Source organism: Diplotaxodon limnothrissa, linkage group LG20, assembly GCF_057381915.1.
Source record: "Diplotaxodon limnothrissa isolate DT_005_m linkage group LG20, D_limnothrissa_male_GT1.1, whole genome shotgun sequence".
Classification (NCBI taxonomy): Eukaryota; Metazoa; Chordata; class Actinopteri; order Cichliformes; family Cichlidae; genus Diplotaxodon; species Diplotaxodon limnothrissa.
Window position 1 is genome coordinate 35,692,281 of NC_140615.1, and position 72,089 is coordinate 35,764,369.

Here is a 72,089-nt window from a genome sequence, read left to right on the forward strand (position 1 = left end):
TTAACCTTTTAAACCTTTAGAGAGACTTTGTCTCCGAAAAGGCCACCAAAAAATTCCCGGAGTCACCGGAAGCTGCTGTGTTGTCTGCCTAGGCCCTCCTGCCCCTCAGCTAGTCAGTGACTTGAGTGTTGGCAGGAGTCGCCTCTCAAGTCAACATTTTCTTTTTTTAAAAAAACCCTCATGTCCCTCTTTGTTTCTCATCTCATCCTTCTTTTTCTATTTTCCCACTTGCTTTCATTGTTTTCCTAACTTGTGACATTTTTAACCCTTTCTTAACATTTGTTCTTCCTTCCCTTCTTCCATTTGTCCTTTGTATCCAGATTTCCATCCTTTTTTATTTTCTTCCTTCTCCCTTGATTTCGTTCCTTCTCCCGATCCCTCCATACTCTTCATCCATCCTTCAACAGTGACCTCGATCTCTCCTCATTCACCAAAACTTTAAATTAACTACTCCCCGACTCCTTCCTCTAACTGGTTTGGTGTCCTGGAAGTCACATTCTAAACATGGCTCCTGCTGATTGCAAATGTCCCATCTCCATCTTTATCCTGATTGGTCCAGAGCCTCAGAATGATGTCACACAGGTCATCTCATCAGCCAGCTCATCCTCGTCATGGCCTGTCCTGATTGGCTCCTCATCGCTATAGAGCGCAGCTTGGTCGCTGGCAGCGTTGCTGAGAAAGCTGTGGCTCCCTGAGCCAAGAAGGTCGCTGGCAGCCGACTCCATCTCATCCACTGTCATGTGGCACGCGTCAGCGATCTCCCTCTTCGCAAATGCCACAAACTTTGGATCTCGAGCGTAAAGACCGAGGCCCTCTGAGATCAGAACCTGCGCGGAGATTAACACAACCGGGATAAATCGCTGATTCTGGACACAGAAACTGATCAGAGATCAATCAGCAGTCAGTTCTTACCGCCTCCACCAGACTGTCAGCTGACCCTCTTTTCTCAGTGAACGGTGCTCCAAGGTGAGAGGGGACTCTGAGGGTTGTGTACGCCCTGTATGGGGGTGGAGCTGCAACACAATCACGTGACACATTCAGACACGGAGCGTGACCACAGGCCGTGGACACAAACTGGCCTGGAGGCCTGCTCCCTACCCAAGAGTATGCACACAGTTTGATGGCACAAACGCACAAAGAATCTAACTACAGCACTGACTTTGGATGTTACATCTCTGCAGTTACAGCACAGCAGATACACCTGTGCAACCTGCTGTACATGTGAGCGTTCTTTAGAGAAACGTTATTGATCAAGTCGGTAAATTTCTAATATCCTTAAAAATGACAAAAAGAGGCCGTTCTTTTTGTCAGGGGTCTACGTGTAGTGTCAAATAATCTTAAAATTTTGATGCACCTTTTCCCTCCACAAATGATATCAAAGGGCACAGACGGTTTCCCTCTGTGCCCACTCTGGTCCTCCGCTGCTCCACCACTATGTGTCCTCTGAACTTGGGCCAGCAGCATTAGCATTCAGGCCCTGCACAGGAGGCAGGCCTGTAACTGTGCCAGAGCTGCTGTCAGTTTATGCTTTGCTGACCTGCTAACTGCATCTTTCTCCCAGAGGCTGTCTGCGGTTACTGCCAGAATAACAGTTTTCACTGCCTAATTAAAAAAGAGGAGGAGGATACATTTTCAAGTTCAACTGATTTCTGAAATTCAACCTGATGCCGCAACACTGTCTAGAGTTTGTGTGTAAAAACTATCTTAGTGTGCATTTGTTCGTCCCTCTTACCTGATGTCCCCGCAGGGCCGCCGTACCAGGCTGGTCTGGGTGCCGCACCTGTCACGCTGACACCTGATGGATGAGAAAGGTGCGACTTTAAACCACAGGAACACGTTTACAGTGCGGCTAAAATCAACAAAAATGTGGTGTCCTCACCTCTTCCTGCTCCTGCCTTCTTTATTTCACCCGCAGGTCCTCCTCCTCCTCCCCAGGGTGGGCTTCCTTCCTCCTCCACCAGGATTAGAGGAGCATAGAGGAGGCGACCGCGGCGAGGGCAAGGGTTCGCCCAGGATGCCGAGGAGGCCGCCATGGAGCGACCGGAGGAGTGACGAGACTCGAAGCTGTTGAACGTTTGCTGAGGAGAGGAGAGTGTTTGATTTCACTGAAGAAGAGAGATTTGTGTGTGTGTGCTTGCTGTGTGTTTTACCTGTGTGCACGTGCGACGCGGCGGCGATGTCGGGTGGTAGGTCCCGGGGATCGGTAGGTCGTCGCTGCTGCCCTGCCTCCTCAGGCACTGGATGTTAAACGACGGCTTCCGACCTGATAAACAAAAAACTCATATGAGGTGTGATGATGCAGTTACGCTGCAGAGAGGATTCTGGGACATCGTGTCACCTGTGGGTGTGGCAGGAAGTAGGCGTCTTCTGGTCGTCCTCCTCCCCTCGCTGTAGCCATTACCATAGCTACTGTTGGTATAGGAGGCGTGGCCATCGTAATGGTCTCTGTACAGAGGAGGCTCATCAGGATAATGTCTGCAAACACACAAAGGAAAATGAATCGGTCTTCCACTATGTCGATGTGTGCCCTCCAGAAATGTCAGTCGCCTCTGAGGGTGACATCAAAGCTAACGTGTACCTTTCTCTGGAGGTGATGCTGTCATTGTCTTCTTCTCTGCTGTAGTAACCCTGCTCGCCACAAGCCTCCATGTCTCCGTTCCTCCACAATCTGTCCCGTGAGTCCCTTCTACAGGTCACAGAAAGTGTCAAATTAAGTCAGGTTATTTAGAAGCATAATTAAAAACATTTAACTGTACAGCTCATAGAATAAAATGAGATAACATTAGAGCAACACAACATATTAAAATACACAAAAAGAGTAAAACCATAGAAGTAGAAAGCAGCCAGAATAAATAAAGATACTGATGGCTGCCAGTACTACCCCTCACCTCCTTCTTGAGTTATTGCCTTCACAAGATCTTCAGAAAACTTGACCTCTGACCTTGAGCTCAACGTCACACTTAAAGTGCACTTATGGTATCAGTTTGAAAATCCTACGTCGCCTCATTCTCGTGTTCACGCAGCTGGGTGTCCACGCTGTCCCGCGCAGTGATGACAACATCCCATCAGCCTTTTACAGCTGAGGCATAAAAATGGGTTAAAACTTTTGGTTTTGTTGAGGTCCTGAAGGGAAGGTGCAGTTTATTCCACTATGTAGGGGCTTTTGCCATAAAGACTCCATCAGCTCTGTGAGCTATAATGTGGACCTTAGGTCAGGTTAGGAGCATCTGCTCAGCAGACCTCAGTGGGAGTGTGCAAAGTTAAAGGATGAGAGAGGTGAGGAGGTCACAACCCACAGGAGAAAGCCAATATGGTAAATTTGTAGTCTTGCTTGCATGAGCCAGTTGAGAGTGCAGCAGTGACCAAGCAGTGACAGACGACACTTGAAGGAAAACTGATCTCAATTTCTCTCTAAAGGGTTTCTTATTGATCTGTAAGGGGCTGGGGCTGCCACCACCTGGAGGGGGGGGGGGACTGTAATTGGCTGTCACACCTGTAAATGCCACGTTTCCTTAGTGGTTTCCGTTGTGTGACCACCTACCTTCGTTTGGAGTATGACGGTCTTTTGTGGCCGTGGTCCAGCAGGCCGTTCTTCACGGATGAGCGGCGGTAGGGATGTCGATTAATGGATGACCTCACGCTGTCTCCCCAGCGAAGATGTTCGTCGTGATCGCTGCCGTTTGCCATCTTGGTGAGAGACCCGACCCGGTGTATCAGACCTCCGTTAGAGACGCTGCCGTCACCCACAACACCGCCCTGACCTGCAAAAGAAGGTGAGGTTGACACACTAAGTGTCATGTAATCACAACTGTTTTCCTCATTTACATTTTAAATCCTTTTGTGTTGTTACATGATGCAGCCTGATGATAACGAATTAACTGGTCATTTACCAGTAGGTGTCAGTAAAGAGCCACGTCGATCTTTCTCTGCATAACCATTTTCAGCCTGCAGGCAAAATACAAACTTAATCTCTTTTAAAGGCCCATTCAAGTATTTTCTAAAAAGAAAAAGTTGAGAAGTTTGTCAGACGCTTAAGTGTGTAAATCTGAATAAAGACCTTATATGCAGAATTCTCCTCCATCTCCTCGTCCTCCATCATGGCCTCCTCCTCCTCCTCCAGGTCTTCGTTCAGAGCCAGGCGCATCTCTGGACCCAGATCCTGCAGAGTCTTCAGACCAGCTTTACAGAGCTACACGGAAACACAAAAAAAAATGCATGAAGACATACTTGTTGTAACAGCATCATACACAAATACACATCCCAGTTTCTTTCCTAAAGGCATCTTCAAGCTTTGGTTGGACTCTAATTCAGTTTAAGAGCTCTCAAAAGCATCACAACTGACGACCGAATTAATGAGTGACTCTGAGCACTCCTCAGGTGATGGGAGAACAGAGATGAAGGATAAAATATAAACAAACAAAAACAAGACTGGTACAGACCTCAGCTTCATCCATGGACCCTCTAAATTTTCTCTAGGAGCTTTCCCATCCATCCATCATCGTGTAATTATTCCAAATTGTGTTAGCAAGCGAAACAGGTATTCCAGATGTGCTTTCCCCAGCAACATTTTCAAGATCTTCCTGAGGTGCTCCCAGGCTTAGAGGAGCTATATAATCTCTCGGGCGACCTCTGGGTCTTCTCAAGTGTCTCCACCAAGTTGGGCATGTCTGGAAAACCTCCAAAGATGTCCAAGAGGAATTTTTATCAGTTACTCGCACCACCTGAATTTACTGAATTTCCCGGAGGAACCCACCCGAGGGATTAATAAAGTTTCATTTAATCTAATCACCTCAACTGGGTTCTTTCTATTTCAAGGAGCAGCAATTATATTCCAAGCTACCTATGGATGTCTTAGCTCCTCACCTCATCTCTAAAGTTGACCGACCCACCCTACACATGAAACTCATTTCAGCCACTTTTATCCTCAGCGTTATTTTTTTAACTACCCACATCTCATGATGGTAGGTCAGTGCTGGGATGCAGATTGACTGGTAAACTGGAAACTTTGCCCTCCAGTTCAGCGCTCTCTTCAGCAGGAAATGAACATCACAAACTCTTGGGTTAATCTCATGCGTTACCTTCACATTACTCACAAACAAGACCCCAGGACATTTAAACTCTGTTGTTTGGAGCTTTGGTTTCTTCAGTCATTAAAAAAGAACAAAAACATGTTGGGTTACTGCTGCCTGTCTTATATGGCCTGATACTGTTGGTCTGCATCTTGCCGCTTTGCAGCCTTCTGTCAGTAAATAGACAGACAGACCTGGACAGCAGACTGGTTGGGTGAGTCGTTCTCTCCGGTCAGATCTCCCTTTTCTTTCCTCCTCCTGAACTTCCTGAAGTAGTCTTGGATGAGGAAAGTGGCATAAAACTTCCCAACAGTTACTTCCTCCTCTGTGGATGGAGAAGAGAGAGTTCAGTCTGCAGTACTCCTGCTGAGACTTGCAGTAACAGTACTACCTCGTCGTGTGAGCAGCAAGAGTACCTTCATGTGGCGGTATGACTTCGTCCAAAAGTTTTGGCTTCATTCTCTTCCAGATCTTCTTGATGATCACCCTCAGCTCTTCGTTCTCCTGCTCAGGGATACCTGGCAAGAGGTAAATCCGATAAAAGTTATGGCTAGGCTACTGTGTTTACAGGCTTGTGGCTTATTAACAGGGACCCATTTCTATTTTTGTATTGATTCAATGATTTTAAGAACTCAATAATACAGAGAAGCTAAAAGATGACCAATCAATCAATTTCACTATTTAAAATTACTGCATAACAGCATCCTTTATGAAGATACACTTTCATTTATTTAATTTAGTCTGCAAAGCAAACAGCTTCTGCAACTTTGAATTAGTCCATAGAGAGATGAAGTTTTGCTGTCACAATGCCTAAACTGCGACACAATGGTTCAGATCTGTGTCTGTTTGGTTTATTGTCACATTCCAGAAAGATTTAGGTAAGTTTATATGCAGATGAGTCTCTGATTTATGTTATAAATTTGATTATCAGTTACAGAGAAGTTTCTGACTCCCTCTTAGCTGCTGCTAGTTTATAAATGCATTAGTAGCTGTCAGATAGTAAAGCTATAAAACCTAAAGGTTTTCCTGAATAATGTCAACCTTTTAATGCTGTGGCAGAAAAGGAAAGAGGAGCCATGATTTCCTGAAGTCTTTAATTTGTCCAGGATCACTCCTGTGTGTTTATAGCAGCTCCTGCAAAGACCTATCACATACCTTCGGTCTTGATTTTAAGGGCAGTGCGAACCAGAGCAAATAACGTGGCGTTGAAGGTCACCATCCCATCAGCATTCAGAGGCATGTTCATCGCTACCAGACGCTGAGATGGTTAAAAATAGCTCCCAGTTAAATTAAGTCTCTTGAATCCAAGCTTATAACCTTTTGAACAGCAGCTACAGCACACAGTGTGTGACTATTTTACCTTGCAGGCAACTCTGTGAGGACAAAGCTTCCCAAAACCCAGAGGAGGCTGAATCCTTCTCAGCATAGCAACAACGTCCAGGTGTTTTATCCGACCTCTGAGAACAAAGAACAATCAGGAATTTTATGATCATCTCTCCACCTGGAACTTTATTCACTTTTCCTCCTGATTTAGGTCAATGAACACTGGAAAAAAATAATCCACTTTTCTCCCCAACATCAAAAAGTTAGATGAAACTGCAGGGTAGTGAGCCCAGAGCATGGCTGCAGATTAAATCCCAGCTCAATTTATTATCTTTCCAGTTTCAATTTGCTTGACTGCTATGAAATTTAAATCACATGAAAACTTTTATATGTTTTGTGCGTCTGATACAGAAAAATATATGAAAGAGTATATACTGCATTTGAGAAAAAGACATTTTATGGAGTGTAATCGAGGGATCTGTGTGTGTGTGTCTGGACAACTAGTTATTTAACCAGGTGTTTTAGCAGGAGCAGGAGTTTCTATTCTCACCAAAGGAATTATTATTAACTAAAGCCAAAATAAAAAATAAATTAAAAACATGAAGATAAAAACACTAAATTATCCTGGGTATATGTGGACCACGGATCATCTTACTTGGCCTCTGGATCATATTCTGACCAGATCCTCTTGAACTCATCCAAATGATGTGGCCCCAGAATTGACCAATCACGTGTCAGGTAGTCAAAGTTGTCCATAATGACAGCAACAAACAGGTTGATAATCTGAAGCAGAAGAAACAAGTATATCCAAAGGTGTTTAGTTACATTTTAAATGCACATATATATACTCAATTGCCACTTTATTAAGCACACCTTGAACATCTGTCTTCATGCAGCTAATAATGTTCGGTGTTTAGAAATGTCAGCCGTGAATAAAATAACTTATTATCTAAATCAAAGTTAAAGGTGTCTCTAATATTTGTGCTCCTATGTGCATCAGCAGTCTGCTCATATTTTCCTTCTGATTAACTATTATGTCAGAATTTCATTAAAGATATGTGTGATTAAAAAATGTGTGTAAGTGTGTGTCCTGACCAGGAAAGCACACAGCATAAAGAAGCTGATGAAATAAACAATGGCGAAGTTGCTGCCGCAGCTGAACTCCTCCCCTGGTTCGTAGTCTGACTCGGGGTCGCAGCGTTTACCTGGAAGACTGGCTAACATGATCTCCTGCCACGCCTCACCGGTAGCACACCTGCACAAACACACACAAAAAAACTTGAAAATAATAAATTCTCAGTCCTGCCGTGGGAGAACTGCTGGTGCTTAGAAAATCTGAAAGAAGCAAAGGACCCAGAGTAGATCCCTGTGGGACACCAGGAGTGATTTAGCGAGTTTTTGAAAGAATGAAAACAGACTTGAGCACTCTTGAGCACTTGAAATGAAGGTACTGGACTTCTTTTTGGTTCGTGATGTTTCACCTCTTATGCACGAGGCTGTCCTGTGCATTCAGTGAAGAACCTCAGACACCAACCACGGAGAAGCAGAATAACATCGATCCATTCTCTTCTGCTTATCCTTGTCAGGGTTGTGGGGGGACCGGACCCTATCCCAGCTCTCTTAGGGCGAGAGGCAGGGTACACCCTGGTGTACCAGGTCACCAGTCTGTTGTAGGGCTAACACAGTGACAGACAACCATTCACACTCACGTTCACACCTGTGGTAATTTAGAGTTAACCTAACCCCACTAACTGCATGTCGTTGGAATGTGGGAAGAAGTCAGACTACCCGGGGAGAACCCACGCAAACACAGGAAGAACATGCAAACTCCACACAGAAAGACCCGGCCTGATGGTGGAATTGAACTTAGGACCTTCTTGCTGTGAGGCAACAGTGGTGGGACCAGAGGTGGTGTCTTATGGCACCATCTATCAGCCATCTATAATACAGTCTTGCAGTCCCTTCCCAGGCGATGCAGTCACCTGACCTCAACATCCCACATAATAGTGGGACGAGACAATGACTCAGAGAATTCAAACCCTGGCCAGTGTGACAGTATTGGCCCACAGTTTGCTTCACACCTTGGCTCATGGGACCCTTCACAGCTCACATGAATAATAGTGGGATTAATAGTGGGTGAAAGACTCAGTACAAGCTCCAAAATGGCAACCGCACTAGGGGCTAAATAGCTCGGGCTCAACATTAGCAGCTTAAGAAGAAGCCTCTTAGATGAGAGGTGAAATTTCTTCACAAGCCAAAAATACAAGCACTCAAGAATCTACACAGACATAAAAGCAGCAGGAGGAGCATCTGACCTGAAGAGGAGGAGAACAGCCTGAGGAAATGTCTGGAAGTTGTTGTTTCTGTTGATCTGAGTGTAATCCTGCATCGCTATCTTCCCAAATGTCTGACAAATGGAGACGAGCAGAAGAAAAAAGTCAGCAGCTTTAGCATGTCCTTATTGTGACAGGCTTCCAGTGTTGTTAACGGTGACTGTTTGGATTGAAATGAGCGGCCAATTTACAAAATATTTGACTTCAATTTCTTTCCTAACTTAAAGGGGTTGACACCCACAGAGATTTTGCAAGAAGACACTAACAACTGAAGTAAAGGCACAAAGAATTAAAGTTGACCAAATCAGATTCAAGTGGGCAAAACAAACTGTTCAAAGATCTTTTTTAGTGTTGTAAAATGTTTGATATAAATAAATTAAGTCAGAATGACCCTGCAGGTTTACTGTGTGTAAACTTACCTGCATGCCGATGACAGCGTAGATGAAGAAGATCATGGCAATAAGTAGAGCAACGTATGGCAAAGCCTGCAGAGAGACAGGAACAAAACACTGCATTATAAAATATAAGATGGGAGCTGTGGCTACTGAACAATGGGCAACATTAAAGAAACAAGAGCTTTAAACCACGATTAAGCCAGACTTCAGCCAGAACTCGATGCAGATTGACCTTGTGGCCATTAAGAAACGCCACATCTTCTTTCCAGACAACGTCCTCGCTTACCTGCAGCGATTTGATGAAAGTCCACAGGAGTGTTCGAATGCCCTCCCCTTTACTCAGCAGCTTGACCAATCGCATTACTCGAAACAGCCGGAAGAAGGTGATAGACACCCTGGAGCTGTCCTCTCCACTCTGAAAACACAGAAAAGTTTGCAGATGTGATAAAAACATGTGTTAATACACTCACACAAAAAACGACTGGCTGTTGTTTTAGAGCTGCAGGATCCTCCAGGCTGAGCTGAAAGCTGCACAAAAGGGTGAAGTTAATTTGACCTGCATTTAAAGTAGTTTCAAAGGAAGAGGAGTCTTGAACATCTGAAAGGAAAAACAGCACTTGTGTCAAGTCCCCCAAACAATGAAACTTGTCTAAAGTGGGACGATTTATATTACTTCAGCAAGTCACGCTACAGTTACCCATGTTTTTGGTGATACCTGTTGTTAACAATTGGAGAAAAATCACAGCCACAGCAACGATACAGTAAAATTTGATAAATTTGATAAATGATACAATAAAAAGATAAATATCACTGAGTAAATGGGTCAGACTTTTACTAACAGTAAAATAAAAATGCTTCAGCAGCTGCAACAGTGCTCCGGAGTTAACCTGAGGACAGCGGCTGAAAATGATTTAATTAAAAACAGCTCACATGTCCTATGTGGAGAAAATTACAGACTGTGATCTGCTTTCTCAGAATTAATTGTTCTATATAATAAATGATGTTGTTATTGCAAAATTGTACATAGTTTTTTCACTGTGTGGATGCTCATATGGACCCTGCTGCTGTAGTCACCCCTCTGATGCTGCAAATATTTAATAAATTCAGAGTTAAAGGCTTGCCCAGCTTAAAGTTCTGGTTATCATTTTATCAAACCAGGATTGCATTCATGATCTCACCTCTAACCTCAGGTCAGGTGAGTGTTTGCACACCAGGATTACAGGCTGCAGGGTAAATGAAACAGCATCACAGAGCAAGAGGGAGTGGGCACCATAATTATTTGTGTTATTGTGTCAGTTATAATGAGATACAATAAAGAGAACTGTTCTAAATCCAATTCAAGACAGAAACGTCACAAGTACTCACGCTGAACTCAGTGACAACGATGTCGACCACACTGCCGACCACAATCAGAGCATCAAACGAGTTCCAGGCATCAACAAAGTAATGCTGGAAAAAAGCAAAACAACATTTAGTGAAACTAATTATCCCTGATCTCGGTTCATTTCTGTTTATATAAACCCTTAATCTTAATGGTCACATATGAGTTTAATAACACGGTAAACAGAAAAAGGAAAACTATCTACACTAAAGAGCTTTGAAAACATGTCCAAGAATATGTAGTTATTAACAGGAAGACTTTCCGTGCGTAGCGGATGTATGGAGATCTTTGAAGAGATACGCTTGGTTTCCTCACCCTTATTCTGAGAGCTGCCAGCTTGAGCAGCATCTCCAAAGTGAAGAGTCCAGTGAACACCATGTTGAGGATGTCCATGATGTAGCTGAAGGTTTTGGACTGTTCATAGTGCTGCAGGAGACACGGAAAGTTAGACAGATTAGGTTTTAGTCAAGAGGAAAAAATCAGAGAAGAAACTGAAATATTACGAACCTGAATGGCCAGAGTGACGGTGTTGAGAAGGATCAGGACAAACATGACGTATTCAAATCCTGTCGAGTTGATGATGGACCAGAACTTATACTGAACCGGATTCTTCGGGATGTAAAGCTTCAGCGGCTGAGCCTTCAGAGCGTACTCCACACACTGACGCTGGAGAGGGCACGAGAGCATTAACAGTACTGCAACAACGCAGCTAAACAAAAAACAAAACAAAATTATGATAAAAAATATGCTGGGACTGTAAAAAAAATTGTTTTAACTAAAATTACTTTGGTAAAAGAAAATTAAGGGAACACTTCAATGACTTCAACGACTTGTGATTTTAACTCACTGTTGTTCCATAATTTATGTGAAATATGTGAATATTTTATTCATCAAGATGTGAACAAAATCCGTTGATTAAAAATATATTTTTAAAACAACTGCATAAGAAACCCCGCTCCTATGTTTACAGTGAAAGTAACATAAAAATAAATAAATAGAAAATAAACAGAAGATGGAACAACAAAAACACCCTATAACTGATAATCTTATGATAAATCAAATACAATGTTTTTTTTGCAAGATTAAGAGTTTCTAAAATTAATATTTAAAAACATTAAATAACCAAAATTAATAAAGGAATAAATAAATAAATTATTAATGACATAAAAATTTAGATTTATCAACTATAGCAACCTGTTACCTTTGGATTTGAACACCTTTGAACGTACTTACTTTGATCATTATTGTTTTTAACTAGGGATGGGTACCGGTGTCCGGTGCCATCTGACATAAATGGTAGTAACCAGACCGAAAAGCAGCGCACATTTCGGTGCTTTATTTCGGTGCTTTTTTTTTCCTGAGCTGTGATACACTTCTAGCCAATAATTTTACGTTTCCGAGGATAGTAGGCGGGTCCAGGTACGTACGTTCTTTAAGAGCAGAGCTACAGATTAAAATGTCCAAGGCGAAGCGGTCAAAAGTCCGGCTGTACTTCACAGCAAAATATGCAAACTCAGCAGCAACAAGTGCTTTAAGGTGATACTGTGATACTGTCAAAGGAGGCAACACCTCAAATCCGATGAAACACCTGGCGACGCATAGCGTTTTTTTTAAAAGCCCAGAAATGCGCCGTATGATAGCCTGCGAGACCTCACACCGAGCGCATCTACTGTGCGTGGGTTGCCTGTTATCTGACCCGGAGTTAGCAATATCCCCCAAAAACCCCGAAGAGTAGAGTCCTGGCCCCTAGCCCTGCCAGTGTAGCAGAAATGATGACGGATGATGATGCAGCAGCAGCCGTTCTTCTCTGCGTGAGTAGCTTAATGTTCGTGTGTAATTTACATTGAGTAGGCTAACCACGTTATTACATTAATGCATGTAAGGTGAACTAGCAAACATCATCATAGTTACATGCGTCTGTCTTCTTGTTTGATGGCAGATACTCCCTTCACCCTGGCCAAAAAGGCTAAAATGACCAAAGAAAAAGTGGAAAACAGCTAAACATGAGAGGTTTTTGGACAAAGTTTGTGTTTTTTCCATTGTTTAAGCACTGCTTCCAGCCAAGAGTGATGCCATATATGCCCCATAGCTGCAGAAAAGGCTAACATTGTTATCTTTTTACAAAAAACAGCTGAACATGAGAGGTTTTTGGACCAATTTTGTGTTCTCCATTCTTTAAGCACCGGTTTGAGCACCGTTTGAGCACCGGCACCGTTTCAAAAGTACCGATTTGGCACCGGTATCGGATAAAACCTAAACGATACCCATCCCTATTTTTAACGTATACGATGACTGTGACACTGATTCGTTTGGGTCCAGACTGGCAGCTGGGTTTACCTGGTTCTTGTCCAGCTCACAGTTCTTATATTCTTGCTCTCCCTGTTCTCTGAAGGTGATGATGACAAAACCCACAAAGATGTTCATCATGAAGAAGGCGATGATGATGATATAGACGATGAAGAAGATGGAAATCTCCACCCGGTAGTTGTAGATGGGACCAGAGTTCTCGCCGTTGGCGTCGATGGCTTTGTAGAGCAGACTGAAGACAGACGGGTTAAAATGTCAGAGTTGGTTCCCCACAAACAGTTAAAAAAAACCAAAAACAAAAACTGAGCACTCACGCAGGCCAGCCCTCAAAGGTGGATACGGTGAAGAGCGCCATCATCCCCATCAAGACGTTATCAAAGTTAAAGTCACTGTTCATCCAGATCCTCTCTCTGACCATCGGATGGCTCACGTCTCCATCTTTGTACACCACGAAGGTCCCTCTGAACACACACATCACATTTCATCAGAAGACGCTGACTTAAAGTCATGTGCTGGATATTTAATTATGAAGTGAACATGGCGCCCTAAACATTCCATAAACCCTCAAACCGAGTATTCACCTGACATTCAACCATTGAGGGGACTCACCTTTGGCCACACAGTGTGACGGTCTTATGTTCAACCCAACATGAGTAAACAAGTCCAGTCGAGTCACGGAAACAAGAAACTGAACAATACACTGTATATAAAAGATGGACACAACCACTATGACATCACCACGTTCCTGTTATGAATGTTTGACCTGCTGCCATTTTGGCGTTTTGAAATGGCGTTGGTGTACGAGGGGAGGATCTGACTGTGAAACAAAGGACACTGTAGGCTCATTTCTTACCGACTTGTGATTGATAAATCGTTTTCTAAAGAACACATCTTGAATAATTTTTATTTTTACTATCATGTACAAAATTAAGTCATGTTTTATTTATAAGACCTCACAAAAAGTGACTGAACCCACAAACTCATCAGGAAAGTGCTCACTGAAGAGAAAGGAGACAAGGCCGTTTCTTCCACACAATCGGAATTCTTTCTGCAACTAGATAAGTCCCTCCAGCCCAAACTTCTGTCCATTAGGGGGAAAAAGCATGTTTTAAGGCACAGGTGTCAAACTCCAGGCCTCGAGGGCCGGTGTCCTGCAGGTTTTAGATGTGTCCTTGATCCAACACAGCTGATTTAAATGGCTAAATGACCTCCTCAACATGTCTTGAAGTTCTCCAGAGGCCTGGTAATGAACTAATCATTTGATTCAGGTGTGTTGACCCAGGGTGAGATCTAAAGCCTGCAGGACACCGGCCCTCGAGACTGGAGTTCGACACCCCTGTTTTAAGGCATTTCAAGCCTAGCTCGACGTTTTAGACCTGGAAGCCACGATTGATATTCATCTCGGCTGCAAACCAAGTATTGTTTTTACAAAAAAGACATAAAATCTTATCTCAAGTTGTGACATCGATAGTTAGAATCAGACTCAAATTAAAATGAAATTGCGCTAAACTGAGTGGCAACTTTAAACATCAGAAACAAAGTATAACTCTAAGATACAGACTTAGATTTTATAAATCATTGGAATTGAATACAAATCAGAGGATTACCTCTGGAGTGAAATAAAATTAGATTGTTTATTGTTGTTGAAGTTGAATGTCAGTATTTAAAACACAAGCTGGCTTCAGTTTTGAACAATTTAAATAATGAAAACTCACTTGCACTGTTCGGGGGTGTGTTTGGCTTCATCGGTGCAGCGGTAAAATTTACCCTGAAATGCAAAACACACAGATTGGACCAGAAACACAAACACTGTGCTGACGTTTAGTCACAGCTTTAAGACTTCAAAAATATGAACAGAGACTTGGAGCAGAACGCAATAATGCTACAGTGTCTTTATTGTTCGATGCACTGTAAATATAGGACTCATGATAAATACTTTTTTGTGTTTGAGGTTATGTTTTAGAAGGTTTTTTTAACATCCATTTCTCTGGTTTGTTTTTGTTTGTTTGTTTATCGAATATGTGAAAATGTTTCATTTCCTGTTTTGCCATATCTGACTGTTTTTCTTTACTTTGGTGGCCCTTTGATGACTCTGGAAATTCAGAATCAGGGTCAGTGTTGTCCTGATAAACAGTGTACATTTATAAAACACACTCTATTTTCTCCCCTTCTGCCCAATGAAACACTTTTACTCCTCAGAATACTCGGAAGTTTTTCCAAAAATGTGTCCAGTGTGTAAGTAGACGTTCTCAGCCTCACTTTGAAGAGCTGGACTCCAATACAGGCGAACATGAACTGCAGCAGGGTCGTGACAATCATGATGTTTCCGATGGTCCTGATGGCCACAAACACACACTGGACCACATGCTGCGCGACAAAAACAAACAAACACAAAGTCAGGGAGTATTTTTAAAATAACACAGCACAATGCCTGGTACTCGCCTACAACCCTCAATATGTACCATCGCTACTCCCCACTGACCCCTTTGACTAGGCTTTTGTACGCCCCACATTAAGTGAACATATCACTGTACTGTGTAATGTTACCTTGAGTCCTTTGGCCCTGTTGATGGCCCTCAGAGGTCGGAGCACCCTGAGGACCCTGAGGATTTTCACCACTGAGATGGCACTGGAGCTGCAGAGGCACACGCACACATTTACACACCTCAGTTTGTTTAAACACACTTACATCAAAACAGTCTCTGTACTTAAATACAGTCCAAACACATACAGCAAACCATGCATGAGACAAAGACTGAAACAAACAGGAAAGTCAGAATGTATGTTGTTTGGATACTGACTGCAGGAAGAAGGAGACCAAAGAGACGCTGACGACCAGGAGATCCAACAAGTTAAACCAGTTCCTGCAGAACGAGCCCTGATGGAGGAACGCTCCGTGGACCGTCATCTGTGAATGAGAGAACATGTTGGCAATGCAAGACAATCAAAAGAGGGAGAGGAGGGCCTGGGTGAGTTATTTCATTGAGCTGAAGGCGATATTTACCTTTAACAGAATCTCCACAGTGAAGATGGAGGTAAAGGCGTAGTCTGCATAGCCCAGAATCTGAACACAGAGGTTGAAAACAAACCAGACTCAGGTCCAACATTTCAATTTTTTTCTTCAGAATCCAGAAATAACTTTCCACAGGTGAGTCAGGATAACGTGTGCAGATTAAAGCAGATGCAGCTGACACATTTGCTTTTCATTTATTAGCATTTTAGCATTTTCTTTTAAATAAGATATTTTTATGTGGGCTTTTGTGATGTAACTGAGGCTGTGGATGGTGAAGTAGCTGCTGTGTTAGAGGCTTAAAGGCAGCCAAAATAAAGTAATAGATAAAAATATTGATAGAAAACTGTGAGATTAAATTATTTTCAAAACAGTTTCTGGTTGCGATAATAACATCCTGCTCTATAAAATAAATAAATAAATAAATCAAGAAAAAAGTCCAAGAAACAGTTGAAGCAGCAGCTCAATGAGACACATTCAGTTTTCACTCAGATGACGACAGAGAGTCACACAGCAGAGACCTAAGTCCTGAACAAGTTTTAATTTAATTTGGCAGAAAGTTCAGGAACTCAGCTCCGTAAAACCAAGTGTATCATATTTCATACATGAGTTGGTGGTGGCTTTATCCTTCTTTCAATTGCCTTGTGGGATTTTTCAGCATCTCAAGCTTGGTTTGGCTGCTATTGTGGAGCCTGTGCTACAGTCGCTCTTCTGTAGGATCGAACTGCACAGTTTGCCCTTCGCTCTCTGCACACATCAGCAACTCCTGAGGTCATCGCTGGTTTTACTCGTTGTTCATCTTAAACTGCTTTTGGTACAGTAGGTATGAACCACTGGACAGGACCTGCTGTTTCAGATACACCACTGATCCATGCAGCCATAACACTTTGGTCACTTGAACCCTTGTGCTGCCATTTTTCCTCCTTCAGTGCATTAACGTTCATCTTTCCTTCCTATTCAGTTCCTTCATGTAGCCCAACACCTGTCACTGGTTTTATGATGGTGGGAGTTTAAAGCGGAGAAGTCTGCATATCAAGAAAAAAGATGTTTAACTACCTTAGCTCATCTACACAAAACTCAAAAGTCCTTGAGAAGGTTCATGGTTTCATTTTAGCTCAGAAACAGAAGCAAAGTGCTTGAGCTCATTTTCGGTTTGCTGAAGACGGTTAAAACACAATCAATGAGAAATACGCACTGCTCGTAAGGACGGCAGCCGAGAGGCTCGTTAATTAATTCAAGATAGAACCAAAATGTATAATTTCAGAATCAGAATCAGAATCAGAATACTTTATTGATCCCTGGGGGAAATTATTTTTTGTTACAGTGCTCCATTTTAAACCAACATTAAGACAAGACAGACAATACGCTAACTAAGAATAGTACAATATATACATATATATACATACATACATACATAAGTCACTTATAAATAAGTATTTGGAAAAGAAACATGTGTAGTTGTAGCAGTAAACAGTGTGTTAAGTGGATGCGTTGTACAGGGAGATGGCCACAGGCAGGAATGATTTCCTGTGTCGTTCAGTGGTGCTTTTCGGTAATCTCAGTCTCTCACTGAACGTGCTCCTGTGACTGACCAACATGTCATGGAGTGGGTGGGAAGTGTTATCCAACATTGTCTTTATCTTGGACAGCATCCGCCTCTCCGACACCACCTTGAGGGAGTCCAGCTCCATCCCCACAACATTGCTGGCCTTACGGATCAGTTTATTAAGTCTGTTGGCATCTGCGACCCTCAGCCTGCTCCCCCAGCATGCAACAGCATAGAGGATCGCACTGGCCACAACAGACTCATAGAAAATCCTCAGCATTTTCTGGCAATAATTTGCACAGTTTCGTAGAGAACAGAGGAGGCAAACACAGGGTTAACGCTCAGTATGAGCAGGTCTGATTGTATGTTTGAAGTAATTTCCTCCCTCAGCTGTTGTGAATTGCTACTTCTTGCATGAAGCCAGCTGCTGCTCTGCATGTGAGTGTTTAAGTTTGTGTGTCTGCACACACACACACACACACACACACACTGTGAGTATTCATTATCTGACAGTGAACTGGTGATTTTCTGCCTCCATGTGTTTCCATGTGTTTCCCTCTTTAACCCGGTTAGGCACTGACCCACTTCTGCAGTGTAATCTGCTGAGGCCCCGCCCCCAGCGCAGACCACAGAGGGTTGGCACAGGATTGGATCAGCTGGAGGGATGCTGTGCTCTGCTGCGGTTGGTTGCTTGGCTATCAGGTAACTTGGTGATGGTGAAAGTGGCTGACATGGTGGTTTGTCTTATTTCACCCAGACAGGCAGAATAAATAAGTTTCAAGAAGGCCTGGAACTAAGAGTATGCTGGCTTTAGTCATCCTAGTGGTGGTCCCAAGCCTGGATAATGGAGGCATGTTAGGTCAGGAGGGGGTATTGGGAACAAAATCTTTGCCAAATCAAGAATGGGGATCATCAAGAATCAGATTGGTCCAGAACAATGGATGCTGAGCTACTACTGGCTGAAGACAAAGGAAGAGGAGAGGTGGAAGGCATATTAGGAGGCAGCGAGAGAGAAAGCAACGTAGGAGTGTTGAAGTAAGAGTAGGGACTTCAAATGTAGGATCTATTATTGATAAAGGGAGAGAGCTGGCTGATGACTCATAGAAGGAAAAGATAAATTGTATTTGCAGGAGGCCAGAAGCATCGGAGGTGGATTCAAACTGTTCAACCACGGTGTAGACAGGACAGTGTTGTGGAGGTGAAGATGGTGTCAGACAGGATCACGAGTTTGAAGCTGAAAATCAAACAGGTGATGCTGATGTTGTCGGTGTGTACGCCCCACAGGTTGGATGGGAGTTAAAAGAGAAAGAGAAATTCTGCAGTAATTTGGATGAAGAGGTAAAGTGTGTCCCCAAAGGTACTCAGCCCTCTGTGAGCAACTTCAGATCTCACATTATAGACTCACATTGTTCCTGAAGGAGTGGGCTCTGATTGGATCCTCGGCAGCCAATGAGCAGCTGCTGAGGATGATGAAGACGAGGATGAGGTTGGTGAAGATGTGGTGATGGATCAGAGTGTGGCAGGCCACACGGATACTGCAGACGGAGACAAAGAGTCAGTGTTAGAGGCTTCACGTCCCAGCATGAAGGATACTAGAATTTCAATCACAAAAGCTGGAACACAGACTCTGGGTAAAGTTAACCACACAGCAAAACACATTATGTCTAAAATAACCACATCAACAAGCTAAAAAACTCCTAGAAATGATGCCAGAAAATCTAACTTTATGTAAATATTACTTAAAGGGAACAACAATAATACATGACTCAAACATATTTGTGTGATTGTTATTGTTCATCCTGTAGAGGTGTTAGACGGCGTGTTGCACGCGCATGTGTCGACACACTCACGGGTTTGTCTTGCTGAGGCAGAAGAAGGCGCTTCCTTCTGGGATCGGGAGAACCTTCTCTTTAGGAGGAGCAAGATCGGCCATCTTTAACTGGACTCCTCCCTCTGAGAAAGGAGAAAGGAAAGTGAACGATCTGAGGGTGATGGTTTTAGCTTTTAGAACATCCATCATTTCAGTGATTGAGAGCTGGATAGTTGCATGTTATGGTACTGATATTTAAATATTCATACATTGGGCCTCTGTTTTCATCACCTTTAAAGTCTCTGATAGCAGCTTCCTGGTTCATCACTTGTAGCTCCTGTGTTACTGTTCTTATTAACATATTCTCAGACATTTGTCATATTGGTCATATTACACTCGTGTTTTATTTACTGATTATTGGAGGGATTATTGTAAAGCTAAAAATAAAAATACGGCAATATGTATTCATCCAGAAAAAATGTTTGTTTTGCACTTAACTAGAGCTGCATCATTGTCATAGAAAAAACCCCATGATGCAGCACTGTCTCCATGCTGAACTGGAGATGCTTGTCCACGCCTTTATCTCCTCCCGGTTAGACTGTTGTAAATCACTCTTTTCCTGTCTGTTTAAGGCTTCCTTAAATCGCCTCCAAGTGGTCCAAAATGCTGCAGGCTTTTAACCCACAGTAATAAAGTCTCCCATATCACTCCCATGTTAAAATCCTTGCACTGGCTTCCAGTTGGGTACAGATTTAAGTTTAAAATCCTCACTTTTACCTATATCGCTGAGCTTCTCCAACCTTACTCTCCAAAGCGGATTCTTAGATCCACTGATAGCGGTCTTCTGTCTGTTCCAGGGACCCGTTTAAAAACAAAGCAGCATCGTGCTTTTCAAAGCCTGGCTCCAATACTGTGGAACAGTTTACCTCCCCGCTACGCACCATCGACTCTGTGGCTTCTTTTAAAAAACAGCTTAAAACACATTTGTTTAAACAGGCATTTGGGTAATGTTCGTGTGTTGTTGTTGTTTTACTTTATATGTTTTTATACTCCCATGTGAAGCACTCTGTAATAGATTCTTGTCTTAAAAAGTGCTATATAAATAAATTTTACTTTTACTTACTTACATAAAAAACACGACATCAAATGTAAACAAGCTGTTTTCCTTGAAAATAGATTTTTCACCAAATAAATATCAGTTCATGTCATTGGAGGAAATGCTGGGACCTGGACTGGACAGACAGAGTGAGTCAGGCAGCTTGATTGGTGGATCTCCCGTCTCCTCTTTGTCTGATTGGTGGATCTAGTTTTATAACTTGTCCCACATATTTTTAATCTACCTTCCTAATGTTTCAGCAGAGGTCTCAGCAGCCTGTTGACTCACACTACAGATAGCCGACTGTGTGCAGGAGGGTGTTTGGTCCTCTTTGGGCACCTTTAAAGCGTATTCTCGCACAACTTGCAACTTAAATAAATGATAAATAAATCAATACTATATCTTCCCTCTATCCAGGATCCAGCTACCTTTTAAACTGGTATTAAATAGCACTTAAATCTCCTCCAGTAATCTGATTTAAAACTGTAAATTTGTCAAAGAACCACTAAAAATGGGTATCTTGTTGTCCCTGTGTCTTTCACATAGGACTTTCTCTAAAACGGTTCCTTAAAGATCTCTTTAAAAAGCCTCAGTGTGGAGTAAACTAATGTTCTTTGAGTGCGCTGTGAAGCTTGTGACTTTTCTTGTTTACAGTCGTTTCTGAGTTATCATCCAGTTAAAATGGTGAATTTAGTTTTCCTGTCACTTCAGCGTCACATCTTCTCGGCTAAACTTGAAATGTGGCGATGGGCTCAGCCGAGGACTGACCTTCATCTCCTTCAGGAAGCTCCTCTTCCTCTTCATACTCAGTGTCTTCATCAACATCGACCTGAAAAGACAAACAGCCCTCAAAGAAAAAGATCGCTGATAGTTAACTGAAACATTGCAGTCGGAGTTTGATGTTCACCTTCACTTCTTCTTCTGTAGCTTCCTCCTCTGCTCCCTCCTCCTTCTTACTGAAGAGACAAAATACAACAGTGCAGTCAGAAGTCAACAACTAGCTTTATTTCTTCCTCCCCTCTTTCCTTTTGTCCTCCGTCCATCACTTACTCTTTTTTCTTGTCATCACTGTCTCCTCCTGCCAGGTTGTCCACGGCGATAGCCAAGAAGACGTTCAGCAGGATGTCTGATGCTCGTTAAGGATGCTGATGTTTTCACAGGTTACTACTCATAAAACAACAAAGATGATCTTCACCTTGAGCACAATCACTCAATAGGAGATCATTGTTTCACTAAAACTCAAGGAGGGGTATTAAGTATTGTGGAAATTGAAAGATGCCTCTAAAACAACAAATACATGTATTACCACAAATGCAGCTTTGAGAACTTTGGTGCATCAGGGGGATTCAAGGATACAGTTACCACAGATGAAGAGGATGACAAAGTAAATACAGACGATCATCCCGGGAAACACGGGGCCGCCGTATGCCATGATGCCGTCATACATGACCATGTTCCAGTCCTCACCTGTCAGGATCTAAACACACAGTCATCGTGAGGCGCCCGCTCCCTGCACGTCGTGACATCACTGGGAGAAAGTGGTTGCAGTGCTACCTGGAAACAGGTGAGCAGCGCCTGCGGGAAAGCGTCGAATGTGCTGCGTTTGGTCTGCGTTTCATCAAAGTTGAATTTTCCTCCGAACAGCTGCATGCCGAGCAGGGCGAAGATGATGAGGAAGAGGAAAAGGAGGAGCAGCAGCGAGGCGATGGACTTCATGGAGTTCAGCAGCGATGCCACCAGGTTGGACAGAGCCGTCCAATGCCTGAGCAAACAGAGAGTGACCTCAGCGATGACTTGTGACGAGTCGTGTGACCTGCATCGGGTGGTTCGGGTGTGTTTTCTCACCGTGTCACCTTGAAGATCCGCAGCAGACGGACGCAGCGCAGCACAGAGATCCCCAGAGGAGGCATGATCTCCAGCTCCACCAGGATGGTCTCCACGATGCCACCGCACACCACGAAGCAGTCGAAACGATTAAAGAACGCCACAAAGTAATGGGCCAGACCCAAACTGTACATCTTCAGCAACATCTCCACCGTAAAGAGAGACAGCAGCACCTTGTTGGCAATGTCTGCACAAACAAAGACACGGACACAGAAAATGTTTGCTCAACAACATTTCAAACTGAAATATCAGTGTCTCTACGACCCGTTCCTCTTGTGGAGGAGAAGGAGGCTGTTGTTACCCTGGACTTGAGTCAGCCAGTCTGGTTGGTTATAGTGCTCAGAGGCGCTGAGGGAGGTGTTGAGGAAGACCAGCAGCAAAACCAGCCAATAGAAAGTTACGGATTTGACGGCAGTGCGACAGTTTCTGCGACAGACTCGGTTCCAGCGACGTAACGTCCGACTGAGGCAAAGAAAGAGAGTCGTTCAGGTGAAGGTGAGTCTAACGTGCTGACTTTAGTCTGCTGAACCTCTGAAGGTCAGTGAACTCACCAGCAGCCGATCTTCATCATCTGAGCACTGAAACATAACATTTTTTGTTTTTATGTGAAGTTGTTCCTGAAGGGGGCACTAAAGCAAGAATCATGTGATGTACGAACTGAAAGTGTGCGTGTGTGTGTGTGTGTGTTACCAGCAGGCCTGGCAGCAGTTGGTGTGCTCCTCATCGATGTTCTCTGTGTTTTCAGACGCCGTTTCACTGGCAGGAAGACTCGCTGAAACACACACAAACAGACAAATATTAATAAATGATCAATGCAAGTCAACAATCCTGCTTCTTAAAAAATGTGGCACTTATTAATTTCTATACTATCAATATATTTTATTTGTTATGCAAACAAAAATATAAAGTATAAAATATTCATATCTTATTCATACAGTATATCTCACAAATTTTTCCCTCTCCGATTGATGAAAGCTGACGTTTCCCGACCTCCTCAGTGAATCTATACTGAGGTGAATCCAGCTGAACGAGCTCGGAGAGTAAGTCTGATCAGAAACAGGGTCAGATAAATATGAGGACAGAAAGAGACCCAGATATTTTACAGGGACAGCGAGGATGACGTTTGCATTTAGACTGAGAGATGTACAAACTGCACAGAGCTGTCTCTGTGATAATACAACTCATATATACTGTACATATTATGTGTGTGATTGTGCTTCTATTAATCGTACTGGTGCATCATTCTGTTAACACAGCCACCTTATTATAGGAACCAAAAATAAATCTCCATAATGTAGGTCCCTGTGTCAGACAGATACCTTCTCCAGCTGTTGTTGGATTTTACTGTATCTGCTCTTCTGGTAAAAAAATGTTTTTGGCCTGTGTGGCTAGTTTCACAGTTTATTATGACTCGCACATCTGGACATCGGTGAGGGTTAAAGGGGGATGTCGTTGCATTGACAGGTGTGTTGAAGCTGACACAGTTCAGGTAACTAAACTGGACCTCTCCACCATGTTTGTTGTGCTGGTGTCTTGTAGAATTTTAATAGAAATAGGTAACAGCTGCTTGGGCTGCTGTGTGGTAAAACCATCAAAACAATGAGTGAAGTTCCACAGTCTCTCTCTGCACTCTTAAATATAAGAAATGTAGCTTGCTAACATAGCTTGCTAGCCTCAGCTCATGACGTTGCACCTTCTTATCCTAACAAGGTCACTTCTGGCACTAAAAATCCTCTGATGTGATGGAGACACAACAGTGTTTGCATGTGTGTCTCACCATGAGTTTCGTTGGAGTGACTGAACCATCCAAACTTCCCTCTCTTCTTATCAGCCAGATCGCCCAGAGATGGCCCTGAGAGAGAAAAACATTTATTATTAAAATAAGCAGCTTAAAATGAAATACAGAGAGAGCGCCAGCCTCGTGTGGCAGCCAAGCCAAACACAAAACGAACTTTTTGACAATGACTTCAAACCAAATCAAATGAATTCAAAGTTATTGCTACGAGCAAAAATAAGAAAATATCAAGAATTCCCAAAGTAATGTGTTAAGAAATAAATATATATTCGTAGTGCTTATTTTCTGTTTATATTGTTTTACAGTCAGGCGAAATGTGGATATTTTCTCTGACACAAATGTTATTTAATGTTGAAACTTACAATCAAACCAAGCAACCAAACAAAAGGCTTAACAAGCATCTACCTTACATCACATTTCTGGCTCGTTTGGTTTCTGCTGTTGTGCTTGAGATAAAGACACAAGCAGAGAAACTGATGGTTTGGAGAGCAGGATACAGAAAACAGTTTCCATCTAACAGCTCAGTGGAGGTTTGAAACAACCTGCTAAAAAACACAGGGAGCTGCCATATTTAAAGCCACTGTACTGTATTTGGGCTCCTGCAGCTCCTCTGATTGGACTCAGTCATCTAAACGATTTGTGTGAAAATGACCATTAAAATAAGACAGCTGAGGCAGTTTCTGCATAGTGATTAGGATGCCACATGTTCCAAGGTATCCTAGGTCCTTTTCTGGCTTGAGGCCCAGAGCTGCTGGAAGAGGGCCTTAGGTGGGGACACCTGGGTTACTTTGGTGAGACCGCCCCCTCCCCCCTGACTCCAGACAAGCAGAGATGGATAATAATATGATCACAACTAATGTTTGGGACCAAATGTCACACTGGAGACCTAAAGGAGCCAATCTGAGTAAAGAAACCCACGACAGTCCACCAAGAAGAAACCATAGTGTGCCCAAGCCTTACGTGGGTTTCTGTCCTCGTCCAGTTCATCCATGTCCTCAGCCTGAGTGATCCAGTCCATGTACCCACACAGATCCTCCTCCATCTGCTGCTTCTCTCGCAACTTCTGGAAATCTCCACGAGCCTTTGCCTTCTCCCTCTCCTTACTGAACTCTCTGCAGCATCCACAACGATTCAGACATTTAAAACTCCTCAAAAATCATCATCACGGGAAGAAGTGTTCAGATGCTTCACTTAAGCAGATATTGAACAATGATGAGTGTTGAGAACATAAAATATTACCACTGCTATTACAAGTTAGGCCTGTATTCATAATCGGGGCTAAAAATATATTTAAGATAAGATGTGCTTAAACTTATTTGAACTATATCAGAAACTTTAGCTGTTTAACCCTGAATAATGCCTCAGATAAGAATGAGGTTTTTACACTATTAAATGCATCTAAAGTGTCCTTTTATTTGCCTAAGTACATATATATATATATATATATATATATATATATATATATATATATATATATATATATATATATATATATATATATATATATATATATATATAAAAATGTGAACAGCTTTTGTGTTTGGAGATGACCGACCCGCTGAGGACTCCCAGAACGAGGTTGAGAACAAAGAAGGAGCCAAAAATCACCAAGCTAACAAAATACACCCACGGCAGCTCAAACCCAATGGCATCGTTCATCTGTGCACAGACACAACAGAAAGAGAGAAAACACAATGAAAAGTGAGCACCTCTTATGTTTTTGGACAGGCTGGTAAACATGACACCACAATGCATTTTACCCAGTACAGCACGTCAGTCCATCCCTCCATGGTGATGCACTGGAACACGGTCAACATGGCGAAGAAGAAGTTGTCGAAATTTGTGATTCCTCCATTGGGACCAGCCCACCTTCCCCGACACTCTGAGCCATTTATGATGCACTGACGGCCATGACCAGCAAACGCACACGGCACCGGGTCATCCTCCACATAATTATCTGAGGAATATTCCATTTAAATTCAGTTTTATTTTTATATCCCCAAATCACAAGAACAGTCACCTCAAGGCGATTTGTATTTAAGGTAAAGACCCTACAAGAGCAGAGAGAAAGCCCCAAAATCTAATCGACCCCTTCTGAGAAACCACTTGGCAACAGTGAGAAGAAGAACTAAGTTTTAACAGGAAGAACGTTTTAGCTTCTACAGTCATCAAAAAATAAGCAGGATCTGTGTGAATGTGTCCTGCATTGTGTGTTCGATCATACCAGTTCCTATATAGTAGCAGGTCCTGTGCATGCGTCCGATGAAGAGCTCCAGACCGATGATGGCATAGATGATGATGACGAAGAGAACCAGCAGAGCAATGTGAAGCAAAGGAACCATCGCCTTCATGATGGAGTTCAACACAATCTGCAGACCTGACAGACACACACAGCTGAACATGTGGACAACCATTGACCATGCACACAGTGAGTCCACGCCAAAGTCTAGGAAACTTACTGGGGACTCCAGAAACCAGTCTGAGGGGCCGCAGGACTCTGAAGGCTCTTAGAGCTTTGACATCCAGACCTCCAGGTTTCCCAGGCATGTGATGGGTTGTTGCTTGCTCGCCACTTGACTTATGAGTCATTGTCTCCAGGACAACACTGAACAAGCTGTGCGGAAAACATCAGAAGAAGAAAAGGAACATCAACCTTTATGATCTAGCTCATTGAAATGTGGGCTTCAGTTGATCTCAGTTAGACCAACATCTGAGTTTGACCAGTATACCTTGAACATCACACAAGTGTTGTTTCCAGCAGCTGCAGAAAACAATGATGTCATTCATGTATATATATATATATATAAAAAACAACCAGATGACACCATTCAACTCCCCCAGAGCTCGTCCCATCAGCCTTTTGAACATTGCAGGTCTATCTTTCAGGCCAAATAGCATAACCTTAAATTGAAAGAGGTCCAGATAAAGGGAGTTATCGTGCTCACCTCAGGGTTCATTTTCACCTGTAACCTCTATAGACAAGACAGCAGCAGCACTATCCTGTAGTTCTCGTATTGCCTAAATACGTGCAGTCCATCAAACGTCTGTCACAGAAGCTGATCAGGTGGCAGGAAGTTAGGTGGACGTTCACCTTTTTCCAGCAGAGAGAAGCCTCAGACTGGGTGAACCATGACCCATTAATCATCATGTGATAAACAATTGCAGACATACTGTACGGACAAAGATTATTTCTGAAACTGTGCGATTAAACTCCACTGGAAGGACTGAAAATGCTTAAGTTGGATCCAACCTTCAGTCCAGGAGGTGGGGAGTGCCATCCTGCTGCTTCACACACGGCTGCAAAACACCACCTGTGCCTGTTGGAGGCCCAGTCTGATAAAGCCACTCCATCTACGGTCCCTCAAGCTGGAGGGAAGAGAGACTCTGCAGTTTGTGATTCTGCATTAAAATGATCACAAACTGGAACAGGAGGAAACCCCAAATAAGAATGTCTGACCACACAAACAGATTAGATCAAGATGTCGCTTATTTCCTACTGAGGCAGATTAATTACTTCCTGAGTAAACAGAGTAAAAAAAATATTAAAGCTATGAACCTGCGATAACCCCCCTTAACCTCCCCTGGGATCCTTCAACACATTTAGACTCGCTGAAATCCACGATCTTTCTACAGCTATCAATAAAACATCCAATGAAAACTGCCTTTAAAGTAAATCCAGCTTCAGAGACAGAACACAAATCAAACACTGAACTCCTACAAGAACTCCTGAGTGTCCCACATATAGCATCCTGACTGTAAAGTGGAACATAGCTTCCTCAGGCTGTGTTACCATGACAACAGGGTTTATCATCATCATCATCACCATTATCAGCCTGAGGACATCCAGTCGCATCAGCGTCCTGCAACAAGGACACGAAATAACAAAGAGAACCAAGGTTAGGACCTGCAGGACTGAGTGTGATCTCAGTCAGCGACTGATCGGAGGAAATGACTCAGAGCTGCTGCCAACCTGTTAAACTACTGGGCTGTATTTACCATATGTAATAATAACTATTCAAAAATCAGTAATCTAAGTCAGCCATTTCTTTTGGCTTGTAGAAAGGCAGAATATATGCTGCAGATTTTACAGATACTGCACAATAAAATTTGATTCAACATGATGCAACACAGCAAAATTTGCAGCAAATCTTCCATCTTTCTACCCATCCTCTATCATAGTGTGAGAGGTGTGGCACCCTGGATGATACCCACAAAGCAGGGCCCGTGCATCTGGTGGATTCAAACCCAGGACCCTCAGCTCTGGGCAAAATCATCAGCAACTAAAATGACAACACATCACTCAGATGTCTAAGAAGAACCATCTCTGCAGCTCTGGAGTACCAGAGGTTCAGGGTTAAACAGCGTGTTCCTGCAACGCATCAGGCTGCTTAGGTTTCCTGGATGAGTTCAGTCCACTGTGTAGAAATCAGAGGTCAAAAGACAGAACCTGCAAACTGAGTGAAACTATGACATCACCGCTGGGCCTGAGCCTGATTTACTGAAAGTCTTCTGCAGTCAGATCAGATCTACTGCTGCAACATGCAGAGAGCAACAAAGAAAAGGATCCCAGAACACGGGGAACCAACAGATCCTAAAAGCCTACGGTGAGAACCATCTTTTGATTTGCTTACCCAACTATGACGATGACAAAGTCGAGCAAGTTCCAGCCGTTGCGGATGTAGGAGCTGGGGTGCATCACCAGACCGTAGGCCAGGATCTTTAGGAAGGTCTCCACGGTGAAGATGATGAGGAAGACATACTCCACTTGTTCCTGAAACACATAATATGTTCCATGTCTGTGTGCGTAACCCGGTAAACGTGGACGTGGTGAATTTGTGAGTATTTCGGAGAATTACCAATCTGTCCTCATCTCTGACACACACACACACACACACACACACACACACACACACACACACACACACACACACACACACACACACTGGTCTTCCTACACTTATGAGGATCATTATCAAATGGAGGCATTATCGTTCAAATTGTTCGATATAAGCTCAAGTCCTACCTGACCTTCAGCCCAAAACTTAAAATCTTAACCCACCAACAGTCACAAAAAAAGCTACTTTCAGCTGGTCCCTTATTCACACGACATCGCCACAGTGGGCAGATCCACGTGTTTGATGTGGCAGATGTTTTAAACCCCTCCTCACGCAACCCCAAAGGATTTATTTCTCCACCAGCGGATGTGTAAACCACTACACTCTTGAGCCTCCGACAGCCACAATATCACACAAATGACCTTCACTTTAAGACCTGTCCTCACAAAGAAACACAAACACACTTATGTACAGGGCTCATTTTTTTTCTGCTGGCAGTTATCAACTCTAAATCTCTCTTAAACACACACAAAATGTTTTCATTTCAAATACATGTTTGACTGTATTACTTCCTCATTATTTACTTTGTAGCGACAGGCGAGAGGAAGCATTTTCATGCTTCACTAGTTGTAGACAGTATCTGTGACACAGTATAAATAACCCAGTTTTTATGACAAAAATAATAACAAATCCACATCTAGGTTCTGAAAGCATTTAACAAATGCGTTCAAATATCATCAGTAAGATTCAGTTGTTAGCAAACCAACCCAGTACCGCAGCAAAGCGTGCAATAGACACGGGACACCACTGAGTCCATTTCATGCTTTGCCTCTCCAAAACATGAAATGAATGCAGAAATTGCATTACCAGCAGGGGGAGATAATATATTTAAAGCCACAAAGTTGGTAGTGAGCAAAAAACGTATGAAGTATATTCCAGGGTCCTTAATTGCAGGAAACGATTAAGCTGAGGCACCTAAAACATATATAGATGTAAATTGTTAATAATGCTGTTTAAAGGGTTTCCCGCGGTTTTCCCTTTCATGCTGCTTGTGTAAATCTGTGGAGACGCTTTGCTTCTCCAAAACGGTGGACCGGTGTCTATTACATGCTCTGTTGTGATATTAGGTTGAGCCTATTTCCACTTTCAGAAGCTACAAAACAATAATAAATAATAATAATGTTGTAGCTGAACAGCTAAGCAACAAACTGAAAATAAAAAGCAGCAGAGTGCTGTTGCAGATTCAGCCAGTAATCCTCTGCAGGTTTATCTCTACCACAGACCACTGAACATTAAACTCTGTTTCCACAGTGGATCCATAAATATCAGCCTGAGCTCCTTTCACGCCGCTTGGCTAAACATGTAATTACTGTGATTTGTGTTTGTCGAAATAGGCAGAGATGTCACTTCAGCACAAAGTGGCTGCCTGAACAGCGAGTACAGTTCAACTGTAAGTGAAGATCGAGAGATGCAGACATAAAGAGGAGAGTGAGGAGAAGCCGAACCATCAGAGCAGAAACTCCTCAGATCTGATCACAAACCTGTCAGTCATCTACTGCATCAGCATCCATGACCTATGACTTCTACCACAGGAGCAACACACAAAGTGGAGCTGAATCTGCAATCAGTGCACAAACCACGGAGCAACTTCTGGGGCAAAAACACACTCAACACAAAAAAAGTAGAGTCAGTATTTACGAAAGAGCACAGTGACAGGACTACGTGAAAGGAAACCCAGAGACTTTTTTTTCTACTGACACTGTTGCATGTGTATTTCTGGGCGTAGGTCCTGTCTCAAAGTGCAAAATATAGGGAGGAGAAATAAATAATGAAAACTAATTTAATAATATTTGCAACACACAATTTATTGCAAATTTCTCATTAAAAAAAACACAAATTTTTTGCTTAATCACAACAACAACAACAACAACAACAACAATAATAATAATAATAATAATAATAATAATAACAATAATAACAATAATAATGATGATGATAGATTGACTCTGCCTGTGTTTAGAAAACAGTGCAACTTTTGTAAATCACCCATGAACCTAATAACTGAGCACTGTTCGTGTATTGCGCTTGCACGCTGTTTTCCCCGTGTATTAAATCAAATGCCAAAAACTGAAGTTCTTCTAATGGCCACTTGAGGCTGTCTCTAAAAGTCAGTCCATGTCCGTAGTCTCCGAATTCAGCCATGGAAAGAAATACGTTTAGAACCTGCAACAAAAATACCTCTAAAGCGAACGACCAAGCAAACACATAACAAACATATAGCAGGTGTTTTTGAAACTCATCGGTTTGGATTTTCTGACAGGTGTGTAGATATAAGCAACTTTAGTATCTTATATCTGCTAAACTGGACCTCTGAACTGTGTTTATGAAAAAACCCCTGCATGTACTTGTGTCATATGCAGCTCATCCAAGTAGTTTTATTTCAGTTTTGGTGAAAAGTGTTATCATTGGAAGGTTATGTATTTCTGTGCATTGCACCCATATAGTTTATGGATGCTGCTTCTATCCAAGCTTGCGTGATTGGTTGATTGCTTAGCAGTCCTCCCTGTAGTCCAAATATGGTAAATCCTTCTTTGGAGCTTAGATTTAGCATGTCATGCATTTCACTTTCATTCCCACCACAGAGACTGACCGAGGAGAACTTAGCTTAGCTTAGCATGAAGACTAGAACCAGAGGGAAAGCACAGTACAGCTCCAGGAAACTAATAAATATCACCAAGTCCAAACTTCCATGTTTCTGTTTGATGTGAGACTACAAGGTCTCTATGGTTGATCATGACATGAGAAATTTTAACTACCTGAGTCCAGTGTGTTTGTGACTGTGTGTCTTATCTCACCAGATCATGGTTGGTGGAGTTGGAGTCATCCTCAGGAAATGGTTTGGAAACTCCCAGGGCGACACAGTTTGCAAAGATGGCCAACAGGATGAAGATGTCAAATGGCCTGAGTTACATTCAGGAAACAACTAAAAACAAGCTTTGTTTTTGACACGAGGACTCAATTTTAACCACTCCATGACATTTTCGCAGACCTATAAATCGTGTAACATCATCGGCATTACATGAGATTTTCTCCTGTCACCTGCTGGCTCTGGAGATATATTAAGGAGGACCTGTTCTGCAGATGTCCAGCTCTATATTTCAATTCTAGGACTCTAACAAAGTACTTTTGGATGAGTATAATTATATATTAGCCCTTTATGCAGCCCAATTATACCCCGAAATTCTGTGCAGTTAAAATAATCTATTAATATATATATTTTGTTTGTGTCATTGATTATAAACTGACACTCGACAATAATCTATCCAATAAAAGAAAAAAGAAAAAAGAACATTTAAGCAGCATTATAAGTATATGGCAGAAAATAACATTAAAAAAAGCAATAAAGTCATTTTTAACCTGGGACTAATTAACCTCTCCTTACGGTCACAGTAAAGGATACTTCCACTCAACAATATGGAGCGCAGCCCGTCTGATTGGGTTGTTGAGTTTCAGACAATATAATGCCCGGGGAGCACGCTGGACCTGATTAGTGCCCTGCACCTGAGGAGGAAGTGACATCAAGCATGTCATCAATAGCATCATCAACATTGGTAACTCTTTTATTGTCTTTTATTTTGCCTTTCCAAAAAGGGTTCAGGTCAGCAGCTCCATATTATAACTGAAAACCTGCCGTCAGACCTTCCACCTGCGTGTTTAGCGTGTTTTCTCACCTGTTTCTTAGCGTGTTGTCCTCTTTTTCTCTGCGTTCCTGTTGAACTTGTGGTCGAGTGAAGCGTGTCTGTTCTTGTCATCCTCACACCTCCTTCGTCCTCTCCATCCAGCTCTTGATCCCACTCCGCATTACTCTCCTCACCTCCTCCTTCTTCTCTGTCCCCTCTTCCATCCACCTCTCCTCCCTCCTCCTCTTCCTCACCTTCGCCCCCTCCTTCCTCCCCATCCACAGCTTTGGCGTAGCCATTACGACCAGAACCTGGAAACGCAAGAAATGCACAGAAAAATGTCAAAACCTACAAGACTTTTCCAGTTTTAGCCTATCCATCGATAAATCCGTCAATAACCCATCCATCCATTTTCTTCCATATATCCTGGCTGGATCACAGGGGCAGCAGCCCAAGCAGAGAGGTCCAGACCTCCCTCTCCCAGGTCACCTCCTCTAGCTTATCCAGGGGAACACCGAGGCGTTCCCAGACTGACAGATATGAGAGCGATATTGATATAAACTCCTTCAGTTAGGACATGCCTTGAACAACTCACTCAGGAGGCACTCAGGAGGTGCCCTAAACAGATGCTCGAACCAGCTCAACTGCCTTCTTTTGACAAGGAGTAGCGCCTCTACTCTGAGCCCCTCTCAAATGACTGAACTCCTCACCCTATCTCTAAGACCCAACCATTTTTCGATCAGCAATGTTCAGTCACTGCCCAGAGCTCGTGCCCACAGGTGAGAGGAAGATGAAGATCGACTGGTAAATTGAGAGCTTTGCTTGTGTGCTCAGCTCTCTCTTCACCACGACAGACCTTTGTAGCTTCCGCATCACGGCAGACGCTGACTGCATATTTTTTATCCAGTGTATTTGGATAACATTGTCTCTCAGCCTCACATAAAACTGCAGAAGAAGAACCAGAATCTAGTATTTGCTGCTGATCTTCATGTCATAATAATATCCACTTGTTACGTCTGTTATCATTAGCCATTTCCAGGTCCAACTACTCTTTCAGTTCTCAAAATCAAGCAGGCACTGAGGCACAAAAAAAAGACTTTTAATTTAGTTCAATTTAGTTCTTTTTATATAGCTCCAAATCACAACAACACCTCAGACAAAAGAACCCAAGAACAAAACTCCCAAACACAAGTTAAGTTAAGTGTAACATAGTGTTTGCTGTGGAGTGCAGCGAAAAGTTCTCAGAGCTTTACATCGAAGAAATCAAACAGCCTCTCCATAATATAATAACATATACATAATATAGGCATAATATACAAGAACCAACTCGACAGGAAAAGACTCAGCTGCACATCTGCACCTAAAGGTCAAAGGTCCCCCTTTCGTGGATTCCAGTGTTTACATTTTTGACAGAGAAGACAGATGGTTTGAAAGAGGAGTTAGGTCGGGCCTTTGGATGTGTCATATGTATGTGTATTTAACTCCAGGTGTTTGTGGCCATGAACCAGTCTGTCTGTAACACACGTGTGATTTTTCCTTTTCTTCTGACCTCGCTACAAGGTCAAAGAGGAGAGAAGCGTGACACGGAGAAAAGAAATTAGGTAAAATGAACCGTGAGGAAGAGAAGGAGAGAGATGTGATAGAATCCAGAGGAGGTGAAAAAAAGAAATTATAGTGAACAGCTGCGACCTAGATCTGTGTGTGTGTGTGTGTGTGTGTGTGTGTGTGTGTGTGTGTGTGATGTAGGCTGGGATTGATGTGTTGGTACCTGAACACACACGCACACACAGACGTGTTTGTCTTAATATACCTAAGAGGACCTCAACACTGAACCCTGAAACCAAGTCAAACCCTGAAGCAGACGTAAATGTCCTCAAAGGGTAGGAACATCCACAGGTCCTCACAATGATAGCAAAACAAGGACACACACACACAGATCTACCTCTCTCCATTTAGTCCTTTCCTAGAGTTCCTGTATTTCCCAGTAGAGTGGGACTGATGGATGCCTTCATGGTCAGTGGGAAAAAACGCCCTCACACGTATTAAGCATCAAACAGTTTATTTGTGCAGCGTTGTCTAAACATGTTTCTTATATTTTGTGGGTGAAGATGAATATTTGTGTTATTATTGTAATTTGTTATTATGGTTTTGTAGAATATAGTATAATAATATATTATTATTTGTTGTTTGTTTTTATAGAGCCTGTGTGGTGGAAAACCTCTATACAAAAGAAAAAAATATATACTAATCTCAGTCCCAATTTTATTATTTTCTCATAAGGCTTACTTTAATCTGTACGGAGGCAGCGTATACTGTAAGTATATATCACAGAGATATTATTTATATTGACTGTGAAAGGACATATTGACAGTGCTCACCAGACAAAGAAAGGCTGTCCAGTGTGGTTGGAGTGGTAGAGAGGACAAAAGGGACACATTTACAAAAATTGCTGATCAAAAGCAAATTTAAAACAAAGTCAAAACAAGCAAAAACCAACGTTAGACCAATGCTTACTGGGCAGCTGGGTAGCAAACAACCATAGCACAACCAAGAACATCTAGAACCATCAATTAACCGGTGTTGAGAATTTCATGCAAAAATAATACGACTCAGTTTCCCAACACAAACAGTTTTTCAAAACAATACGTTTCTCAACTCAGTTTTTATTCCTGTTAATAAACTTAAAAAAATAACTATAAAACAGAAGGTCTGTTTATTTATGAGCCCCCTGAGGTCTAAGTCATTATATGCGCCAACTCTAACACTAGTCCTATTATGCACTTCAAGACAGCAGCACCAGCTATTGCTATCAAGTGATGCTTTGCAATATCAAACTAAAACAAATACCTGAATCCCAAATATCTACTGATATGATCTGAAATACAACACTAAATATGAATCTGAATGTTGTTGTTTTTGTTTGTATTATTGTACATAGTTTAACAGAGTCATTATCTAATTATAAAATATCTGAAAAGCTCATTAAATGCCAGCTTAGTAACATGGTAAAGGAAACCTGGAAAGTGTTCCTGATATGAAATGTGCACTGAAGAAAGGAGAATTATGGTCCTCATCAGAGTTAAAGAGGATGTTAGGTGTAAGACGGGTCTATTTTATGATGGACAGATAATTTCTGTACGAGTCCTTTGATTTCATTAACAGGCGATGCCATCCTGGTTGCAATACTGTAAAGAAGCATTTCTGCTGTACACATTTTAAAGCAGAATCGTGGTTTACTTCGTATTATTACACTTTGCTTTTGTTTTTATTTTGCAAGAGTTCAGAAAAGTCCTGTTAAGCATTTTCGCTGTAGAGACCTTTGATTCCTATAGCAGATCTGCGTAGTTACTAGAAAAACTTCTCACCGATGCATTTGGTCATATTCTGCTCTGAGCTGCATCAACGTATGATGACAAGTTTTTATGTTTTAGGAAAATAAAAGGACTCAATTGAAGAGCTGGTGAAGCTGCTTCACCCGCAGGACAACAAGAACCATCCAATTATCCCCGAATTATCCCGAGTCAGCTTGCATCATCGAGAGGACAGTGAGTGTGTGTTCAGGTACTTGTGTCTTTGTGGGGACCAATCCGATTTTACTTATATTTGTGAGGACGCTGTAGCCAGTCCTTACTTTTAGACAGATGTTAAAAGGTTGAGTGTTCAGACCTGGTTTTATAGTAAAGACCTCACATAGTACAAAACATTTTTTTTAAAGTTAAATCGATCTTTTGGCAACGGATGATGTGAATTTATTGAAATTCTGGACATTTTTTACATACATTTTCTAAAGTAAATTCATAGAGAAGATGAGAATCGTTCTTAAAAAACTGAACGAGTTTCAGGTTGGGATTATTTTAATGATGGTCTTCGCAAACATGTGTGAGTGTGTGTGGTGTAGTGGTACATTCCACGGCTCGCACAGAACTCTCCATCCGCCTTGTTAACTTTCTACTTTTCACTGCCCATTCTCAGTGTGTGTGTGTGTGTTAGTGTGTGTCACGCTACCCTCCAGCCTGGTCCAGCTGGAAGGTCATCAGTTCAGTTAGTGAATGTTGGAGCAGTTTTTTCTTCTTCACTGCTCACAAACACAGTTCTGCAGCAGCAGCCATGCTCAGTTCTCTAGTCAGTCCAGTGAATATTATAATGTTTATTATCTGATAAATCATCCAAGTGCTCAGATCTCCTCCTACAAAACACAAGCTTAACTGTGTTAATTGTGAAAGTAGATTCATTCTTGTTTAATTTCCTTAGAAATTATGCTAAAATGTTTCAAAATTTCCATGACGACGTTATCAGAAAGTCTGTGAAGAGCATCTTAATTCAGTGAGCAGAGAGCAGAAAGTCTGATCCTCCTATATCAGGATCAGGAGGATTAAACTGAGTCCCTCTTAAAAAGATGGAAGCCACAACCTCCAGTAATTTCATCCCACCTGAGCTCTGAGGTCAGACCTGACAGAGATCTGAGGTTCTGTAGCATCCCTCCATCTGCAGATATAATGGTTTTCATTGTGCAGGAACGCCTACGTCAGTCCGGACTGCACACTTTATGAAGAAAGTAATGAAGAATTTTACAGTTCCCACCTGTTTTCATAACTGTTTACACTGAAAACATCATTAATGGAGTAAAAAACAGATCCAGAGCAGGTGGAGAGTTCAGTAACCATATCCATTCATGCAGAGCTCATGGTTAATTCTTGAAGAACCAAGCTCAGCCAGCAATCGTGACAGCTCAGCTGACCTCAACACCAGCCCACATCAGCTATGCTGGTAACCTTCTGTGCCCTGGGCTACAAAGTAAGCTCAACATAGCCAGGATATCATTCAATTATCTGGTTTCACTTACCCTAAATCAGCCATAAGGCTAAGGGTTAAAACTGATGGCGGTGCTGGTATGGTGAAAACTGGCAGATGTTACAGTGAATGGCTGTCCTAATATTATATCTTAAAATGTGAGAGATTTGAAGGGGAACCAAGACAAAGTGGCTAAAATGAACTCAGAACTGAAATTGATATTTTTGCTCCAGGGGAAAAGATTTGGATCAGGGTGCTTGATCGTAGGGAGTCATCTGATTGTTGGAGTGTTCTCTCTGCTATTGCCTATTATGGTCTTTACCTTTAGCACTTTGATGTGTTTAGTTGAATTGAAAAATTGAGGGTAAGAACACTGAATCACAGACAGTGTGTTGCACTTTTGGAGGAGGATGAGACTGATGCTGGTGACGTAGACCAGCGGTCCCCAACCTTTTTTGCGCCACGGACCAGTTTATGCCCGACAATATTTTCACGGACCGGCCTTTAAGGTGTCGCGGATAAATACAACAAAATAAAACTAGTACCGGTACCGAAAAAAAGAAAATTTATTCATAACACACGTAAAAAGACCCAGGAAAACCGAGTAAATGATAAAAACGATAACAGAATAATGCTGAAAACCGATAAAAACCCTGAAAACTATACATTTCACACCTGAGCCTCAACTCTCGCGGCCCGGTACCAAACGACTCACGGACCGGTACCGGTCCGAGGCCCGGGGGTTGGGGACCGCTGACATAGGCACACAGATAACAGGTGGCTCAGCCTGGGCAAAGTGCTAAAAATAGTCTGGGACCTGAAAGCAGAAAATCAAAAAATTTGTGAGAAGAAAGGAAGATCTTGAATTTGCTGTCTGGATTAATTAAAGGACTAAATAGCAAACTGCAACGCAAAGGCCTATTTACACATGGTAAATGGACTCCTTCTTATATAGCGCTTTGCTACTCTCCTGGAGCACTCACTGTGCTTTATACAACATGTCACGTTCACTTTCTTCATGGCTAACATTCACACACATTCATACTCCAGCGAATGCATTAGAGAACAGCTTGGGGTTAGTATGTTGCCCAAAGGAGACCTGGCATGCAGACATCCATGGATGGAACCACTAACCTTCCAATCAGGAGATGACCCGTCTACCTCCTGAGCTGCAGCCACACTTTAACTCCAAAACATAGTCACACTCACACACCAGTGAAACAGTCGACAGTGAAAGAAACCACAACATCAGGTGACTGCCTAAGCTGGTACTCATCAATGTTATGAGGCCAGTAAGTTTTCAAAGCAATGTATGGACTTCAAAACAGCTGAGAGTGAAATGCACATCATTTCATTCCTTGCACTTGCAAAGAGGAAAATGCATCCAGTGGTGTTCACCTTGAACTCATTGACCTGCAGTCCGATTCACTGCTGGCAGAGCACTTCAAGCCAATATTTCTGCTGGATTTTTATTCTTCTTTCAGAAAGGACAATTTCTCTATATAAAGAGAGATGCTCAGAAGATGTTAGCTCTCTTTGCATCTACGTTCATTTGTGAATAAAAACAACTTTGAATCTCTTTGAATCTTTCCTCCATTTCAGGCTATTCGTACTACCTCTGACATATTCCATGTTGAATCCACTGTCAATAATGCCTCTTCTATTCATGCCACTGCTGTCCTTGTCTTTAGGATTTCTAGAACACCGCCATACATCAGAATATAAATTGCTGCAGATGATATAAAAACCTTATTTTGACTAAAGTGGTCCTTACAGAGACATAATTACAGTTCTTGCTATTTGCCAGGAGGTGAAGTAAGAACTCACCCTGCAGAGTCCTCGTGTGCTACTTAAATGGGCACTCATATGGTAATGATATTACCTTTTTAAAACAACTTTAACATCTTTTTAATTGATCTAAAAGGTCCTCGAGGAGAACATCAGTCTCAGAAACACACGATATCAATCATTCCCATATGGAAAAGAAATAGTAAAAACTTACATGATTCACTCATGAAAGTGGCCACTTTCTCATTACTTTCATATATTGTTTTAGTAAGTATCCAAAACATACAAGTTTCATTATATAATTTTTCAAGGGATCTTATATCTGTTTTCACTCTTGTATGCTTTTCATACAAGTTTCACTCAAGACAGATACAAACTTTATAAGATTTATATATATCTTTTCCATATGGGTTGTTAACTGTCATGTGTCCTCAACCATTTAAACTTTATTGGAATATCCTATTGCAGACCTGAGTAACTTTACTGAGCATCCACTGATTGAAAATCTGTCAAAATAAAGATTTACTTTGACCCACTGCTATGTTTTTATGCTGCTTTACGTTTACCTGCAAAAACTAAATTATGTTTGTGAATAAATCAGCTCAAGCTCAAATGAGACTGTTTGTTACTGAGTGTTAATAATATGATGCCCCTGAGGAGAAAACATAAACAAGCAAAAGCCCAAACATTAAAGGAGACATGCTCCAAATGCAGGCAGCAGAAACAGACTCATACAAGCAGGAAACACATGCACAGAGAAACAGGTGCTGCTTTAGGATGTTAGATGTCCTCAGTTTGGATGAAGATGGGTGATTCCAAGTCACACATATGTGTGTTATTTTCTATATGGAGCATTATGTCACCAGGTTAGAGCTATTAGAGTCATCCTTCATGGTAACAGCGTAACTCCAGAGATGACCAGCTGATCAATGTTTACCTGAGGCTCTGACAACTCTTTAGGGCTCAATGTGGCACATATGCATATATAAAACTTCACAACATGACATGAAGCAGAGTCATCCTTTTTAAATTGCCATGTTTTGGATTTCAGGGCTACCATATCTGAGATCTGAGGCCTGCCTTGTTAAGAAGACTTGACCACTGTTAGCGTGTCCACACAGATGCACAACTGCATCATATCCAGAAACACAACATAAAGCACAACGATAAACACAATCCAACAGCTTTAGATGCTGCACGGCTGCATCCAAGCAGAACAGATCACTGTAATCCAGTAAAGCTGATCAGGCCACAGCGACGAGGTGGTCCTCTGCCTCCACGATTCACTGCACTTATAACAGTAACATCTACAGCTACACATTCACATACAATGCTCTTTGTGCAAGGAGGAACAGGATGAGCGCTGCCAGAACTACAAAAATAACCTCCAGGATAGCACTGGTGTAAACATTTCTGACCACACAATCATAAACAGACTTCATGAGGGTGGCCTGAGGGCCCAACATCCTTCAGTGGGCCTTGTGCTTGCTGCCCGGCACCGTGGAGCCCGATTGGCACTTGCCATAGAAGGCCACGGGCACAGTGCTTTTCACCCTATGCCGCAGTCTAGGACCAGTTTCTTCTCCACGAACCCCCCTCCCCCTCCTACCCCGAGTCACATGGCACATCTATGACATATTCTTTACACCTCAGTGGACAGCGCAGTTTCCCCAATGAGTGATGTTCCACACAGTAAGCAGAAAACACCCCTTTGAAGTTAAGCATTAAAAGCACTCTGTCTGGTTCCTGAGCCTGGATTACAAACCAGACACAGTAAAAAAAACACAAAGACCAGACCTTAAAGAGCTGCAGACCCACAGGTTGATTCTACTGCAAATCTGTTTTTTAGATCAGAGATCAAGTTCATCTCATTTCATCAGAGAGAAACTGTGAGGCTGAAAAAATGATTCAGTATATCTGGTTTTCTTTCATCATCACCTGACTGACAAACTCAGGTTCAGGCACCCAGAGCGACCAGAACTTGTGATGCAAACAACTTGCTGTTGAAAAATCAATAAAAGGAAATGAAATTAATTAAGCACAAAGAGACTGAAAATAAGCACATAAAGGCCACAGGTAAAAGCACGACAACTGTGAAATGACCACAAAAGATTAAAAAGTGGACAAACATTTAGCGTGAGGATCGTGTTCTCCAGAAAGTGAAGATATCAAAGCTCAAGATCTCCTCGTGCCTTCAACGTGACCTAAATGATCACAGCAGCTTCTAAATCTCTAAGGTGTGCACAGATGTGCTGTATGAAGCTGAAGTTAGTAGAAAAGAAACACAAAGATCACGTATTGGTTTGAATCTCTGCTCTACACTGCAGCATCACACACACACTCACACACAGGATTTACGGCTGTAGGGAAACAGGACATAATGATAGGAACCATTAGTTCAGGTGATGTGAAGGGAATCAGATGGTAAACTGGACCAGATGTTTCACGTCCCATATTTACTCTTGTGCTGTTTGTTCAAACTTTTTATTTCCATGTTATCAAATGTGCCCATTTAGAAGATTTAAAAATTCTATTCGTGAGTTTCTTTGGAGAGAAAATTTAGTTTTAGTTTCAGATCACTTCTGCATTTCCCATAACTCTGCGGGGAACAAATAAAAGTCAAATGAGCTGTAGTCGATTAATCGCACAGCTGTGACCTTCATACAGAAAATACAGCTGTTCCAGTCTGGCTCCAGCTGAAACACAGAAATCTGAACTTTAACCAAGTGATCCACCGACAGGTTCACTGAGCGCTTACTTCGGTGGTTCTCCTCGTACATCTTCGCTGATGCTCAGCGCCACACACCGATGATCATCGTCAGTCGATCCGAGCTTTCATCAGTTTCCTGCCGGTTCCGTCATCAGCTGCTTTATTCCAAGTCACCAACAACTTATCCGCATTTCGCTGACAAATGCACCTGAAAATTAATCCACCTTTCTTCTGATGCAGCTAAATTTTCCGATTCATCGATCAATTAATTAATTAATCAACCTCCAAATGAAGTTAAAAAGTATGAAGAAAAAAGGATAAATCCAGACATGCAGCGATCGAGGAGGTGAATTCAGCTTCTTTTTAAGCTTCGCTTCACTAATCTGACTCTCTTCATCTATCTGCCCATCGCTCTCTCTCTCTGTCTGTCAGAGGTTCTCTACCTCTCTCTCCCTCCCTCTCTCTCCCAATTGGGGATTAAACAGAAAAAACATCGGTGTTAAAGGGGAGGGCAAATGGAGACGAATTAAAGGCGCAGAGACGGGAGCCTTTATCACAGAACTGATTAAAATGATAAATGTTCTGAGGAAGGTAAAAACCCAAGACCACAAATGTAATCCCTCTGTTTCCTTTTCTTTTCTGGGAGAAAGTATTAGTCATGAACTAAAATCACAGGTCAGTTTTTCAGATTATGTTCCTGCACAGAGTCAAAGAGGAGACGAATAAATACATTATTTATTTTTCTTTCTTTAAACGAAAATCCTGCAGTGGGGCGCAGGTGTGTGTTATTATTAACCCTTAACGTGGCTGTTTGTCCCTTTGGGTTCCAACAATAAAAGTTTATTTTTAGACCACAAGATCAAATTATTATTTCGTTATTATTTAATGGATCACTAAAAAGCTGGAAGCGATGTCTTTTTAACAAGCCTGTACCAGAAACGTTAAAAAAAATGCCATTTTAATTTCAGTTTCAGTGCAGCGTTATATCAGTGGTGTCCTCTAAAAAATGGAAATGGAAGATTTTGTGGAGGACATAGCCGACTGGCCATCGGCCACCAGGTGGGCAGTTTGTGCCGTACTTCAGCTAGAATGGAAAAAAAGACACAAGGGTGGATTTATTCTGTGTCTTTATGCTGTCAGCTGCCTCTTCTTCTCTCATTCAATCATGAAACTGATCAATGATCAGCTGATCCGGTTTTCTCTCTTGTTTATCGCCCACTTTGTGCCAGAAAGAGGAAACCAGCGGATGTCGCCTTAAACAGCAGCAGCACGTTTAAGCTTGATCAGCTGTTGTTAGAATTTATTTAATATTAATTTCTAGTATCAGCTGATGTTTGCTGGAGCCACAGCTGTAAAGCTGCTGGTCATGATGTCAGTTTGATTATCTGGTGAGAGGGAAACATGAAGATGAAACCAGGAGATGTCCTTACTGAATCATCAGAGCTGAACAGGTGATGGAGAAACAGGTTTACCTTTTAGGTGACATAAATGAGTTGAAGGGAAGTTATGAACTGTTTCTGAGAGACAAATAACACCAGGATCCTTTTTTAGGTAGCTGACAGCTGGTAACTGTGCAGGGGCGGGTCTAGCAAAGTTTTGCCAGGGGGGCAGGTAGGGCATTAACAGGGAAAGGGGGGCACAAAGAAATACTTTTCTTTTTATTCTCATTTTAAAATGTCTCGCTTTTAATAAATAATTATCTGAATCTTACAACCAAAGTTTTTATCTGATGTAAACTGTATAGAAATCATACATATACCAGCAAGACTGTACATCACTGTCACAACAGCGTTTCTTTTCATTCAAAGGCTTTATGGTTTTTTCCTATAATACCTGCTGGGCCGGTCTCTAGTCAAAATGCCCGGGCTGATTTTTTGTCCCAGTCCAGCCCTGGTGGAGGACATCTACTCATCGGAAATATGCTTGGGCAGGATACTAACACAGAGTTTCTCAGAGTGTGAATGAGTAAAGCACTTAACCATAGGAGGAAGTGCTTGTATGAATGGGTGAATGTGGCAAGTTTTACTTGGGCTTTGAGCGCTCAGATATTTTAATTGTGAAAATCATTTTCACAATTAAAATGATCCAATTTCTCTAAAAGCTTAAAAGTGTAAAACATAAAAAGCCCAACATTTAACTAAAATTGCACAAATACAACATATCAAATGTTAAAAGGAGTATTTTTATTTTTAACATTAACATTTTGAATTTGATGCTAGCATAAAGTCTCTACAAAAAGAGAGGGCAGGGCTGCCAATAAAACACATGACCGAGCATCTTCCAAACCCTGAAACTTAATCAGGTTTAAGGTTTAAGGTTATAAAAACGGCAGAGAGGCTCTGTCACGGTTAAAGATGGGAAGAGGTTTAAAGCTCTATAGATTACTACGTGGGCCACTAGGTAAAGAAATTAAGAATCTGGAGATTTCATCATGTAAATAATAATCATAATAATAATAATAATAATAATCACGTAAATAATATCATTAAAGATTCAGAGAATTCAGAGAAATCTTTATACACCTGGGACAAGACTGCAGACTAATATTAACTGCTGGTGGTCTTTAAAGACAGACTGCTTTGGAAATATCTGCATGTTCTCAGGAGCAGATGTGAAAATCACTGTGAGCAAACAGTTCATTCCTGCATTCACAAGTGCAGATTAAAACTATACAATGCAAAGAAAAAAATCATTAATGTGAAAACAAGCCAATCGGAAATAACTGAAATCATTTTTGGAAATGACTGAAACCTGCGATGAAGAGGAGACACATTATTATCAGAATCCACGTGCACATGGCGCGGGTGGCTTTCATATCTGTGAAGGCACAACTGGCCTCCTGCAGCCCACACCTTTCACCCCACTGAAAATATTTGAAGTGTTATGAAATAAAAATTAATAAAGCAGCTTGGATCCTATGGGGGAGGAACGGGGAAACATTTTTCTTTCAAAACTTTTTTCCACAAAATCAACAGAGTTATTTAAAAAATAAGAAGTGATACAGTTAGTTTGTGTTTTATTCCTGGCATTAAATTTAAAATGAGTATTTATTTGCTTATTTATCAACAGTGGTCTTGGTTTCAGATTTGATATGCTGATATGTTGTATTTGTTCTGCTGTCAGTTAAATGTTTCTGTTTTCAGTGACATTTTACAAATAGTTCTCACATTTTTGGAAACATTTCGTTTGCATTTTGTTTCATGACTAGCAGTGATTACAGTTTACAAGGAAATAATTTCTTTTGCTTTTATAAAACAATCAGCTGGGTTTTCACCAGTAACCCTGATGCAGAGGGTGTTTGGGGCAAGCTGCATGTAAGAAGCTGACAGTGGAGGTAAGATTTCTGTGTAAAGATGCAGTTTTAATGAACATTGTTTAGTTTTAGTGGTTTAAATTCAGTTCAGGAGACAAACATTAACAGTACAAAGATGGCAAACTGTACATTGCACTAGCTGAGACCACATCCTCATTGAGGTTTGACAGTATTTAGCGACAGGTGGCGTCAGCATGAATTGAGGCTGCGGTTTGGGAAAGGCCTCAGAGGAGACTAACAGCGGCAGAGAATGAGTTCAGAGTATACAGAGAAGGATGCAGAGTGCCTCTACCAAAAGCTCTGGAAAAAGTCCTAGAAAACTTTCGAAGAGTTTCAGGACAATATTCAGTAAATACACAATCTAATCTTTGGGTGCAGCAGCTGTCATGCCAGCAGACTTTCAGTGCACAGGAAAACTCTCTGCTGTGTCCTACTGAGGCAAGATGGTTTTCATAGTGGATAACCTCCAGAATACCATTCAATAAATATCATTCTTCAGTTTTAACACTTAACAGCATCTGTTACTCTGGTGACTCTGGGTTCTCTCAGGATGCCCTTGTAGCTTCAGGATCCTACAATGTGCTCAGAGGGAAAAAATAATAAGATAGGAATACATTTCACTGTCCCACATGGGAAATTTGTCCTGAACAAACAGGCATACACATAGCTGCATTAAAATAATAAAAAATAACAATAAATTAAATAAATAATTAATTATGTTTATGTTTCCCATAAAGCAAACGTTCAAGTGCACAACAATGTGTCCTTTTAAACGGACTCTTTATTTAAAAGTGCAATAGAAGCTGGGAGAAATTAGAGCTGGTAGCAGTTTGTTTCACTGTCCTGGAGGGTAATACTCGTACTCTGAACAAGTCTCTGAATAACTCATAGTCTAAGCTGATTTCTCACATAAAAAGTCGACATGTTCTTCCTAGGAATTTGTCTATATCGTTCTCACTCCCGGGGCGTAGTATACCGACGTTTTGTCACGTCCCGCGGCGTTCCTGATGAACGCAAAGGTGACCTTCCGCGTTGTTACGGTCTGCGCCAGGTTATGGCTGAATTCCAGTGGAATGACGGTCCCGCGGACGTCCCAGCCATGTGTTCCAGCCCTAAACCAAACCTTATCCCTAACCCTAACGTTATCGCTAACCTGAACCAGCAGTTAAATGATGTAAAATAGTGTTTTCCAAAGCGATTTTAAGAAAATGAACGAACATGTGTAGATTGAGTCCAAACGGTTCTCATGTGTTCTACTTAGGAAGTGTTGGGTACCCGGAAGTGTAAAAAAGTTGACGATTTGTCACCTAGCGTAAAATATTAGGCTTAGGGAGTGAGAACGTGTTGAAAAGAAAAAGTTCAAGGCAGGATCGAGTTTAAGTTCAGCCTGTATGGAGAAATTGCCTTTTAGACTTGAGTCACTGTGTCCGATAAGCTTTCTTTATGTCTCACTTTCACCATAACCTCAAGGTCTGTGTCTCCAAATATTCTTTGTACACTAATGGAAACCTGCTCAGACTTTAATGTTGCCTCAGCCTGGATGAGCTGAAACAGAAAAAAACATGGCACCGTCCACATACTTGTGATCGAGACTACAGATGGATGGATGGACAGAAGCTATGTCCCCATCAGATCAGAGATGAGAGGATGCAGGGCAGCGTGTGTGTGTGTGTGTGTGTCCCTAAGCTTCTATATTACCGGTAAGCCCCTTATAATCCTCGGTGCTGCTGCTGCTGGACTCAGAGAGGATTTACCTCTTTCTCTCGTTTCACTCGTTTGTTGTTTCTCTCTAAATAAAGGACAGAATAAAAAAAAACAGTCTGAACTCAATCCTGAAAGCATTTCGGATATTTACTGTTAAAATCAATCCTTTGGTTCATGCATAATCTTCTTTTCCAAGTCAAACCAAAAAGTGTTAAAAAAAAATTAGATTTTTGTGTTTCCAGCCTGTTTTAAATAAAACCCATCACTTTACTGAATGCGTAGCAGCTGGAGCTAAAGATCAGTTTCCAGGTAGAAAGCATGTGACAGTCAGGTGCCACTCTCCAGAGGTCTGAAAGAAGTCAACATGGAAGTTTCAAAAATGATTGCAGTTCCTCTTATGTCCACTTGAGGCTGGCTTCCATATGCACCTTTATAGCAGAACTAAACACCCTGGTCTAAAAAACAAAGAAAGAAAAAGAAAGGAAAAAAGTTTAACATCAGTCCAGTCGTTTATTTATTTATTTATTGTTACTCATCCATCCAGAACATCGGGTTTAACTGGATTTCTGTATTTTAAACCTCATGCTGATGCAAAAGTTCAGCAAAGAATGATTTTTAAGTAAGATGAGAACTTTCTGAAAAGTCATCTTTATTTTACAGAAGTTTTATTGAATCAGTTTTTTCCTTTTGTATCTTTGCCTGGTTTGGTAATAGGACTCTAAACAACAAAAATGGATTGTGACTTCTGGTAAAACCTGCCAGCAAAATCTCAGGATGTTGGCAAGACGGGCTTTTGGGCACTTTTAACAACCATGAGCTGTTAAAGGCTCATTCTGTTATTACTTTTAGCCACCCAGTCCACAGTGACTTTGACTCTTTACCCTCTGGCTGTTGTTTTAGAGTAGCTGTAAGGAGAACCGAAAGACTCGAGACTTCGTCTATTCCTACTGCAAACCATCGCCTTAATGACCAATATCCACTTCGGGGCTTTTTATCATTATTTTTATTCTACTTTTATCTTTTTTTTTTTTCATTTGTTGTGACACTGTTTTATTCTTATGCATTGGATATGCGTCTCCATGTCTTTGGTCCTGGTTGTGTGTATGTTGAACGTCCTTATTATAAGTATGTATGTTGCACACATAAGTTTCTGCAAGACCAAGTGGTCAGAGCAGGACCTGCAGGGAGCGATTGAAAAACAGCCCAGAGATGCAGCACATACACAGGCAGAGAGACAAAAGTAAAGACAATAAAAATAAAAATGAAACACAGAAACAACCAAAAGCAAAAGTTATGAACGTCAACGTCATAAAAGTAACTCATGCCAGAAACAAAGGTATTAATAGTCAGGCAAACCATCTGCAGTCTAAAGTATTACAGTATCACAATAAATCCTGCTGTCTCAATTTTTTCCCCATAATCCATATGGATGATGACATCATCTTTTGTATTAAAAACTGATCTTTGCTGCCTCCTGCTGGATTAAAACGGCATCACAACCAGTGTAGACTACAAAGAAGATGGAAAATAGGGTAGAAGAAAGAAAATAGTCTAGAGAAAAGAGAAGAGAAGGAAGATGCAGATGAGATACAAACGAGGTATTAGTAGAAAGGAGGAGGAGAAGGCGAGGAAAATTACAGAGCAGGAAGACGACGTTAGATCCTAGAAGACTCGTGGGGTTTTCTGTGTGATTGTTTTCCTCTCTCGAGAGTTTTAAATAAAAAGTCTTCCAGTGGAGTCTGTCAACCTTTGCAATGACAGACTTGAGGTGCGTGCATACACCTGTGTTTGAAGGTGTGTGCTTTTTAAAAATTATTATTTTGGGCCTTTTTTCATAGAGACAGTAAAGCAGAGAGAGAGGAAGACATGCAGAGAGGCTGCAGTTCAGACTCGAACTCGGTCCTCCTGCACCCTGGCCCTACGGTCACCGGCTCACCCACTAAACCGGTGTACAGTTTGCGCTCTGTAATCAACTTTGTGCTGTAGTCGTATTATTCTCACATGAGATTATTTTAACAAACCAAGCACATTTTTCCTGATAATGATTTTTATCCTCCTGTACCTTTACTGTATAAAGAGCTTAAACCTCCAAAGTTTCAGGAGTGTTAGTCTTTATAAGAAGTGTTTGTGAACTAAAAATCAATCAATCCCAACGCAGGGGGAAATAATTCTGTCAGGGAGACCTACCCTTGGCACGACAGCTGTTGTGCAGGTGAAGCCAAAGGCAAGATATGCTTCATCATATGTTCTAGTCTTTGGCTTGGAAGCATATTTGGCAATGTTTCAACCTCTGCTTTGCATTTTTTTGGGAACGCTGTCAAGAAACCTGTCCATTATGCTAGCAGTGTCCAAGCATTCTTTTTTATTTCTTTTTCTTTTATTCATACCGCCCCCTACTGCAATGGCTGTGTGTGCCCCCCACTTTGGGAACCACTGGCCCAACCGGTCGCAGCAGATGGCCCCTCCCCCCCGTCAGCCTGGTTCTGCTGGAGGTTTCTTCCTGTTAAAAGGGAGTTTTTCCTTCCCACTGTTGCCAAAGTGCTTGCTCATAGAGCTCAGACCTGCTGACCCCATTCTGTGATTTTACATGTCCTACCACTTCATGGCTGAGTTACTGTCATTTAAAGTTGCCTCCACTTTGTTATAACATCACTAACAGCTGACTGTGGAATATTTAGTGACTCGTTGCACAGGTGGCATCCTATCTCAGGACCACGCTGGAATTCATTGAGCTCCTGAGGGTGACCCGTTCCTTCACAAATGTTTGTAGAAGCAGTCTGCATGCCTGGGTGCTTGATTATACACCAGTGGTCATGGAAGTGATTGGAACACCTGGATTTATTGATTTAGATGGGTGATGAAACAAAAGTGATGTTTGTGGACAAATTCCTGCCTTATAAAGCCAGTAAATGAAAACTCTCCTGGAAAATGTCCATTTTCTGTGGACAGGCTCCGAAAGTTAGTAAGGACCATAGATCAGTGGATTGGTGCTGCTTTATACAATAACCAGGCTGAAACAACCTTGAAAACACAACTGTAATTAGTAGAGGAGCATAACGCATTTATTGAGGGGGTAAAAAAACAAAAACATAGAGACTTGTTTTCCTGAGATAATGAGATATAGTCCATCTAAAGCAATAAAACAGAACAGAAGTTCTGAGCAACCCTTTCATGAACACACAAAAAAACGCTGTTTTTCTGACTTAATGAGACCCCAAAGTCCAGCATGGAGGAGGGCCTACAGCGTCTGCTGCTAATTAGCTGAGCCCTCCAACAATATTATTGCTCAAACCTGCAAGTATCTCAGTGTTTCAGACCCAAACTATTTTTTAAAACATGGATTAAAGTAAGCAGGGAAGGCAAATCGAGCTCTGACGTGAGACTCGTTTAGGATTTTAAAATATCTCATTAATAGAAAAATGCAGCAGATTTGTTTTTTAAGGAAAAGTTTTCTCGGAAATCTAAGTTAATGTGCTCATTAATGAGGAAAAAGAGGCCAACTTGTTTTTCTCATATAAGCGTGTCATGCTTCGGCAGATTAATGCACCGACAGTTTCAGATTGAATAGGTGTGACTCTATGAGCAGCTGAAGGAACATAAGCTGGCTTTGAAGCCGTGTAAGATTTTGAATTTAGGAGTTTTATTTCTAAATGGGATATTCCCTCACTCGGATCTTGATATTTGTTGTGCAGAATGTCTTCAGACGTCACTGTCAAGATCTGAAGCTTCAGTTCCTCCTTACACAGATAAATGTACAGGAACACACACTACAAATGATGAAGTGCTCATTAGGTCTCATATGACAGTACAGAGACAGTAATGGACCAGAGAGAGAGAGAGAGAGAGTGTGTGCACGTGCCTGTATGCCTGTCTTTGTGAGGACCAGCACAAGTTTAAAACCTTTTGGGGACTTTGCTTACAGTCTTAATTTTGAGGATTTAGACCAGTTTTAAGATTCAATTTAGAGTCAGGCGCAGGTTCAGGGTCAAGGACCTGGGACTGCAGTAGTTCTTGCAAACATACCACCGCACTGAAATACAAACAGTGTGTGTGTGTGTCTGTGTGTGTGTTTCCCAGGAGAGCTCATACCGCAGAAACAAAGAGCTATTTATTAGCGTATCCACCTGTAAATCACCACAGAGACCACAGACAGGGTAGAGTCCCATCCACCCACTCGATAAGACTGAAAACATAATAGTAATAAAACTTTATGCGATTCATATTTATATATTTAGAGTATGAGAACACATAACACCACCACAAGAGAGAGAGATGATCATTTTCACTTTGAATGCGTCCAATGTTAATTTAAATTACACATTTTCATTTATTTTAAAAATGCTGAAGTCTCCTTCTTTTAAAGACATGTAAAGACATTATGTGATGTTTAGCAGATATAATAGTAAGTTTTACACTCGCTCGCAGCGGTGAGGAATCTGACTGCAGATTTATTCTTTTATTTTGGTCAGAATGAGCAGCACACTCTCCTGCAAGTCTGAGGTCATGAGGAGTCTCAGCCAGATTGCTCTCTCCGAGCTTGTGGATGACTCGAAAACTGAAGTGGGAGTTCAAAAGCATCATGTTCATAAGTGGGAGTAGAGTAGTGAAGTGATGAGTTTGCAGTGGTAAGGAGATGACAGGAAAACTGTCAATGTGCTGGCTGGTGTATGTTCTTTTACTTTGGTCTTCTGGGTGTCTCTGTCATAAACTAGGGTTTGTGTTGGACTCACGACACAGGACTCTGAACAAAAGTTGAATAGGTTTATTTACAAGAAAGTCAGAGACTAGACTTGAGACAGAAAGGGTTTCCAAGTAGCGAAGTTCAAAGCTCCAACAGGTTAATCCAGAGTTTCCTTTCTCCACAACAATCTCTCTCGGATCCACCTCCAGGTTTCTGCAGAGAAGAGAAAGAAATGTAAGCAATGTTAATGGAGTGAAACAGCGCAAACACACATGTTGAAGGAAGCAGTGATAGTGATAGTTCAACAATCAGGCACCAACTCAAGGTCTGACTTGGTCTTTCGTAGCCAGAGAATCAGGTGATTACCAACAGGTGAGTTCATCACTTTCAGGTGTGCAGGACCAAAGTGCAGGAATCCAGAAGAGACCCCGCCCCTGAAACACAAAGGTGTTTTAATTGTTCACAAACATGCTTTCATATACACAGACAGAGAGAGAGAGCATCAAAGAGGAGAGAACGACAGAAAGACGGAGTCAGCAGGGGAAGACTGGAGGACCATGACAGGTGGAGAACGGACAGACTGGGAAACTGAAGAACTGAACACACCTCGAAATAGCTGTCCAGAGATGTGTTGTAGCTGCCCAGCTGAGCCTCTCTGAGAGCGAGGGAGTGTTGAATAGGTCTGAGTCTGCTGAGTCCATTCTCTGGACTGATCATTGTCATAAACCAGGGTGTCGGTTGGAGTCAAGACGCAGGAGTCTGAGGACATTTCAAAGGTCATACAAATACAGACAACGAAGAGAATTAACCATTTACACACTACAGAAATCTAGTTTCCTCGTTTATTGCATCTAGTAGTAAATGTGACGTTTCGAGCGCACTTAATCACGGATGATGGATCACAGTGACCATGACCAGTGACAATATTATCCAATCAGAGACTCACATAGGAGTAATACATGTTGCCTTGGCCTGAGTCAAAAATCAGTACTTAGAAAATAAAAAAGAAACAACAGGAAACAAATAACAAATAACCCAGGAACAAACAGATGGACAGATGTAAAACCTACTCAGCCAGTTAACCACATATCCACTCAGGTGAGCAAGTGACTGATAGAGAGCAGGAGAGGAAGAAAACTGGCAAGAAACAGAACAAAAGAAGAGGAATTACAAAATAAAACACCTCTAATTATAAGCAATAAATCCAGACCCTCATATGCGATACAAGATGGATGGATGAATGGATAAAACATACACAAGGTGTATGTTTTACTAAAGGCAGAGTTTGAAACTATGTGTTGTCCGGTGTTTCTCTGTGTGAGGATCTTTTTTATTTCTCTTTAGCATGAAGACGTATCTACAGACCTGAAGGACATCAGGAACTCTGCAGTCAAAAGTGGAGGAGCAACCTGCAGCAAGCACACCAGAAGAGCCAAGCTTTGAACTGAGGTCCTTACTTAACATTGCTGTGATGAATAAACTTTGTGAAGTATGCGTCACTTTGTGTCAACTTGTGAGTCGTTTTTGTTGTTTTACATCTCTTTGTATCTGTTTCTATCATCAACATAATCCACAACCATTTATACTCCTAGAGCTGAAACCTTCCACTAAATGCAGAAAAAAGGAAAAGGAGAATTTGAAAAAGGAAACAAAGAGTTTTTCCAAAGTTCACAGCAGTGCATTTCGTTTTCTCCAGCTGTTGTATCTTCCTCTGTAACGTCTCTGAATCTCTGTCCTCCCGTGCTCATATAGCTGAAAATACACACAGAGGCCGATGCTGCGCTGCATGTGGCAGGTTAATAGAGGTGCACGACAAGCAGTTGTGATGTCATTTTTGGCGCGAGCCTCTGTTCGCAAGGACGACAATGGCGAGGATAAACTGCCTGTTAAGCATTTGAACCCCGTGGGCATAGTCGGGCCCCTGCAGTGTTGCACAGAACTATCAGTTTATAGCTATGGCTCACACACACACACACACACACACACACACACACACACACACACAGAGTCATGTTCCTGTAACCTCAAACCCAGTGTGAGTACTGAAATGTGATGAATTACATAATGAGGTTTTGGTTTTGTCCCCCAGAGGGAGCCGAGTCCCCACAACGTGAGTACGCAAACTGATGTCCTCACAATATCACGAACACAAGAGCACACACACACACACACATTAACAATACACACAGATACTCACACTCGCTGATGTCAGCCTATTGCCCCAACCACACCCCCCACACATCACGCAGACTCCTCCCTCTGAAGGTGGAGCTCCCCCCCACCACCACCACCCCTTACACATTATCATCAGACCCTCTTTCCGCTGTGTGTGAGGAGAGAGAGGGAGGGCGGTAGAGAGACATTAACTTGTCATTGCTTTCACAGTGTAGTAAAAGCCCCATTAAGCTGGTGCTGCTGCTGCTGCTGCACAGTTACCTGCGGGCATCACACACGCACACACACTCAGTCATACAGAAAGACACGTGTACGTTGCGCTCAGTGTTTCTGTGTAACAGTGTGTGTGTGGTCTTCCACCTTTCAGCGCTTTGCATTTTTACCTGCAGTGGAGATCGTGCACACGCCCCCCCCCTCTCTCTCTCACTCACTCTCTCTCTCTCGGCGCGCACGCTCCTCGCGCATGCACGCAGCAGCAGCAGCGGCAGCAGCACCGAGGGAGCGATCAATACGCTAAAAGCCCGGAGAGGATTTAAACCGGAGCGGAGAACCGGAGGGGGACTCGGCAGGAATTATGAAGGTAACGGAACAGCAGAGGGGGGTCGCGGTTTGGCTTTTATTTGCTCGGCTCCGGGGCGCGCGCGTGCATGTGTGCGCTCGGCCGTTTTGACCGAGAAACCCGGTTTGTCGGATCGGTTTCTGTTTTTTTCATTTTGTTCCTCTTGCAGGTACAAACGGCGCTGTCAGCAGATCCACAGCCGACCCATGCAGCCTACTGTCCGGGCTCAGGGGCAGCGGGCTGTCGGTCGCATCCTCCATCAGCACCACGTCTTTATGTGTGTGTGTGTGTGTGTGTGTGTGTGTGTGTGTGTGTGTGGGGCACCGTGTAAAATCAGAACTGCGAGTGTAAAGTAACAGCTGGTTTGGGATCAGTGTGAGTGGACGGGTGACACTGTGTGTGTGTGTGTGTGTTTACATGGTGACAAGCAGCTGGGTCTGCGCTATAGAAGCCGCTCTTTGTCTGCTCTGACCGTTTGTCATGAATGGCAGCAGGAGTAAGAGGAAGAGGTGTATACATACAGGAGGAGAGGGGTACAGTGGGGTGATGAAGAGTACATTAAGGAGGAGGAGGAGGAGGAGTTGTTGTGTAAAACACTCCACACTGCAGAAGGTGTTTTAACCTGAAGCTGATTTACTGCCAAGGATGGAGAGATTAGGAGGAGACCTGAGGGAAAATAACGTTTTGGGTTTTGTTATCATTGTAGTGGAGAGGACAGGGTGTGTTGTCAGGGAGGAGGAGCTGGTTGTAGTATCAGATTGTGGGTGATGGTGTGTTTATGTATGTAATGCGTGGAGTGTTGCTGGATGCTGCAGAGCTGTGAGGATGCTTTTAATCTGAGCTGTTCTGATGAAGAGTGATAAAAGGGGGTAAAGTGGGGGGTGTATCTGGCAGCCAGCTCTAGGACACTCTGCTGAAGGAGCAGCTAAACAGAGAAGCAGTTAAACGTTTCAAACTGCGCAGAATGGAAATGTCTCCACACTGGATAAAACTGCCATCAGTCAGCTCTTTTCCATTTTCAGTGCTCGCGCTCTGGTCCAAGAAGAAAAGTGTGCTCCAGCGTTTTTCTGTGGGGTCACAGTGTGGAGGGCCTGAGGTTTGGTGCTGGAAAATAACAAAACTGGACTTAAATGTAGGGTTAATGGTATTAATGAATCGATCACAGATGCAGATACCAATGCATTTTCATCCACGATCATCATGTGGTGCGTTTTAGGCTGGATTTAAACTTTGCTTTGTAAAATAAAATTAAAGATGTATTCCCGTTGTTGACATAATTTATTTGCGTTGCTTTGATTTCAGCTCAGTGTGAGAGTCTTTACTGTATGTACAGGTGTCTCCCTTACCTGCTTTCACCGTGTTCATTCCTCACAGACACCTGACCCGATGCGACTGAAAGTGAAACAATATTAATCAGGGTTACTCTGCCTGCATCCACCCGTCAATTCAGCCCCTCCCACAGTCCAAAGACATGCATGTTCAGGTTAAGTTTGAGGTGGATGCAGGCGCGAGCATGCATGCGTGATTGTCTCATTATCTGTCTTTGCAATCAGATAATGCATGGTTCATGTGCACAGAGGAAGGCTGAGTGACATTTTCCTACTGAATTTGATTAGTTTGTGTTTTGTGTTGAACTGTTAAGAATGAATGAACAGATCAAACTGACATCCAGTCCAAATATACGGTTGGATCACTTATCCCTACACTTTATCAAACATGCGATTATAGATCAGCTCAAGGTAATGAAAAAACACAAAAATATGGGAAACTAATGAAAATATTTAGGCCAAATCAAACATGCGGATCATAAACTTTATAGATCAAAATAAAACAAAATAGTAAAGATAAAGGTTAAAACAAAAGCCCATGTGTATATATATATATATATATATATATATATATATATATATGTGTGTGTGTGTGTTAGGGGTGCAACGATACACAAAATTCACGGTTCGGTTCGGTTCGATACTTTGGTGTCACGGTTCGATATTTTTTCGATACAAAAAAAATGTTCATGCCTTTTTAATTTGTCATTTATTAAACTTATAAATATATATTTTAACTCAAAAGTACAGTTTTTAAATTTAATGTTGCTGAAACAAAAGTAATTAAAAAATAAATCTGATTGAGGAATCACTCATCTTTGGAAAAGAGAGTTTATTACAGAGAAATGGCTCTTCCCAAAATAAAAGCTATACTATACACTTCTTCTGGGCTATATTCTCAGCAGCATATTGTAGCGGGTCAGGGCTGTTCGGGGTTCTGTTTGTACAGTTATGTTTTGTTTATGTTGCCATAGTGACGGGTGACGCCTAGTCCTGTCAGCGTTAATCTCGTTGAAATGACGTTAACGCCACAACACGGCAAATCTCCGTTAACGAGCTACCCCTGCATGGGGCTAGACGGCCAACACGTTAACGAGCTAACTGCGCTAACACACTAGTTCCCACCCATGTAATTGAGCATTGCGTGGCACATCCAACATACTGTTTTACTTTAGTCCTTGACGCGCTTACCTTCAGGGTCATACGTCACATGAAAACCAAAATAAATAAAAGGAGAGCTTAACTTCTGTCTCGCTAGCTTGCCCTGCGCTCTTCCTTCTGGCAATGCTGTCTGTGTTGAACGCTCAGTGGATCTGCGCTCGACAGTGCAGCCTAGGCGGCGTAGTCGAACGCAGATTCACAGAGCGCTCAACACAGACAGCATCGTCAGAAGGAAAGTTGATAAAATAAATTACAAAATTTGTATTGTTCAATACATATGCGTACCGAACCGAAAGCACTGTATCGAACGGTTCAATATCGATACGAGTATCGTTGCACCCCTAATATATGTATATGTATATATATATATATATATATATATATATATATATATATATATATATATATACACACACATGGGCTTTTGTTTTAACAGGAGTTCACCCATTCAGATCAGCCAAGCTTAACCCAGCGTACAGATGACAGTTACAGCTGGTGTGATTTTTATTTTACAACTTACACCTCTGGCAGGGCGAGTTTCACTTTTTCCCGTTATGAAGGAAGGTTTATAGCCCAGCAGATCAACATGGCTTTGCTCCAGCCGCCGTCACGGAGACAAAGAAATCGGCTTTTATGTCTTACATGAAGTGGAAGTAATTTTGTTTTTGGCACTATGTTGCATTATGCATATCTGATGTTTGTTTTTTGAAATGGGCATGTGAGAATGGATGACTAATAAATGAAGCCGAGCCTGAAAAATAAAAAACGTTACTAAAAATAAAGATTATATAGACCCCCCCCCCCCTGCCCACCCCCACACCACCCTCCACTACCGTTCGGGGACACTGGCGACCATCTCTGTCCTGTTTGTTTGAGAGCCGAGGTTTTCAAGTGTCTCTTGAAGCATTCTCTCAGCCTCACATGTTTAATTAATGCCTGTTTCTGAAGTCTTTTGCACACATGACGTCACATGGCCGTGTCCAGAGTGTTATTCTAGAACAATGTTCGACATTTGATCTTTTTTAATATGTAGAAAACAGGGGGAACTATTCTGATTCGGATGGAAATGCTGTGTATGGTTTAAACGAGGAAGCTGCCTGTGTAAATCACACATAAGGAAGCAGACATGATGCTCGTTCAGTGCAGCGGACTATTACCTGCTGCTGCTGTTACATTGGTGCAATGGGGACCTGGCAGGTAAAAGAGTCTTTAATGTCCAATCCAACTGCATCAGGCCTTTTTGTTCTCATTTTCACCTCCATCAGATGATGTCTAGAAGACTTCAGGGCTACAGTGCATGTGTGAAAATGGCTTATAGAGCTGGTTCAGGGATTTTTAGCCTCTGAAAAGGACTCTGAAAAGTCTCAGCAGCCTTTTTATATGCACTTTAGTAAAAGACGTGACGTACGTCAGAGGTATATTCCTTTCTAGCCTTCAGGAGCTGATGAGGCTTCTCAATAGGAACACCTGTATCCTCAGTAAACCTTTTCTCAATGTTTTCCTCTGTGCTCGTCTGTTTTTAGAAACACTTGGGAACCATATCTGATGAGAAATTGATCGATTGATTGAGCTAGCATGTGTCGTGCTTCCTGTCTTTCACAGCAGGATGAAGACTGGAGATATTTTCGTGCAGCTCATTATAAACATGGATTTGTGGATTCAAGCTGAAGTTGTTGTCAAGGTTTAAATGTTTGATCTTCATCACTGTGCCTCGGTTTCGACCGGGTCACACACAAATATGTTGATGGACAGGAACCTCTTAATGATGCCACTTAATTAGGAACAACTCTAGACTTTGCCCCAGAGTTCCTGTCTTGCTTTTTAACAATATCAATCTTTTTTTTTAAACTGTTCCTTTTGTTTGTGCTGAGAGGGTGGAGCTGGAGAAACTTGGTGAGAAAGGCAAATCTTTTGCAGTTGCATGAAATTCTCAGAGGCAGAATTTTAAACAGATGCTTGAAACATTTCTCAAAGATTTAGCTCCATGTTGACGTCACAGAATCATGCAGCTGGTGCAGATTTGTGCGCAGCATCTTTTGAAATGGTCTGTTTGACTGAGATCTGGTGACTGTTGAGGCCATCTGAGTCAACTAAACTCATTGTTATGTTCCAGAAACCAGCCCGATGTTGTGTCTGTGTCAAGGACCGAAGTTCAACACACAAGCTGGACCCAGGAGCAGAACACACACACAGCGGTACGAGAGAAAAAATAAACTTTATTATAACTGAGAGTGTCCCGGGAGAGTAGAAGGGAGAAAACGCACGGAACCAGAGAAACCGAGGGACCGGGAGAAGAATCGCGCAGGAAACGCCGAGAGCGGGACCGTGGGAGGGATGATAGCGGGGCCAAGGGAACCGGAGGGAGGGGTGAGGGTCCGTGGGGAGAAGCTCCAGAAAGGGCGAGGCGGCTGGGGTTGATCGTGATCCAAATTCTGGACAGGCAGGTGGACAGGCTGGTGACTCAAAACACGCCGAGCAGTGATCTGGGTATACAAGGCAGAGTTAGTACTAGTTCACACGGATAGGATTGCCTAAGGACTTTCCCGTAGGTGTGCGTTACCGCTGAAGGACGATTACGGACTGGCGTGGAGCAGCAGGCTGGGCAGGATTAAATGGTCCACCTGGTGATCGCCTGGGATGGGATGCAGGTGTGGAGTCAGCGGCCACGCCCACGGGAGTGGGCATCCCATCAGCACCTCAGACGCCGGGCCGCGGACCATGACAGTCTGTACATTTTTTTAAAGAAGCAGCATGGCTTCAGTGTGATAAAATGCAAGAGACCGTCTGCTGCTTCTTTCTCTTAGAGAAATATAAATGCAGCCAAAAATCACAGCTCAGCCGTAGGGGTGGGCGGTATAAACGGTATATGGTAGAAACGATATAAATTTGGCCAGCGGTAGAGATTTTGACTATACCGCTCTATCACGATAGCGCATGTTGGTGGTGTCATCATGCTGCACCTGTTTTGGTCGAAAGCATCGCAGCGGCTACAAACAATATCATCTGCAAATTATGCCGGGCGACAATATTAGCGAAGAGATGAAACATTTTTTAGAATATGAGGAAAGCCAAAAACTGCGCTTCCTCCACTTCCTTACCATTGATTCATTAATGTTGAATTCTCTCGCAGCTGCTCTGTTCCCATGTTGTTGCAGTATATTAATGACTAACCTCATATTGTGGATGGATTATCTCAGTTGTTCTCCTGACTGAAGTTTGGTCCATTTACAGCATCCTGCCATGCGATTGCATTTGTTCCTAACCCTCACATTAACTTTTATCGAGTGGAAAAAAGTTGGCTTCATCCTCCAGCTTCACTATGTTTGTTATGCTAATGTAGCTGTGTTGCTAGCGATCACGTAGCACCAGCTAGTCCAACTTCAGTAACCCTACAAACGTCACTGCTGTTTAGTTTTCTGTCTTCATTTATGTTGGAAGTGATAGCAGAGCTGTACGTTTTATTTTTTTCAGAAATCTCTGAGTCAGAACATGCAATATCATTTTTAGGTGGAAACTAGCGAGCTAACTTCCTGCTAACTTCTAACGCCGTTAAATTTAATAAATTCTGTTTTCATGGATGCCTGGATGTTAAACTTAATTGTTACACCTGGTAAAGCAGCAACGCTGATCATTTTATTAAAGATGAAAGAATTTAGACAGTTTTTAACTCTTAGTGATGCCGCAGAGTTCATTTGACTTTGGGACCTGAAGCGGACAGAGTTTTGGGCTCCTGACTACGGTAGCCGTAATGCTCCGACAATCCATCAAGTGGTGCGGCTTCGTACTTTACCAAAGTCGTACTAAAACATTTTTGACAGATTTTTGAGCGCCATGTGCCACATAAAATCAGTTTGAGGTCAGTAAGCACAACCAGAATTCATACATAAGGTGTATCCGATTATAAGGCGCACTGTCAATTTTTGAGAAAATTAAAGGATTTTAAGTGTGCCTTATAGTGCGGAAAATACGGTATACAGAAGAAAAGACTATATCGTTACCGCACATGCTTCAAATTATACCGCGATATGGATTTTAGGCCATATCGCTCAGCCCTAGCTCAGCCTGTAACTCATGAGATGGGTGGTTCTGTCAGTGAAAATTAAAAAAAGGTCATGAGGTCCTGGGTTTGAAGCCCCCGACCAGCCGAAGCCCTTCTGTGTGGAGCTTCTGTTCTTTTCATGTCTGCGTGGGTCCTCTCCTTCCCCCTAAATGATTGCCTGTCTCTATGTGATAGTCTGGCAACGTGTCCAGGGTGTACCCTGCCTTTCACGCTATGAAAGCTGGGATAAGCTCCAGCTCCAGCAACCTTGAATTAGATTGGCAGTATGGATGAAGAATGGTTGGAAATTTCAAACAGGCTTTGATTATTGACTCTTCTCGTGAGCATTGAAGCCCGAAAACATCTTTCAGCACAGCTCTGTCAGAAATATGACATTTGTGTTTACAGCAGTTCTGGGTTTTGCTGTTTGAGTGGTTGGTTTGGTTGCAGAGGTTGTTGGTGGTCTTCTGTGCACACTGCTTTGGGACTTGGATGATGGAGTTTTAACTATGGGTGTGAACGCTGCAGTTACATAATGGCATTGATGTACATGGAGGAAGGCTGAGTGACATTTTTCTGCTGAATTTGATTAGTGTGTGTTTTTTCTACCCTGGTCTTGTCTTTGCACTAGTGCACAGAAATATGATTCTATAGACTCGCTGCACTGGTGCTGTATAGTGATATAAAATAAAAAGGAGAAAACACTCTCAGAACTAAATTGAATTCTCTGTTGTGCATGTCATCAGTTTTCTCCCATGCATAGCTCTATACGGCTTATTTTATTTATTTTATTGATCGTCAGTCATCTGCATCACAGGTGTTGCTGTACTTTCAATCTTGTACTGAGTTGCAGAAGTCTTTGGTTGCTGCAGTTTCAAATATTAAATACAGATTATTACTTTTCTTTATTACTTTCCCATAAGTATAGAATATGTAACTTATTATGTAAACTTTGTACAACAAATAATGTGTTTTACATATTTTTTTTCAGAAGGGTTCATCACTCTGTTTCTCAGTTTTCCCTCTTGCACCATGAAGGTCAGTCACAGAATTCCATTGTACTCTGTGCAATGCCAATAAAGGTTCGTTCATTCATATGTTAATGACTCAAGTGTCTGCCTCACCTGAAGTCATTAAACTTTCCTCCAAAAGTATTAAAAGAGGAATGTAAAATGAGGTAGTGGGGTTAAGAGAGAACAGCTTTATGAAGCCAGCAGAGAAGAGTGTTTGAAGTGTGTGAGGTGAGAGCAGGCAAGGTGTTGCCCTCGGGTTAATATTTATCCAGGGCTCCAGCAGGTGACAGATTACTGAACTCATGAACAAACGTAGCAGAAATGCAACAGAACAACAGAGCCGAGTCAACACAGAAAACGACCGAGCAAACAGAGGAGTGGACCGAAGAGCAGTGCCGGCTGTGTTCACAGGATGAAATATTAACACGATTACGATCATCACAGTCCTAATGAGTCCGGAGGCTCGACGAGTCTGAGGCTCAAACTTTCATCGTACCAGAGAGCTAAACAGCTGAACGGATAATAAATGTCGAGGAAGCTTCGCTGCACAGTTTCATTTCACAGCGTGCAGATTAAAGCTGCGGCGGGCAGAAATCTGGAAACACCAGTGAGTCAGTGCAGGGGTTTGATGTATTGCATACTGCAGCCCAGTGCTTAGGAATGGGTATTGATAAGATTTTCACGATTCCGATTCCATTTTCGATTCTGTTTAACGATTCGATTCTCTTATCGATTCTTTTTAAAAAGGAGAACACTAAGGTCGATTAGCTTAGAACTTTGTTTTATATCTTCTCTTTGAACAAGATAGAAATTTAGGAGTAACATGGCCTTACAAACCCAACAGTGAGATCTTAAGAGATCCACAGCCTACGGATGTAAAATAATAAAATAAATATTCTTCTGTAGCAATAACAAAGTATAACATAAATTATTCTGTAGCAATTACACAAGAATATCCAGTAATGTCCCTGCCTACAATTAAACACATTCACTTACTGAAAATCGGGGGCATCTGCTGCGGCAAATGGGTGCAAGCCTTTGACCACAAACTGAGTCACTGCTCGGTGACATTCGTCTATCCTGGCCTGAAAGGAGACGCTACCGGTAGACTGCAGCGAGAACTGCCAGCGTCTGAGCTAGCCAGAGTCTGTCTGTCTGTCCCATCATGGTCACCTAAATGCACAGTAATGGCAGGTTTTGTAATAAGGCAGATCGCGCTAACATAATATGCACTGTTAGTTGATTATTTACCTGCCGCATTAACGGGAGACGACGTGCAAACGTTACCGCTGCTGCTGGGTTGAGATTCACGAGTCTGGAGCGGAATTAAAAACACGACATTCATTTAGGTCATCGTGTGTTTTGTGAGCAAATGCTTTTGCATATTCGTAGTGTTTCCTCCCTTAAATGAAGTATCTACTTTGCAAATACTGCAAGTTTCCCTGTTGTCATCCGTTCTCGTAAAGTATGACCAAACTTTTTAGCGTTTGAGCCGCTTAGGCGCCGTGTTTCCTGCCAGGTAAATGACGCTCCGCAACGTGGTGACGTCATTCGGGGCGACTGGAATCAATAAGGGAATCGTTTGCAAAAAGTGGCAAACTATTCCAAGGAATTGAAAGAGTGGGAACCGGTTTTCAACAAGAACCGGGTTTCGATACCCATCCCTACCAGTGCTACTGTAAAGTTAGCAGCTTAGCTTTCCAGCTGAAGAACAGCATGCTGAGAATATTATTGCCATACTTGTTCAGAATGTATACAACATGAATGCAGACACTGTGGTTTTGAACATCATCTGTTTAGAACCACGACTCGAAACAAGGGTGGAGAGTAGTGAGGTTATCCGCTAATGTTAGCAAAGCTCAGTTAGCAAGATGCATCCATCTATCTGCTAATGGATAAACAACAGATTAATAAGCCAGCTAAACACAACATTGTAACACAACAACCGTTGAGATTTCTCATGTGATGTCATGTGTACATTACTTAAAAGTTGTTTGCCATATTGGATGTGGATACAACCACTGGTTGCTAGCAAAAATGGGTATTCACCAAATGGTTGGCAGTGGTTCCTTGAGGTTGCTCGGTGAAAGAAGTTGCAAAGAAGCCAAAAATCTCCTAGTGATTGCTTTGGTTGCCTGTTGTTTTTCCATGTTTGTCTGAAAGTACTTAACAAGTACCAGAGTAGGAGTAAGAAAAAGTGTAACCCAAAGTGGAAATGGCGAGGATTCACCTTCAAATTAAAAGCCGACAGCCAACATGTTTCATAAGGCACAACTTTTACCTTGAAGGAAACGGTCTCTGTGTCCAGTTTGTGTTTCACTTTTTACAGCTCACTACAGCTCAGAGTAGCTGGACAGCGTTTGTGGACATGTCCATCATTTCTATTCAAACTAAGACCACAGAGGTTTCTGCCAGCTGACTGGGGGAATACGCATTTTCCCCTAGCGACAGGTGGCTGCCAGATGGTCACTGGCCAGTCTCTGAGCTTGTGTAACTGGGGCTTTATTCACTTGATCTTACATTGTCACTATGATTGGGACACGTCCAAAATGGCAGCCAAGTAAAAGTCACATGATGAGTCACATGTTCATAAAACCTCATTGTACAATATGTAGCCCTAATAAAAGTGTAGCCCACCAGGATTCCTGCACTTAGTTTCACGATAGCTGTTCATCAGTGACTGTCCACTCAGTCTGTTGTCAGTCATTGTCGTCTTCTTCACAAATCTGATTTCTATGTTCCCGGCTTCGTATCCGATTGGCTGAATCCGTCCTGAGACTTCGCTGCGTTACAAACTCTGACTTGTTTGTTTTACAGAAAAGCAAAATAATTAAAAGATGTTTTTGTTTGCTTTTAGTCACTTGCCAGCTTCTTGTTTGCTTGTTTACAGAAAAAATAAACAAAACCCAACATCTCCAGACTGCTGATTAAGCACCCAAAATGTTAACTTGAAAATGAGTTTAACAGCAATTATCCTTCTGCAAATGTGTTTGGATCACAGCATGAGATGATTCAGACACAGCGCAGATCAAACACATTAGCCAAAGAAAAAAATCCTAAGATCCAAGATCTGCTGTTAACTATTGCAAAGACTGAATTTTCAAAACAGTGTTAAAAAATCTGTACCTACAAGATTATGCCTGATGGCGCCAATGGTATTGTTTGTCAGGTAGTTACATTCAAATGGCTCCAAAGCACGCCAACATCATGAACATCATCAACAGGTTCATGTGTCAGCAAACCTCAAAGCAGCCATGCTCCTATTTTTAATCCTTACCAGAATTCACATGGCTGAAATACATTAAAAATATAACAGCACAGCTATTATGAGTGAGAAAGTATCTGTAGAGCCATTTTTCTTCTTGGACCATTAAAAAGCATTTTAGGTTTTAATTAAAAAGCATTAAAATGCTCTTTATTGCTTTAATGTAGGAATCTGACTGGATTAATTGAAGTGGCCATCAGAGGAACTGCAGTCACTTCCCTGGAGGTTGCTACTTGGTCCATCATCCTTTCGTTGCCACGTTTTTCAGTGTTGGGCAGTTGTTGCCACTGTTTAGAGACCACCTTTAGGTGCTGGATTTTTCACCATTAACAAGGCTCCCAGCCATCCGGGGGAGGTTAACAGCCAAGAGACCTGTAATCGGCTAAAGTCTACTCGACTCAAGTGTTGAACACAGCAGCTAAATTCTCATGAAATTTATATCACGATGTAGATAGAATACATTTTGCTAGATACTTGGATGCCACTAAAATACCATCAGCAATGCCGAATATAATTCAGCACAGAGTATGAGGTGTGGCCAAAAACTTCAGCTACCGTGCCTGTAAAAAGCAAAAAGCCGTACTTGATTTAAATTTGGCTGCCCTTCCCTCTAAGGTCATCTGCAGCACTCCCAGCACTTCTGTTATGTTTGGATCAGTCTGTGAAAGTCAGCATAACATAAATAAGGATGGGTGTTTTTTTGAGCTACTCTAGTGGAGTCTCAGAATAAAAATATAGAACTGTAAGTGATCAGAACGGGTCTTCTTCAAATTACCAGTGCATCAGTTTTAACAGCAGCGTGCCTCTATAGGTCTATAAGTGCACATGCTACTAACTATTCTTTTTTTTTAGTAAAAATTAAGTGTGATTGACAATGTAAGGACAACATGTTACATCAGGTTAGTAAAGGTCTGGAAATTCCTGCACACTTCAGAGTCTCAGCTTTAATTTGAGACCACTGAGGAGCTGTGAACATTTTTATATGAGCGTAAATGTAATTGATCAAATGAACATAATTATAAATAGCGAATCCTTTGCAGGCAATGACTCCCAGAAGTCTTTAACCTATCATGCAACAGCGTTGCCTTGCTAGTGATGATTTGTGCATGCTGCACTGCTGCTGTCGTCAGGTATTTGTGGCTCTTTGAACATTTTTTGTCAGTGAAACTAATAAAGGAGGAAAAACAAACACGTTTTCAGACGTCTCTGAATCAAAGCGTCTGCCAGATGAGCAGCACTCTCCAGAGTCCCTGTCACTTCAGTGTTGGGATCCGTCTAATCTCTGCACGGCTCCTGCCTTTTTCCTGGAGTCTGAGCTGATGGTTCTGATTGATAGGTCTGAGCTCTGCTGGTTTCTGTTTCAGAATAATCAGCTGTGTTTTCTGGAAACAGTGAGGTGGCTGTGAGTTTCAGCAGCAGCAGCAGCGTCTCTGCAGTCTGACTCAGCCCATCTGATCCAACTCCAGCTGATCACTGCGAACAATCAGCTGATTTCATGGATGTTTCTTCTTCTGGTTTTAGATTTTACAATTTTTGCTTCTGGAAGGATGAGGAGCTGTTACCCGATCAGAGCTCTTAGTCAGCATTCATGGTCATCATCCTGTGGAGAGTAGCTGCTACTTCCTTTAACCTGTTGGAGAGGCGGCGTTTGAGTAGGTAGATTCAAGTTGGCTGTCTCCACAGCGATGGCCCTCTTATGACATCATCCAAAAGGCCGTCCTGTCTTCCATGATGTCATCAGTAGCTACAGATCCAGAGCGACAGCTGCTGTCAGAGCTGCTCAGCGTCACAGCGCGGGAGCTAGCAAACATTCATGCTCCCCGGCGTGCAGCGACCTCTGACCTCTTCCCTGCTGGCTGGATGCAGAAACACATCGCTCTGAATGTTTGCATTCAGTGCAGCTTTAACAGAAACTTCTGCTCTCGGCTATTAATTAACTGATTCACGCTGTGAAATCTGATGAGACAGTGTAGCTGTCAGTTTGTTAGAGGTCCAAACGCCCCCAGGTCACTACAAACTATTCTCATACATGAACAGGAACACTGCATTTCTTAAAATCTGTCAAAATGAAAGGTTTTCCTTTGTTCGGGATGGCCTGAATACTATTTTCATGTTTTGTTGTATTAACCAATGCAGAGCCACAGGATGTAGGGTTCAGTTGTGTGTCCTTACTGCAGAAGGGTTCTGGGTTCAGACTTGTTGGTCAGTTGGTGGCTTTTGAGTTTGTATGTTCTCAGACAGACATGCTGTTAGGTTAATTGGTGCTTGCTTGTTTTTCTCTTTTCTTCCTGAATGCTGTGCTCTCTGCTGGGTGTGACAGGAACTGCATTGCAGCCGTTTTAGCCACAGTTTGTGGTCAGATTGACTGCAACACCTGTCCTCAATCCTCACCTGCCCTTTATTTACAGTTGGTACCATTAAAGGGGCGGGAGCTTAAACAGCTGTTTGGGACATCGGGTGAACTGAAAGGGTCCAGTTTAAGATGAATGAGAATTTGAACTGTGAATCATGCAGAACAACTCGAGAAGAGCCCTGGACTAAAAACACAAAGCTGGAAAGCAGCAGAATCGGTCCCCTTTAGGACTGACATAAGCACAGCAGAGAGCTGCTGGTGAAGCTGATGTGCTTGCATGTTACCATGGTTACACAGACACAGCTCATGAACAGAAAGTGGATTTTATTTTCTCTCCCTATATTTGAGAAGTGGCCATTATCAGAAACACTGCATAGCAGAGCTTTTGTTCTCCAACACGTGATGCAATAAGAAAAGCTTGAGTCCTACTGAGGTCAAACCAGAGTTTGTGCCTGTGTGACGTTTCTGAGTTTTCTCTCATGGTCCAAATAACTTGTTTAGGTCAACTGGTAATTGTAAATTAGTCGTGGGTGTGGGTGAAGGTGGCAGGGTCTCTTTCTATTAGACATGTTAGTCTACCCTGTGACTCTGAGTTGGATAAACTGTTAACAAAATGGATAAAAGGATGGATGGATGGTGCTTTACAGCTTACAGACTGCTGAACATCCATCTATCCATCCATTTTTTACTTTTTATTTGGGGACAGCAGCCCAGACCTCCCCATCCCTTTGCAACATGTCCAGCTCTACAGGCGGGACTCCGAGGCAAATCCAAGCCAGCCGAGAGGTATAATCTCTCCAGCGTGTCCCGAGTCCACCGCTTGTTCTCTCTGCCCAGTTGGACATTCCTCAAACACCTCACGCCCAGTAGGTATCCTGCTGTGACTTACTCCCCATATGAGGAAGGATGCTCATTTCCAATGCTTTTAACTGCAGTCTCATTCTTTTGGTCACCATTCAGCACTCGTGAGCAAAGGTGGGGTTTAGGATCTTTAGCTTTGTTATGAGGAAATTGTATCTTTAGAAAACTGTTTTTTTCCCTGATGAACTTATGTGAAAACACCAGGTGACACTAAGAACTAAAGGGTTAATTAGTGAACCGATACAATTTAATGCCATTATTATTGCAAGTTTAAATGAGATAAGAAGGGAACAATAATGTTAATTATGGTTTGGGATTTTGAATTTGCATTGAAAAAAAGCAGCTGCAATAATTTTAGAACTTCATTTCATCCTGTTATTGTGGGATAATGGGATAATTTTCCCTATTTGTTGTGAGAACAACGTTTTTTTTGTCTGGTTGATTCCAATTATCAGAAAACAGCTGAGATAATGAGATGATTAACTTATCTGAAGCTCACAGGCTGATATAAAATGACAGTAATAACAGCTGTTTTCTAATTCTCCCCAAATCTGGGAGCAGAATGTGGATTTATTTAGTCAGGCTACATAAAAACACCAGCGAGAGGAGGGAAATACGAGCAGAGCTTGCTCCAGCAGCCCAGCGACTTTAACTCTGAGTCTGCTGACTAACTGCTCGCTCTGCACTTTGAAGAAGAGTCTCATTCAGTGCTTCTATAACTCCAACCCGTTTCCTAGAAGAACTACAGAGCTTTGATGTTAAAGACTACAACTCCCAGTGGAGTGAAAGATTCTGAGTTATGAATGATGTGTTTGAGATGAGAGTGGAGAGACCTGAGAAAACGGCTTTCATCTCAAGCGGAGTCGTCTGTTGCTGATAAGTCGTCCCCACTGAGACACATCACTGCGCCGGAGAAGGCGACGCAAAAAGAAGAAGAAGAAAACGCTGTGAAACTCACAGGAAGCCTACACAGTGTTGCGAAATCAATCAATGTAGAGCAGTGAGACAAACCACGGAGGCCCCAGAGAAGTGCAATCAAACGATGAGTTTATTAACACACAGGAGAAAACATCAGCCTATGTCTTCTGACAAAAATACATGTTGTGGACACTTATAAAGCAGTGGGGTACACGCCCCCCCATGGCGTCAATTACAGATTAAAATAGGTTCCAGACATTAGTCACAGTTAATGGTACATCTTTAATGCCTATAAACAGACATAGAACTTCTCTTTTCTATAACACCTTCCATACAAGGTAATAAACTTCAAGCCCTCAGGGTCTCTGGGGCTAATTATTGACTCTGGTCATCTGTTGCCAAGTAGACTAAAATATAGTGAGACACCAAATGAGTTAAGGCCGCAGGCCTGACACATTCCTAGATTATATGTGTTATATGTATTGTAAGCATGTATGTTCTAGTTTCCCTCAGCATGTATCACCTGGACAGTCACGCCAGTGAAGCTTAAGACCCTTAATGAACCGAACATCAACTCGAAATAAGCGCAGATATGCAATGTGTATGAAATACTTCTGTTAACATAATGGAAGGATCCTCAAATGAACATCTTCAATAAACAACTTTAATGCAATATCAATACTGTGAGAAATATTATTAGATGAAATAATGCTGTAAAGAATGTTATCAATGCAATTATAATTATGCAGATTATATGGCAGCAATAAAAGAATTTCTGTATCTCCACATTCCCTCTTTTGACATTCCAAAAAGGAATGTCACCACACCTCGGGTTGTATCACTCCTCGGCCCACATTCTGGCTTCCAAGTTCATCAAGTAGATTGAATCCACCCGTCCAGGGTCCGCAGCCCTAGCCATTATCTTTACCAACAATCCTTTGACACAGGGAATGATACAACAACCACAGGTGAGCAGTATCCCTAAAAGTGTAGCGAATGAAAACATTGCTGACATAGCCAAACCTTTCCACCGTCCAAACATGGATGCCATCCAGCTCTCCAGCGGGTTTTTGATACCTGAGTGCTCATGCATGGTTCTAGACAGAGTTTTCAGACCCTCCAGAGCTCGGGTTACTGAGCCATCTGGGGCAGTATTATTGGGGATAAAGGTGCAGCACATGTCTCCGAACATAGCACAGACGCCCCCTTTCTCCGCCAACAACATGTCAAGGGCCATTCGATTTTGCACTCCCATCAGCGAGGTCGGACCCAGCTGTTCCGCAAACCCCTCCATGCCGTCTCTGGTTAGGTTAGAGAGTCACAGCAAATTATAGTGAACATAATTTATACGATCAACATTCTTGTTTGGAGTTACCCATAGGAATATACTTTCAAATCCTGAAGCAACTTGGTCTGCTAGTTTATACTCATTTGGAACTCCCCTGGGCACCCCTATGGAGTCAATCCAGGTGGGTGAGTTGAATCTAGGGTTGTAAACATGCGTCTCCCGGGTCCCTCTTTTTGCCAAAATGTGTCTCTTACGTCTGGCAGCTAAAGTGCGTGTGTTAGATTGTGGTATGGCTTTTACCTGATTTCCAATGAGTATGAGTGGAGCTCCCAGCCGCACCATCGCACATGTCCCTATGCTTCCCAGAGGAACCTGAACCAAAAGAGTGCTCTGCCCACAATAATAATACAACCCACTTCTTGCCCATGTTCCAATCAATGTACTTGGGTCACTTACATTATTGGTGGTTCTTCCTGTGTGCGTGACAGCACACCAACTTGGGTCGATATCTCCCACCTTGTATTTTACCTTATCTGTAGAGAACTTAAAACATGTATAATTATCTTGTTTTGGCATAAATGGTCCCACTGTTGCCTGTTTTGAAATGGGAGGGAAAAGTCTGGACAACAGAGTACAGTTGCCAGTACTCACTGCACCTTTAGCTCTCAAAAGTGATGGCAGGAGAAATCTCACCCTGATTTCCTATAAGAAATGCTTCAAAGCCCACCATGAAGTTATTTCATGTCAAGGAGCATCTAGTCTCCAAGTCTGAACACGGAGCTGGAACGGTTCGATTTTTTTGAGAAACCAGCAGCGTTTGTTGGTGTCTCTGATGAGGGCCACAATTAAGATAGTGAAACACTAACATTGTTCTCCATGCCTCTTGGAGGTGGATGAGGTTGCACCAAAAACGTCTGCTCTTTTTCCTTATTTTTCAGGTTAATGGCTATTCATAGCCATTACTGCTAGTTTTTCAGGACATGAGGGGCATTAACCTCCTACGACCTGGCGTCCACATATGTGAACATCATATTTTGGGTTGTCTTGACCAAAATACCTAATTTTACTCTACAAGGGCCTGATATCGACTTACGAGGACATTATACTGCCACTGTTCTATCAAAATTTAAAATGAATGTCCTCATATGTTGATCTCATTTTTCTCAGAAACAAAAATTAGGTAAAAATAAAAATCTGGTAATTCTTTGTTTTTACATTCATCAGGTCCCAATCAGCCCATATAGCAAAGAAAAATAAAAAATGCATGCCATGAAAGAGTTCAGGTCTTAGGAGGTTAAAATGGAATTTCTGGGAAACCCTCGGAGTTCAGCCACTGGGCCTTAGAGCAGGGGTGGGGAACTCCAGGCCTCATGTTCTGGTGTCCTGCAGGTTTCAGATGTGTTCTTGGTCCAACAGCTCATATAAATGGCTAAATGACCTCCTCAGCATGTCTTGAAGTTCTCCAGAGGCCTGGTAATGAACTCATCATTTGATTCAGGTGTGTTGGCCCAGGGTGAGATCTAAAACCTTCATGACACCAGCCCTCGAGGCCTGGAGTTCCCTGCTTTAGAGGGCTGGATCCATTTATGTAACTTCTGAGGCCTCAGTCTCACAGGCCTTGAGCCTGCTGTGACTCCCTGTCAATGCCAACAACTCACCAAGTGAAAGTGAAACCTGA

The 72,089-nt window shown here is 42.2% G+C and overlaps 1 protein-coding gene across 3 annotated transcripts; it reads right to left on the minus strand.

The window, feature by feature from the left end:
* Positions 1-563: 563 nt before the first annotated feature.
* Positions 564-41,823, minus strand: cacna1fb (calcium channel, voltage-dependent, L type, alpha 1F subunit). 3 transcript variants are annotated; one of them, XM_085345718.1, is made up of 51 exons: positions 41,802-41,823; positions 32,516-32,775; positions 32,245-32,345; positions 31,640-31,745; positions 28,581-28,720; positions 26,409-26,563; positions 26,174-26,326; positions 25,710-25,906; positions 25,505-25,608; positions 24,910-25,061; positions 23,932-24,006; positions 22,845-22,926; positions 22,706-22,732; positions 22,456-22,616; positions 22,116-22,341; positions 21,825-22,032; positions 21,627-21,747; positions 21,321-21,396; positions 21,178-21,226; positions 21,039-21,099; positions 19,215-19,317; positions 18,770-18,899; positions 15,813-15,872; positions 15,610-15,716; positions 15,356-15,443; positions 15,068-15,175; positions 14,524-14,576; positions 13,123-13,269; positions 12,839-13,040; positions 11,009-11,167; positions 10,817-10,927; positions 10,486-10,569; positions 9,407-9,535; positions 9,145-9,210; positions 8,708-8,799; positions 7,488-7,647; positions 7,048-7,175; positions 6,430-6,526; positions 6,225-6,327; positions 5,486-5,587; positions 5,264-5,394; positions 4,058-4,189; positions 3,891-3,945; positions 3,542-3,761; positions 2,579-2,686; positions 2,339-2,475; positions 2,161-2,263; positions 1,880-2,064; positions 1,733-1,780; positions 913-1,013; positions 564-827 (listed from the first exon to the last, which is right to left on the minus strand). In XM_085345718.1, the coding sequence occupies exons 1-51, from the start codon at positions 41,821-41,823 to the stop codon at positions 564-566; spliced, it is 6,189 nt and encodes a 2,062-aa protein (XP_085201844.1). The 3 variants fall into 3 exon arrangements, with proteins under 3 accessions (XP_085201844.1, XP_085201843.1, XP_085201845.1); XM_085345717.1 differs by having other exon boundaries at positions 1,733-1,795; positions 1,880-2,078; positions 2,151-2,263; XM_085345719.1 differs by lacking the exon at positions 41,802-41,823 and having other exon boundaries at positions 1,733-1,795; positions 1,910-2,078; positions 2,151-2,263; ... (3 more) ...; positions 21,269-21,396; positions 32,516-32,764.
* Positions 41,824-72,089: the final 30,266 nt, after the last annotated feature.

What these genes read in the sequence shown, in the direction of transcription:
- cacna1fb (XM_085345717.1), bottom strand. Translation starts at nt 41,823, where the DNA reads ATGTACGAGGAGAACCACCGAA. An exon ending in ATGATGAAGATCGGCTGCTG is followed by an intron (nt 22,617 to 22,705) that starts GTGAGTTCACTG and finishes TCTTTGCCTCAG; the next exon opens with TCGGACGTTACGTCGCTGGA. An exon ending in CACACCCCCGAACAGTGCAA is followed by an intron (nt 13,270 to 14,523) that starts GTGAGTTTTCAT and finishes GTGTGTGTTCAG; the next exon opens with AGGGACCTTCGTGGTGTACA.